General features: G+C 36.0%; 3 protein-coding genes across 9 annotated transcripts in view; 2 read left to right on the forward strand and 1 right to left on the reverse strand.

Moving 5' to 3' along the window:
- Positions 1-16,008, reverse strand: part of fgf14 (fibroblast growth factor 14) — a 143,277-nt gene extending 127,269 nt beyond the window's left edge. Inside the window, exon 1 of the mRNA XM_051118990.1 lies at positions 15,220-16,008. Coding sequence (XP_050974947.1) covers positions 15,220-15,310 — 91 coding nt within the window. The 5' untranslated portion in view covers positions 15,311-16,008. The remainder of the gene's footprint in view (positions 1-15,219) is intronic.
- Positions 16,009-31,263: 15,255 nt separating this feature from the next.
- On the forward strand, positions 31,264-35,277 carry cfap97d2 (CFAP97 domain containing 2). The gene is made up of 6 exons (XM_051119136.1): positions 31,264-31,362; positions 32,763-32,887; positions 33,102-33,182; positions 33,307-33,425; positions 33,497-33,677; positions 33,835-35,277. Exons 2-6 carry the CDS (start codon positions 32,792-32,794, stop codon positions 34,000-34,002), a joined length of 645 nt encoding a protein of 214 aa, XP_050975093.1. The 5' UTR covers positions 31,264-31,362; positions 32,763-32,791; the 3' UTR covers positions 34,003-35,277.
- Positions 35,278-35,374: 97 nt separating this feature from the next.
- pikfyve (phosphoinositide kinase, FYVE finger containing) lies at positions 35,375-60,744 on the forward strand. 7 transcript variants are annotated; one of them, XM_051119129.1, is made up of 43 exons: positions 35,375-35,525; positions 36,929-37,119; positions 39,198-39,245; positions 39,423-39,581; positions 41,191-41,300; positions 41,546-41,717; positions 42,494-42,701; positions 43,590-43,616; positions 43,783-43,866; positions 43,957-44,095; positions 44,177-44,334; positions 44,439-44,550; positions 46,369-46,510; positions 46,598-46,816; positions 47,712-47,774; positions 48,286-48,415; positions 48,681-48,861; positions 48,937-49,011; positions 49,090-49,197; positions 49,300-49,440; positions 49,617-49,743; positions 51,211-52,454; positions 54,128-54,228; positions 54,363-54,434; positions 54,652-54,823; positions 54,931-55,109; positions 55,207-55,320; positions 55,401-55,509; positions 55,583-55,737; positions 55,825-55,921; positions 56,009-56,069; positions 56,141-56,281; positions 56,370-56,490; positions 56,595-56,690; positions 56,914-56,997; positions 57,093-57,187; positions 57,299-57,358; positions 58,151-58,327; positions 59,328-59,431; positions 59,527-59,655; positions 59,768-60,029; positions 60,110-60,184; positions 60,279-60,744. In XM_051119129.1, exons 2-43 carry the CDS (start codon positions 36,939-36,941, stop codon positions 60,392-60,394), a joined length of 6,348 nt encoding a protein of 2,115 aa, XP_050975086.1. In that variant the 5' UTR covers positions 35,375-35,525; positions 36,929-36,938; the 3' UTR covers positions 60,395-60,744. The 7 variants fall into 7 exon arrangements, with proteins under 7 accessions (XP_050975086.1, XP_050975089.1, XP_050975087.1 ...); XM_051119132.1 differs by having other exon boundaries at positions 46,598-46,765; XM_051119130.1 differs by lacking the exon at positions 43,590-43,616.
- Positions 60,745-60,948: the final 204 nt, after the last annotated feature.

Genomic DNA, 60,948 nt, shown 5'->3' on the forward strand with positions numbered 1-60,948 from the left:
AATCTGATTGGACCGTTAGCATCTCGCTCAAAAATGACCAAAGAGTTTCAATATTTTTCCTATTTAAAACTTGACTCTTCTGTAGTTACATCGTGTACAAAGACAGACGAGCAATGAAAAGTTGTGATTTTCTAGGTTGATATGTCTAAGAACTATACTCTCATTTCGGCGTAATAATCAAGGAACTTTGCTGCCATACCATGGGTGCAGTTGAGGCGCAATGATATTACAACTCTGCATCTACACAAACTTAGTGCCGGTCACTTTCAGGCGCTGCATAATATCATTGCGCCTGCTGCACGCATGGTACGGCAGCAAAGTTCCTTGATTATTACGTCAGAATGAGAGTATAGTTTCTAGCCATATAAGCCCAGAAAATCGCAACTTTTCATTCTCCGTCAGTCTTAGTACACAATATAATTATAGAAGAGTCAAGTTTTAAATAGGAAGAATATCGTCATTATGTTTGGTTATTTTGAGGAAGATGCTATCAGTTTAATCAGATTCAATGATCTATGCTAAGCTATGTTAAGTGCTACCGCCAGACCCGGAGATCAGCTGAATTGATTCGAAAATGGTAAAACTCAACTGTTTAACTCTAGGGGAGTTGGAAAATGAGCCTATAAAAAGTGGAGTGTTCCTTTAAGTGCTAAAATTGTCAGCTAAACTAATGTTAACTTGCCTAACTTCCTTGGTAAAACAAGAAGAGAGAACAGCATACTGCACCCTGCTGAAGAAATCAAAGAACTCTTTGCAATCTTGATCCAAAAAAACAGCAAAAGAAAACAATAATGTTAAATAACGTGGAAAAATAAGACTGCATCATTTCAAGCTTATATTTTCATGGGTAAAAAGAAGATAAACTCTCCATGAAAACAACAATGTCTGGCTATGAAACTGAGATATATCTCATCACCTATTTACGACCCACTGTCCATGCTCTTGGAATCATTGCGGTATGAGAAGTCACAGATTTTAACATCTAAAACACAAGCCGCAAATTCTAACGCTTATGTGATTCCACACAATGTTGCATTCGCAATTTGTAACACAGGTTACGCAAGCAAGTTTGTGCTGGATTCTCACCACAAGGGGCAAGACACCGCAGCAGGCATTAGCGTAAACTGTCTTCTTCGGTCAGTTCTCTCTTTTTTTAGGTCAACCACTGTCATGCCACAGCAACATTTTGGGCATTTTTTCAAACATTCACATCTGCGTTTGAGTGTCTGGCCTAAGAACGAAAGCAAATCGCCAAATACATGTAGTGTGTGGGGGGAGGGTCGCTCCAATATCAGTGCTGTCTGTAGCACGAGAGGAGTGCCGTACGGTTAGGAGTCACCATCAAGCTCCTCGCGAGTGATTCGCATTGATGACTACATAAGGAAACCCGAGAAGCAGGAAACTCTGTAAGCAGTTCTGACAGATGAAAAGATCTGGCTGGTGCAGAGGAGTTGTTTGATTTCAACAGGGTGCAGCAACCATTTGGAAAATCAGGTCTCTCACACACAAAAATCATACAACCTACGGATATTTTTCTGTTAGTGTTGCACAGCTGTCGTTTAGGGGTTGGTAGATTGAAAAAAACATCAATCCCCCACATGACTGTTTACGTCACCGCTACTACAGCTCAACTTTGCTCAATTAAATCAGAATATAAAAGGTACTATTTTCAAGAAGGTTATGTAAGTGCAAGCTCCGTGTGCTGATAAATTACTCCATTATCATGAATAGACACAAGCCTGATGTAACAAAAATACAACACCTATTCAGTCAATGTGATTACTACAAATTACATTTCAAAGGAAATGTTGTACCAAACCATTAAGCATGAGGACAAAAAAGGAGGGAGGCGGACTCTTATGCTTGAGGCATCTGATAGTCCCTGGTCACGTTAATGAAACTGTACAGGCAGTTTCGTATTTGTGTAGTCAGATCAGGCTCTCATATGCTTATTACATATTGCCACATACAATAATGTTAACATTTTCTTATCAGACTCATGAAATTAATGGGTTAGTATTTGCTAGTACTAACTTTATTAGAATTACTTATGTAATATTTTACTAAATTGCAATTCAGAGAAATTCAACACAAAAAGTAATATTCATTAGTCTAATTATAAATCTAATAGTCTGATTAATCTGATTTGTTCCCTGATATGTAGGAAATACATTGAACTTGATTAATCTAACACAAGTTTTGCAATAACACTGAAAAAATTAAATGATTCATTCTGATAAATTAAGTCTTTGTTCCCTGATATGTAGAAAACATTTTTCTCTAAATGTTTCGAAAAACTGTTCCAAAAAACATTATTTAGTCAAATGGTTTCCATCACATTGTTTTCAAATAACTTTACTCAAATTAATTTTTGGCGTATATAAATTATAGCATTCTTGGAAATAAATTAGGGATGCACAGATATTGAAATTCTGACTAATGAAAGGTCAATTATTATTTTTAAGTTTTTACTGATGTTAAAATTCTATATTATTTAGTAACACTTTACAATAAGGTGTCATTTGTTAACATATTAACTAACATGAACAATACATTTATCACGCTACTTATTAATCTTTGTTAACGTTAGTTAATAAAAATACAGTTGTTCATTGTTAGTTCACAGTGCATTTAACTAATGTTAACAAACACAACTTTTTATTTTAATAATGCATTAGTAAATGTTGAAATTAATATTAAGATAAGTTTAATTATGTAGAAGTATTGTTCATTCTTAGTGCATGTTAACTAAAGTAGTTAACTAATGAAACTTAAAAACTGCAAAAACTAAAATCTGACATTGTAAATATTTCAAATGAAATAAGGAATAACAACATTAAAACTTATGTTCAGTGTTATTAATGGTGTTGTTAAAGATTAACTTTAATTGCATGTTACATGACAGGAATGGTAATTTTAATACATGAATAGAGGAAATAAGGATACAGAATTAAATATCCAAAATGTAAAAACTGTGTAATATTGGCCAGCAACTACCAATATTGTGCATCCTTAAAATGAAGTGTTTTTCATGATCCAGAAAATTTCATTAAACAAATGAAACAAATCATATACCATGGTATGATCCAATATATTAAATACATGATATCATTTTATATTCCTGGACGTACCACATTTGCTTCCTCAGTTCAAACTGTATGGAATAAGAATTTAAAGGGCATTCTTAATTCACTTCTGAATGGCACACAGCTTTGTTTACTGCAGCATCTCTGATCCAAAGCTGAGCACAAATGTGGTCACAATCACAGAACCACTGTGTGACAAAAACATTTCTTGTTCATATCATTCATTTTAATTTGATTCTCTATCATAAAGTGTGATCTGTGTTACTCTGAGCGAAAGCCTATCGCTTCATATGAATCCATGTCCTGAAGCATGAAGAAGCTTGGTGTGCACAAAAATCAGAGCACTGTACCAGATAATGACTGGAGCTCATGCTCAGTCATGTGACCTGGACTCCAGAGCTGAAATAGTGCTGAGATGCGTCGTGGGTAAAACAGAGACAGGTTCAACTGCATAATTCCCTATCCCAATACAGTAGCCCAGGACATGGAAGACTGCAGAAACACTAGTACTGGGAACCTGGGACCATCCAAATTGCCACATGATTTATTGAGGCAGTCTGAAACATGCTGTTACAAGCCATGTGAGAATGATCCACTTTAATCAGTCGGGATCATTTTTGACAACATAAAAAAAGGCTGAGCACACCTATACTGTATGTGCATGCAGTGACAATGATTTATTCCACTGCATGTGATACGACTGCATCACATCTCAGCAAACTAAAGCAGAATAAAGATACGTCTTTCACAGATCATTTATCCTTGAAATTATATTGTTAAATATGACTTCAGAGCAATAGCTCTTGATGAAATAAATTTGATAGCTTAATAGTTAAAGGGGAAATATTGCGACTGATAAGTAGCAGCAAATTGAATGCCTTCAATAAAAGTACAAAAGATTTATGTCTTCTGGAAACCTTAACGATACTTGGAACTAAAGCATAAACATGAATGTAATCTGAACTACAGCCTTACTAAATATAAAGTAAACACTGCACTAAATTATTGCTTTAACGGCATTTAACTCGATAGCTATTTGTAATGCACTTGTAAAAGTACACATGCTTGTAAAAAGATAATTACCATTTAAGCGTGGATAGTTTGCTGTAAAGTAATAAAAAAATAAACAGTTAGATTACACTCTAAAACATGCTGGGTTAAAAACAGCAAAGTACTGGGTGAAATATGGTCAAACCCAGTGACTGGGTTGTTCTGAACCAGCGGTTGGGTTAAATTTTTAAGTAGTTTTATTTAACTCAACTATTTATTAAAAGTTACTGTATGTCTTGTAATGAACCCAAAATAGGTTGGAAATGTATTGAATTAAATTAAAGTTTAATTAAATAAAACTACTCAGAACTTGAAACGCTGGGTCAAGTTTTTCCTTATTTCACGCAGCACTGGGTTGTATTTAAACCAGCATTATTTAGAGTGTATGTTTTAGATCTTTATAAGGTCACTGGTAATTTGTGTGAAGCTTTTTGTTGGCTAATGAATTTGCAAAAAAAGAATATTACATACACTCTAAAAAATGGGTTGTTTTGACCCAGCAGTTGAGTTAAATGTTTAACCCAACCTTCTAAGTAGTGCTATTTAACTCAAATATAGTTTAATTTTTTTTTTTTTTTTTTTTTTTTTTTTGCTTAAAATGAATCCAAATAGGTTGGAAATTAACATTTAGTAATATGTTCAATAAATATTTTTTATTATAAGTTATAGTAGCTAAATAATAAAGTAACTAAATAACTTTTTTTAACTGCTTATTAATACATGTTCACCTTTTGATTATTGCTGATGTAATTATTTGTCTGATTTTTAATTTACAACCTATTTTTCATTCTTTATCGCTGGGTCAAAAAAAAAACAATTGCTGGGTTTGTCCATATTTCACCCAGCGCTGGGTTGACCCAGCATTTTTACAGTGATATTTAGATCTTTATAAAGTCACTGGTAATTTGTGTTAAGGTTTTTGCTGTTTAATGAATTTGCAAAAGAAAATATTACATACACTCTAAAAACATGCTGGGCTATATACAACCCAGTGCTGGCTTAAAAAAAAAAAATACTATTGTTTAAAAATGACTATATGGCTGGCTTAAAATGAACCCAAAATAGACTGTAAATTAAAAATCAGATACATAATTACTAGAGGCACCAGCAATAATCAAAAGGTGATCATTTATTAATAAGCAATTTAACAAATGTTCATTATTTAATGATAATTTATTCAATTTATTAATCAGTGTGGTCACACTTTATTTTAAGGTCCAATTCTCAATATTAACCAACATTTAACTACGAATTTTGCCTCAGTAAACTCCTAATTTCCTGCTTGTTAGTAGTTAGTAAGGTAGTTGTTAAGTTTAGTTATTGGATAGGATTAGGAATGTAGATTATGGTCATGCAGAATATGTGATTTGTAAGTACTAATAAACAGCCAATACGCTAGAATAGTAGCTAGTTAACGGTTTGAACTGGTCTCTATACTAAAGTGTTACTATAAATGTTAATTTCCAACCTATTTTGGGTTCATTTTCACCAAGAAATATAACTACCCAGAAGGTTGGGTTAAACATTTAACCCAACAGCTGGGTCAAAACATCCCAATTGCTGGGTTTGTCCATAGTTCACCCAGCACTGGGTTGTTTTTAACCCAGCATTTTTAGAATGTCAGAAACACTGATGTTTTTGTGCAAAAATATTATTAAAATAAGAAAATTTCTAATATATTAACATAAGAGAGAGAGGTATTTGAATCCACATGAAAGCCAGAAGTTATAATCCCACATGTTGCACTTATGATACACAGACAATGGCAGATTCACACACAATGATGCTCACATACTAATCCAGACTGTTGTTTAACCCCTGAACACTGATGGACGCAAGTACAGAGTGCACTTACTTTGTCCTCTGAGGGTATCAAGGCTAATGCCACCTTCCAGGGCAGCCGGCCAAGAGCAATCAAACTCTGCCTGCTTTGCTGTGCCGTGTGGCGCTGCAGCATGGAGCCACAGGAGCAACTTGATGGCAGCTTTATGTAAATGTCCACTGCGTCTAATGTGTTGCAGAGGGCCCATGGTCCATCCTTGTTTTAATTGGACTGCTCTATATGTAAAGTTTATTCCATTAATGGGGCCGAAGAGAAACATGAGACGAGCCATGAATATTATCACCAAACACAGCTTTGAGTGAAAGAAGCACTTTCGGAGACTAAGAACAACTCTTTAACCCTGCAGCATGCTGCAAATGCAGCAGTTAGTTACATCAGGCAAGACAGACACCGTGGGCTATTTTAGCAAAATAGCTCAAAAAGTAGGACTTCCAGTCGTACAACAACCACAGCTAAAGTTTCATTACATCCGCACAGCGGAATTAAAGCTTTTGTTGTCGTCGTGACAAAAAATACAGCACGTTTTGCAATATTGTGGATTTCAAATATTACTCCAACAGCAACAATGTTCTGCACAAACATGAGAATTGCATGAAGCAAATACTTCAGCAATATTCAGATATTAAACAACCCAGCAAGATCTTTTTTACCCCTTGGTGCAAAGTGCGCAAGAAAGACATTCACTAACAAAGAGGCTATGCTGACATATGAACAAAATAAAAAGAAAAATTTGAAATAGCAGAAACGTCTAGTTTACTAATAGAAAAACAATGCTGACATAGCTATGAACAACAGTTTATGGAGCCAACAGTTTGGGAAAGTGATGAACAGCAAGAACAGGTTTCATTGTGCCACTATAAGAAGAAACCCAGCTGTGCATTGCCAATTATGACATACTCACTGTCTGCAATGTTTCCTGGGTTATTCTTCATTTTGAGGCAATTGACTACTTGAAATCTTGAAAAATGAACCTTCCTCATCACATGATATGATCATGACCTTCAAGTGGATTTCAGTTTTAATGTGTGGTGGTGTGGATCTTGTAATTTTTATTTTGAGAGAAACATTTGGGCAAAACTTGGACTTGCTAACACAACAAGTAAGCTAGCAGTCAGTTAACTATTAAATTTAACTATTAACTATTAAAATTCTCAAACTCTGGCTACTTCTGTTTTTTAAAGGAGACCTATTATGCCCCTTTTTACAATAAGCAGTGTAAGTCTCAGGTGTCCACAGAATGTGCCTGTGAAGTTTCATCTCAAAATACCCCACAGATCAAAGATCAGAGTGAAAGCAGAAACACGCTGCTATCATGCATGTCTCTTTAAATGCAAATGAGCTACTGCTCCCTGCCCTTTTTTCAGAAGAGAGCTGTGCCTTTATAGCTTGTACCTCAGATATTCTGCCAAAAAAAAAAATCTGTTTAGTTTTGATTATCATGTCTATCACGCTAAAATCATGTGTTTTAAACCATATTAGTTTAAATTTCTGATACGGTTTTCTGAGCGCACACATCCGAAGCACACGCACAGAAAGTGACTGTCACACGGCATGTGATTACTAAACTAAACTCTCTTTCATGTCTTATTGCGCTTAAACTGTCAAATACACACAAGTTTATGTTAAAAACATAAACAGTCTGTCTGTGAAGGTAAGCAGCTGGGGAAAAATTTCCCAGCATGATATACAGTATACATAGTAATACACAGTAAATAAATCAATAATCTCACTGCTCTCTTGTCTCCTTGGAACTCTAAATTGTGATTTATGCTCATTTGTGCAGCCAACGACAGAACAGTAAGCATGCTTGTTTTTTTGCCACACAGTTGTCGCTTGCGAAAAATAAATGACAGCACCGTGGGTGAAAACGTGCAGATTAAGGGGCGTTAATATTATAATAAGATCCCCTTATTATGTTACAGGAGAGCAAAATCTGATGCGCTAGTTTTTTCACATGCTTGCAGAAAAAGGCAAAATAAAGTTAGTGGGTTATCCTTTTTCATGTTTTCTGGGTTAGTAGATGCACTGGGGACTTGATTATAGCATTTAAACACGGAAAAAGTCAGATTTTCATAATATGTCTTTTTTAAAAGTTAAAAGTCAAGGTAGTAGACCAGTCCAAAAAATAGAAATACTGGCAAATGTAATATTTCAGGCCTTTTAAAAAATAGAAAATTAATTAAAGATACACAATAGACCTTAGACTGGGTATGCTGCATTTAAATTCTGACAGGAATGAAAACAAGGTTTAAGGATAGAAGTACAGTGTGATGAATGGATTGTACAATTGACGAAACATCTTTCTGAAAAATACTTTCAGCAGACAAAAACTCCATAACACAGATCTGAAAGGTGTGAGCTGAGAAAATTATATGATCTGATATGATGGGAGTCAACAGGTTGAAGGTCCTAATTGTAGTTTCAAAGCAGCTTCAAAGGGCTATACACAATCCCAGCCGAGGAATAAGCATCTTATCTAGTGAAACGATTGGTTATAAAAAATAAAAAAAGTAAATTTCTATACTATTTACCCATATTCCTTGGCTAAGATTGTATAGAGCCCTTTGAAGCTGCATTGAAACTTCCTGGAATGTTTACCTCAAAAACCTTACTAAACCAGGCAAATTAGTGTTAGAGTGCAACTCCATAAATGCGCAGATGGAAGGGAAAAATTCTGCGTCTGATTTACTGACAATGCGCACATTAAAGAACACAGACGCAGCCAGATAAATTGCATAATTACCAGTGCAATGTACCAAGAGTAGAGCAAATTACCTTCTGCTTTAAGACATTGTTTATTTGGGCGTTAAATAATGACGAAAATACCAGTAATTTGATGAGCACAAGTGTTAGTAAATCATGTTTCGTGACTCGTTTTAATATTCTCCTCCCATAAATTTTGCGTCTGAAAGGGAAACTCCTACAAATGCATATTCAATAAGGTCAGTTGCAAAAATAAATGTGTTCACCCCCTTTTTTTAGCGCTAATTCTTTACTGTGCGTCTTTAGTACACCCTGACAGCATTATTTTAACGCCAAAAGTGGCACAAACTGTTAGTAAATCTGACTTTTAATTTCTTTTTGACTAAAGAAAGAAAGATATGACCATTTTGGATGACATGGGGGTGAGTAAATTATCAGGAAATTCTTATTCTGAAAGTCTATGGTCTTTATTTAAGAATCACCTGCACAGTATTTTGATAAAGTTCATATACTGATAAAGATCAGGATATAATTTGCAAAATTTGCACTCAAGTCACAGATTTACTTGTAGCTGGATTTACTCTAATGCTGACAAAAAATTAGCTCATCTGCAGCAGATAAATACACAGATCACATGGCTAAACAAAGTGTTTTCCAAATCACACTTAAGAACTTTTCAAGACTTCAGACTGTCAGGATTCCACTACAAAGCATGGACAAAGATTGTAAAAAAGACCAACACACTGATATTCAGAAAGTTTTCTAAACCAAACAGAGTTTATGCCAGGAGAACCTCTGTATGACCGGACTAAATGGCTTTAAATCTGTCCCTCTGACATCATATTCCACTGGACTGATCTAAATATAGAAGAAACTACTTTAAACCTTGAGCTTGCCAAGCTACTCATTATATAAAGCATTTTTATACCATTAATAGCTCAGGTTTACTTCTTTTTTCTATTAAAAACTGGTGACTCAGTAAGGGTTTTTTTACCATTTAGCTGAAATGAACAAATCAATTTACTAAAATGAATCAGACTTCACAACAACACCTAAGAGAGAACATTCAAGATTGTTTCTGATTATTTCCTTAGCTCACTCATGTACAATACAGTGTAACAAATAAAGCAATACAGCATTTTGTCATGCTAGTAAGAAAAAAACAACAACTACAATACACAAAAGACAAACTGTTTTGAAATCAGTGTTATTCCACCACAACTGCAGTATCCAACTGTTGCATACTGTCCGGACACATTGCCATCTGACACGTTGCATTGCTGTGCATTTGCATAAAGTTACTCTGCTCAACTTTGGTGCATTGCCAGTGGTCACATATGTCGCCTCAAATCACCAACTGCCATTGAAAATGAATGACTTCTGGTCGCTTTGTTGCTGTAAATCACTGTCAGCGTAAATGCCCTCAACAGGCCGTTTCACAGCATCCGTACCACTAAAACCTTCTGGTCACTCATCACTGATGTCCCCTTTGAACTAGTCAAGAGTCCCTCATTAACAACTCAGGCAGTTAGTTAGTCTGTTGAAAGGGAAGCACAAAGGAAATACTTAGGAAACTTAAAAAAAAAAAAAAAAAGGAAGTACTCCCATACACAAAATACTACAAAAAAGTTGTAATATTATATTAAACAATTTTAACATTTAGATTATTGTAATGTACTTGTATTATATATATATTATAGTATTTACAACATTTGATTAAAATATTTATGTAGCATCAAAGCATGTGCAGGTGTTTGTGAACACATTCTATTAAAGTTACGAGTTCACCAGGTTTAGAGATCCATTTGAGCTTTACTTTAGAGATTCACTGCAGCACATTGCAGTGAAATATTTATTTTGTGAACATTTAGGAGCATGTGATAACAGGGTACCATATGTGAAGAGAACAAGCAGAGGTCTTAGCATATAAGGCACAAGCTAAGTTTTGTAAACGGGATTGTAATTTTTAAAGTGCACTAATGGCAGTACTGCAGAACATCTAGATATTCAAGGGCACCTTTACTTGCACTGGACATCACTGTATGAAAAGGATAGACATATGGATGAGGGTCAGATTGGCAGCCAAAGTGAAAGAGTATCGATTACAGCAGAAGCAGAGATTTGATTTTGCTTGTAATTTAGTTGAATGTACAGAAAAGCATAAAGTGCTCTAGCCATAAGTATTTGGAGGATGTGACTCAAGACTCAAGCTGACATGGAAATAGTGACTCAAGGTGTTAGCACATTTCTTAGCCGCTCAAACGGTCAAAAAAAACCTGAAAATGCTCAGACACAGTTACAACAATAAGCACAGTGGCTGAAACGAGGTAAGTGGACTATCAAGGTAATCATATTTATACTGTGTTGTGTCAAAACAGGCACAATGCAATTAACCTACAAGTGCACGTAAATCTGAGTCCAAACTAGCCATGAAGGCAATGGGCAAAAGTACCTGGTTTCTACTTTTGCAGTGTTGCATTGTACAGCCTACCGTACAGTAAAATCTCATTGGTCCATAAAATCACTCCGTAACTATGCAGTTTATTGCACATATGCAAAATATGTTCAGATTGGCTGCGACATTGTGGACTTTAAGTATGTATACACAAAACATGTTGCATAACACTTGATTAACAGAAAAATTATAATGTTCAAACATTTAGGGTCAGTAATTGAAAAATACTTTTGAGTGATACTGAATACTGAAAGAAATAATACTTACATTTAGTAAGGATGCATTAAATTGCTTAAAAGTGAGAGTAAAGCATTCATAATGTTAAAAAAGATTTCTTTTTCAAACAAATTCTGTTCTTTTGTACTTTACATTACTCAAAGAGTTCCACAAAATGATTAAAGGGATAGTTCGCCCAAACATAAAACTTCTGTCATTAATTATTTAAATGACATTAATTTTGTTTTCTTTGCTCACAAAATGTATACTAATAGCTTCATAAAATTATGTTTGAACTACTGATGTCACATGGACCACTTTAACGATGTTCTTTAGAAAGCTTTTAGGTTCAGTCAAAAATATTCTGAAGATGGACAAAGGTCTTGCAGATTTGGAACGACATGAGGGTGAGTAATTAATGACAGAATTTTCATTTTTGGGGGAACTGTCCCTTTAAGCAGCACAGCTGTTTTAAACATTGACATACTGTAAATAAGAAAAGTTTCTTGAGCACCAAATCAGCATATTAGAATTATTTCTAATTATTATTTCAGATTATGTGACACTGAAGACTGAAGTATTGACTGCTGAAAATTCAGCTTTGTGATCGCATCACACTTGCACTGAAGAACAGGCCCAAGTCATATCTATAGAACAAGCAATAAGTTAGCAACTACTTGTACTCTACTCTACAGTAGTAACCACAAAGCACACTTAGCATCTTAGCAACTACTTAACCATGTTCAGGCAACCACCCACAACACCCTAACATCATAAAAGTGAATTCTGCACAGGTAATAAACTTTTTTTTTCCCCCATTATAAACCCTCAGGCCTATACAACACAAAATGTGACCTGGACCACAAAACCAGTCATAATGGTTAATTTTTTTGAAACTGAGATTTATACAGTTCATAGCAATGCATATTACTAATCAAAAATAAATTTTTGATATATTTAAGGTAGGGAATTTACAAAATATCATCATGGAACATGATTTTTACTTAATATCCTAATGATTTTTGGTGTAAAAGAAAAATCGATAATTTTGACCTGTGCAATGTACTGTATTGTTGACTATTGCTACAAATATACTCATGCTACTTATGACTGGTTTTGTGGTCCAGGGTCACAAATAAGCTATTTGTTTACTTTACAGCAAAATATTTACTTGTACATGTGATAACGATGGTGTTTATAATGTTTCATATTCTTGTGTTTCCCCTATAAGCCACATTTTTAGATTTTAAATGGAGATAGAAACAGCCCTGACAAACATGAAATTCCATTATGAGTTATTACTGCCACTGTTTTGACCGTAGTGGATTAGTAGGTAGCAGGCAATTTGGGCTTTTAAGCAGGGTTTGAGCAAGCTTTGATCAAAAGAACAAAAAAAAAAAACGAAGGATGGCTTACAGCAAGACTGGACTGCTATCTCAGATCGTACTGATAGCCAGTGAGAGTCCACACAATGAGACATAATGCATCCATCCCTTAATAAACAGAGTTATAAACTAGAGGAACAGAAAGATAAATGGACTAATGCATCATGCTGTTTAATTCAGCAACTGGATGGCACGTTATTTTCACACACACGCTTGCAAAAAAGGCTTTGGTGCAGTTTTGCTGCAAGTTGTTCTTGCAAAATCTAAAGACAACTCTATGTCGTGAACCAGAGACAAACATTTTTAAAGATGAATGTCAACAGTGCAACTTTAAATTACATTATTAAAAGATACATAGTATATACAGCTACTGGTCTTCCCTTAAAGGGACAGTTCACCCAAAAATGAGCATTCTGTCATCATTTACTCACCCTCATGTTGTGCCAAACCTCTATGACTCACTTTCTTCTGTGGAACAAAAAAGAAGATACACTGCAAAATGTGTTCATTATTGTGTCCATACGGTGAAAGTGAATAAAAGATTTTTCATTTTTTGGGTGAACTATGCCTTCAACAGTTGTGGTAGTTGTTACAGTCTGAATTGAATGTGTGTGTTTCTGCAAGGTGTCATGCACAAACATGCAGTAAAAAAAAGTTCATGAACCCCATGTGTGTGTGCAAGCTCTCTCATTTAATAATATTTCACCACCAGAAGTCACAACAGGATCCAGTCTGCCAATTCTGCACAGAGAAATGATCTAACAGTGTTATGACAAACGATTCTATAAATAAACGCCATCTGAGAACAGATTGTCCATGTGAATGCGAATCCTATGAGTCTTATACACTCCTGAAAGAACCCAAAACTAAGCTCCAGCCATTACGGGCATTCATGAATGAAAGGTTATACGCGTCCCATTCGCTCGCATCCCGAGGGAAAAAGTTCTGTAACGCCACGCAGATTCCAGCAGGTTGAGAAGCAACCTGTGTTTACCCCAGTCCTACAGCATCAGCAAACACAAACCTTCATATCAATCCACGTCGCCAAGTGCAAGACTTTGTCCCTGCCAGGAAAACATTAGCCAACACAAGGCTATCAGAAAGTGCCATCTGCTGGAACAGAAGGCAGCCATTGAAACCACTCTTTAAAACTCTGCCTGTGACTTCTCCCTAAAAAAGAAGCAGAATCGTTACATATAATAAGGCGTTAACTGATATGACTGATATGAGATGTTGAATACAACAGAACTAAACTACTGTGATTACACTTCATGCAGCTCCTGCTGCATGTTGTGTTTCTAAAAATACAGTCTGTGCGCCGTAGACTATAACCAGCAGGCCCCGGCAGCACTCTGCTCTCTTCATTAATGTTATGCAGCTAAGACCATAATAGCCATGGTAAACTAATCAAAAACCGCACGCTTTGCTACTTCTAATCACTGACAGAGCAAAGAAAATGATGGTTTCATTTCACTACGAACACGTCGCCCTGGACATTACGGCTAGGGAGAGACAATCACTGCTGGCTGTGATTAAACTTTGGTCCTGAACTGTGTTTTACAGTAGCAGCTATTATTTGAATAGAGAAATGTGCTTATCTGTGTAACCATTAATATATCAAAGAGTTATATTTTTAAGAAAAAGCCAAAAAAGATTTGTTCTCAAAAGTTGGTGGTGCGATATTAAACGGCCCATCAATGTTTTTGGAAAGTACAATGATGCGGTACAGCAATTAGTGTCAAGAATGACAGAGCGTCCATGAAAGTACAATGGAAAAATGTGTCATGTCAGCATGGGAAAACTGCTATGATCTACTACGCTGCAGTGTCAACGTCTAGGAAAGAAGGTGTCAACATCAACTTAGGACTCGCAGCCGTCCCCTCACGCTCTGCAGAGTTTTCCTTTGTGTGCGTGTTTGTCAACAGCTTTGTTAAAATAAAACTGCGCAAGTGTGCCCTGCAGACCGCCTTGTTGTGATTTGTTTTTGGGGAATGAGTGCCGAACAAACTGTATCTCTATCTTGTTGTGAAACAACAGGGTGGCTGTACATGTTTAGACTGGAATAAACTGCAAGCTAATGATCTCCTAATGAGGAGAAAGAGAGGAATGAGGTCTTTGCACTGCACATAATCACGTAAGAATAAATGCTGCACACGAAAGCCAGAGAGCAGCATCACTTTAAGTGATGCAGGACCGAGAAGGATGCTGCAGCATCCCTGAAATGAACCCAAAAGCCTGTTTCACACACACATACACACGTACGGCCCGAGTAGGACTGCTCGACCTGTCTTAACACTACATACCTGTGGGATTTAGTTGAAAAAAAGTTGAATGATAAAGCCTTGGGCTGTAATATGTGTGATTGGTCTCACCACTAGAGCTCAAGTTATCCTCAGCTTGCCTGCATTCACTGACTTGCTGCACAAATTTGACTGCAGATCAGCACACACACAGAGGGGAAGAAGACGCAATGGCTCTTACCACTTGGGTTCTTGTTCTTCTTAAGACTCTTGCCACAAAGACACTGCAGCATATGCGTTCCTTTGCTGAAAATGTTCCAAAGAAACCACATTGATTTGGGCGAGGAGCGATCCAACAGCTTAGACACCCTGATAAAGAACAGATCCCTGCGGTTGCATAATAATAAGAACACAATGGGATGCTCAGTTTTCCAGTAGTATCATAGAAAAATATGTGTTACTATCCAAGCGTCTTCATGCAAGAGGTAAAATATTCTCTGTAGACCTGGCAAAACAAAGGTATTCTTTTTAGTAATAAAGGTTGGTCGGTCATAAAAATAGATACTCTATAAATTGCATGTGCTGCAGAGGGGGAACGTGCAGCCCGTTATAAACTAACGTGAAAGACACGGCGGATCTTTGCGTTCCCTGTTAGTTCATCACTCAAACGAAGGGTGGATGGATGTGCACGGCATCAGAAGCCTGGAGGGGATGCATCCCATTTAAAAGCAGCGATACCTCCGAGCAAAGCGCACATTTCCAGCATCAGCTCAGTGTTTCTCAGGGAAGTCTTCCTAAAACCTGCTGCTGCTGCTGCTGCTGCTGTTGCTGTTGCTGCTGCTGCTGCTGCTGCTGCTGGTCAGTAATATCCATGAGCTTTCATCAGTGTGAAAGCACTGCACTGATGCTGCTGCTGATGCTGAGGATGCGGTTGGAGTGCGGCTTGATGTTTCACCTGTGCATTACTGATCCCGTTGCCTCCCGAAAAGTATCTCGCACGTATTCCTCTTTGCCTTGGATCGGTGTTGGATATAGACAAGAAGGAGGAGGGGTTGAATTGAAAGATTGCCTTTCCATTACGTAAAACACGTGGTTTGGGCTCTGGCATATCACTGACGCTTTCGGCATTTCGGCATAGAGTAGCGTTGGGAAATCCGATGCATTTTAGCGAATCGGTTCCTTCGAACGAGTCGTTTCGGCGTAGCGGTTCGTTTGAATTAGCGCTCAGAAACTCTTTCGCATTTTACGTTTCATTCTATTGCAGTTGGAGCGGTTAACATTTGGCTATTATCAGTATGTTCTCGATTACATTTTGCAAATGAATATGTTGTGGTAGGTGTATTTTAGTGTCAATGTTTGTTTAACGGTATGGTTCTACCATAATTGAGACCCTGTGCGTTTGTTTTGCCAAATGCATTTTTTCCACGTTCAAGTCTTCTTAATAAAATAATAATAATAATAAAAATGTCCGATCTTACAGTTTCACTCTCCAAATGATTCACAAACGTTTCGTGAATGGAATCGGTTCCTTTGAACGGTTTGTTTCAATAGACCTGTTTGTTTGAATCATTGCTCAAAAGTGTTCACGCACGGGGTTTTACGTTTCATTCGTTTGCAGTCAATGGATATTTGGATAAACGACTGTTACGTTTTCGATGAAGTATTGGTAGACATTTGTAGAATGTTCTAGAAGGAAGAAAGCGGCATACTGTGGGTATCACGTCTTTTCTTGCATCATCTGGCCGACAAAAAATAGTGGTTTTAGCCAGTTATTAAAAAAAATAATAATAATTTTTCTTAGTGAGGAACATTTTAATAATCTTAAGAACCATTTTCACTATAAAGAACCTTTTGTGAAATGGAAAAAGTTCCATGGACGTTGAAGGTTCTTTATAGAACCATTGATTACAATGAGAACATATATTTACAGTGCATGGGATGCACAATAATCTATTCCAATCTAGCCAACTATTAATAATTAACATTAACTATCTATTGATGATAAAAGTAGGCATTGCAGTAACACAATGCAGCCTACCTAAAATGCACGTTTTTACCAATAAAGTAAGATTACATGTGACCATGGACCACAAAACCAGTCATAAGGGTCAGTTTTTCGAAACTGAGATTTATACACAATCTGAAAGATTATACACATTTATACACATCTGAAAGCTTTCCAGTGATATGTGGTTTGTTAGGATAGGACAATATTTGGCCAAGATACAACTATTTGAATACATGGAATCCGAGGGTGCAAAAAAAATCTAAATATTGAGAAAATCACCTTTAAAGTTATCCAAATAAAGTTCTTAGCAATGCATATTACTAATCAAAAATTACGTTTTGATATATTTACAGTAGAAATTTTACTAAATATCTTAATGGAATATGATCTTTACTTAATTTCCTAATGTTCTTTGGCATAAAAGAAAAATCTATAATTATCTATAATTAAAAATACAATGTATTTTTGGCTACTGCTACAAATATATCCCAGCGACTTAAGACTGGTTTTGTGGTCCAGGGTCACATATGGAAAATAAGGGTCAAACCAGTAATAAGGGTCAATTTTTTTGAAATTGAGATTTATACATCATCTGAAAGCTGAATAAATAAGTTTTCCATTGATGTATGGTTTGTTAGGATAGGACAGTATTTGGCCCAGATACAACTATTTAAAAATCTGAAATCTGAGGGTGCATTAAATCAAAATATTGAGAAAATTACTTTTAAATTTGTCCAAATGAAGTCCTTAGTAATGCATATTACTAATCAAAAATGCAAATGACAAAATATCTTCATAAAACATGATTTTTATATAATATCCTAATGATTTTTGGCATTATAAAAAAAAAAAAAATCGATAATTTTGACCCATACAATGTATTTTTGCCTATTGTTACAAATATACCCATGCTACTTAAGACTGGTTTTGTGGTCCAGGGTCACATATAATAAAAAATACATTTTCTAAGGGCTTTACAACCATGTTACAACATTCATAACCTGCTGAAATAACAGGTTCCTTGTAATTCTGATAATGCTGTCTTTCGCATAATTGTTTTCCTAGAATAAAAACAAAAGAGTAATGTTCAATTAACAAGATGCTCCACACTTTGATTTACTGCATTAATCTACTTTAACGACCTACTTTTGTTCAGCCCGAGACTTGTCACTCTTCTGTGATGTCTAGGTCTTCAGGGAGGTGGGCCCCTTTGAGGCTCGATGTTTCTTGACTAAATTCCCCACAGAAAGTCTGACACAGCCCAATCATTCCTACTACAAGATGATCACAAAACCCAAATCTATGAGTCACAGAAGAAAGGACCACTTCCCTGATTAAAGCAACAACACATTGGTGTAAATCTTTTAGAGATGAGCAAAGTGCATCAAATTTAAACGCACTTATCAAACCATGCATCATCTTTGTGAAACAAGGAGTTTGGTCACAGCGCTTTAGAAAGACGGTATTTTGCCCTGGTTTTGCAGATAAGTGTCTGCAGAGACTGTCTGTTTAAGGGGTAATGCAGTACTGAGGTCTTCTTTTCTACTCTCACTGCCAGGCCTAGTATTGATCTGCTTCATGTAATGTAAAACATCATTGCACCCAAGGGAAGATCCTCTGACAATTTTGTCAGGCTTCATTATTTTACTTCTTTTTGATTATGCAGTAAATTGCTCGTGCTGAAAGATTAAGAAGTGTTGTTATTGGTGTACTGTTGCATCAATAATTTAAAAATTTTAAATAAAAATCAGTAGCTACTTATCTTAAAGACTTCTAAAATGACAACAAAAATGCAACATCACTGTAAAATCTAATTAGTTGGGCTTACTTAAAAAAAGCATGCAAACCAATTGCAAAAATAAAGTGAAATAGGAATAGTATGTTGTACTGACAAATGCTTAGTATAGTTTACTTAAGTTTATACTATAAGTTTATAAGCTTATAGTTTACACAAGAGTTCTAGTAACTAAAAAAGAACTGTAGGGGGTACTTGATCCTTTACTTTAGGTTTACTCTTGACTTAGTATAGCTACTCAGTCACTCCCAGAGTGCATTGCGGCTAATAAATTATGCAGTTGCTTTGTTTCACTGTTGATGTTTTTATTTGCTAATTCTATTTACTGTCTTGTGTCAGTAGTAGCAGAATAAAAAGAGATAAATAAAATATTAAAATGGTTATTGTCACAATTAATAAAAATAAAGTAAATTGAATTATTACCATTGTTGTGATTCGCATGCTGAATGGTGAAGTCTGTTTGTGACTTGAGCACATTACCACAAATATTAAAGGATTGTCTCAACGGTTTTTCAAGGTGTTTATGAAGAACAATGAAATTGTAAAAGATCATTAATAAATTTTAAAATACGTTAGCTAATGATTTAATTAGAAGATCAGAATTAAAGGATTACCTTCTAAAAGCAAACTACTTATTACTTTTCTTCCCTTGAAATCAAAAATTATGATTTCATGTTGCATTGATGCAGCAATAGAAAGAAAATAATAATAAGATAAGTAAAGTTCCAAGTGCCCAAACACAGGGAACATCAATCACTATAATGGTAAGTAAAAAAAAAAAAACATAAAACACTTTACGAAAATCAACATCAATTTATGAAGTCAGCTTATGTAGTGTTCTCACAAATATTCATTCAAGATGACTTTGGGAAATAACTGCAGATTAAGAATTGCCCCACCTCAAAAACGATTCTTTTCTTCTTCTTCAGTGTACTAATATGTTGCTAATTTGCAAAATAACAACAGCTGCCTCTCACTGGTTTATTAATGTCATTGGTTCCTTTGTGGCTGAATATTTTAAGAAAGCATCACTCAAAGCAGTAAGTAAATTGTTTTACTTGCCTTGAAAGTAGCTGTAACTTAATAAAACCTAGTAAGTATAGCAACTAAGTAAAGATAACTAATTATATCTAAGTAAGGTAAACTATTGGATTTTACAGTGATGCCATATCTACAGTTGAGGTTAAAAGTTTACATACACCTTGCAGAAACTGCAAAATGTTAATTATTCTACCAAAATAACAGGGATTATACAAAATGCATGTTGTTTTTTATTTAGTACTGACCTGAATAAGATATTTCACATAAAAGATGTTTACATGTAGTCCATAAGAGAAAATAATAGTTGAATTTATAAAAAATTACCCTTAATACTGTGTTGATACCTCTATAATCCACAGCTGCGTTTTTTTGTTTGTTTGTTTGTTTTTCACTGATGCTTCAGAAAGAAACACAATGCAGGGGGTGAAAACATTGTGAATTTGAAGATTGTGGTAAATTTAACTTATTTTGTCTTCAGGGAAACATGTAGGTAGCTTCTGAAGGGCAGTACTAAATAAAAAATATATATGATATTTAGGCAAAATGGGAAAAATATACACATCTTCGTTCTGCTCAGAAGTTTACACCCCTGGCTCTTAATGATGTTTCCTTCTGAAGCATCAGTGAGTGTTTGAACCTTCTGTAATAGTTGCATGAGTCCCTCAGTTGTCCTCAGTGTAAAAAGATGGATCTTAAAATCATACAGTCATTGTTGGAAAGGGTTCAAATACACAAAAATGCTGAAAAACCAAAGAATTTGTGGGACCTGAACGATTTTTCTGAAGAACAGCAGACAGTTTAACTGTTCAGGACAAACAAGGGACTCATTAACAACTATCACTAAACAAAACAAAAAAAAAAGAAAAGAAAAAAAACAGCTGTGGATCATTCAGGTAAAAACACAGTATTAAGAATCAATTGTATGTAAACTTTTGAACAGGGTCTCTTGTGGACTATATGTAAATGTGTTTTATGTGAACTCATTCAGGTCAGTACTAAAAAAAATAACATGCATTTTGTATGATCCCTCTTATTTTGGTAAAATAATTAACATTTTCCAGATTCTGCAAGGTGTGTGTAAACTTTTGACCTCAACTGTATACATACATGGAAGTCTAAAAATAATTAATTACTCTGGAATATTTCATTCTGACTGGTTGATCTGGGCATATTGTTGAATAGTTAATGTCTATTAAACTGGACTAGTCTGCATCTGACTTCAGCTTAGATTAATGCAGCCATCTATTTATTTATGTGCTAAGTAGCTATGTAATAAAAGGGATAATGTACAGCCAGCTGCTCATTATCATAAATAAACCCTGTCAAGATCCCGATCACATCATAAATTTTATGATAATGACCATCTGACTGCATTTCATCCCTTACATAACCCCATACTGTTGTTATGCAAGGGATATCATTTTTAAGAATCTAAACTCCGACAGCTTATATCAAAACTTTCCCCTTCAATGGAAAAGGCTCATGGGCAGCAAATGAAGCTTTAATATGAATCTTATTTGATGAGCACAGTGTCCAAACATCCTCTCTGCCTGTTCATTAGTGCACAACCCTCCAGTCTGTCCCTTCCACGTTTACTAATGACTAGCTACTGGATGACACCACAGTACAATTCACTTGAATGAATGTTTGGCATGTCGGGACCCTAGGCGACCGCACATATCAGGCCTGACCTTCCCTGCAAAAAAAAAAAAAAAAGAAATCCACTACGTGACTGTGCATGAAGAAGTGTTTTTCTACTAATAATAAAAAAGGCTGACCCATGCATCCCTGAGAATTAAGTTAGTTGACCAGGTTTACAAAATCACCTTGCTACTAGGTGAAAAAAGATCTTAGAGTAGTTTTATTAATTTTCATAAAGGCAAATAAAGTGCAAGTGCCCCCACAGTATGACTAACAGGGCAAGAGTACTGAATCTGCTAAATCCCACACACATATGAAGCAGCACCTCTTCAAACAGTCACTAAGAGATGTTTTATCAGAATGACACATGGCATCAGTGCTGGCATATGCCTGCTTTTACAGTCCTTGGGTTGGTGGGTTGGTTTTCCATTCATTTCAATTGTTGCCACTCTTATGCATGCTAAAATTCTCTATCTGGACCAGTTCTCCAAGACTAGCTCAGTGTTTTATATGGTGAATGAAATTTAACTTAATAGAATTTTAATATCTGATCCACAAATTGTCTTGAATGAATGTGTCAACCCATTCAAATGCTAATTCCTGTTCTTTTGGCAGTGCATTTTGGCTGGACGACCTGGAAACCGAGGCTGCGTAGCATGAGGGATGAACTATTGTGGGATTATAGAAATATGCGATTTATCCAAAAGTACCCAAGAGTGAGAGCGTAATGCAAGTGAAACATAAAACGTTAAAAAACTGTCCCTTGGTAGAGCCTGAGGCAAGTTAGACCTTTTACTGTCAGAGTTGCTTTAAAAGCAGAGTAGTGATTGAGCCGCAATGGATATGGTGGGCATATTTGTCCATCGCCCTCACCGTCCCAGAGATGCTGATGCACTTTTTCCCCTTCCATCAGATGACTTGACATATGCAGTTCTTTGACTGTGCCCATGGATTTTTCCCCACAGCAGTACTTTAATGACGCTGTTCTAAATACAAGAACTGCTCATGCTCCGTGATAATCATCTCTCGGGGAGTGTCCTAACCGGCACAATCCGAACGGAGCAACATGTTCCATCACTCAACATGGAAACAGTGCTCTAAATGGTTCACAGTATTTACTATGATCCATAGACATCAAACTCTACAAGTAAAAGCAGCAAAATATCATTTAGATAAATAGATTTAAAAATAGATAGAGTTTAAAAGGCTCTCTCTGCTCAAACACACACAATCATTTGATGTCTCCTTATGCAAGATGTAATGTCCTTCCATTAATGTGGGCTACATGTCTATCAAGAATACTCAATTCTGATTGGTTCAATATATTTTCAACATATGCATTCGGTATATATAATATTGAACGTGTATTTTGTATAATATTTTGTATGTGTGTGTGTATATTATATATTTTTTTTTTTTTTTTTCACACACACAAAATAAAATATGTAACACTTTTTAAAATATTACAAAAAATTGTCATAAAGGAAGTAACATGTTTCACATCACTCTAAATTTGTTAACTAAAAATGTATTAATAAATAAATAAATAATTAAATAAATAAATAAATGTAGGTATTTTAGGTGGTTCCTGTTCTTAACAAAACAATTTTTAAAAATATATAAAATCTATCTTTATATATAGACTTTTAAGGTTTTTTTTAAAGAAGTTTCTTATGCTCATCAAGGCTATACATTTATTTGTTTAAAATACAGAAAATATATTATAACAATTTAAAATAATGGTTTTCTATTTTAATACTTTTAAATCTGATTTATTTTTGTGATGCAAAGCTAAATTTGGAAAACTGTTGAAACCTGTTGTCCTGCTTAATGTTTTTTTTGTTTGTTTGTTTTTTCTGAAACCTGTGAAACTTTTTTCAGAATTCTTTTATGAATAAACCGTTTTATTTAAAATAGAAATCTTTTAAAATAATTTATAATTTATTAAATGATTTATTATTAAGATTAATAATAAATCAGCGTATCAGATAGATTTCTGAAGGGTCATGTGACACTGAAGACTGGAGTAATGATGCTAAAAAATCAGCTTTGCATCACTAAAACAAATTATATTTTAAAGTATATTAAAATACAAAACTGTTATTTTAAATTGTAATAATATTTCACAATATTACATTTTTTTCTGCATTTTTGATCAAATAAATGTAGCTTTGATGAGCAGAAGAGATTCCTTTAAAAAACATTAAAAATCTTAACGATTATGTTCCTTAGATATTACTGGCAAATAAATAAATAATAAATTTGAACAAACAGCTGTTTGTTGCATGAACATGAGATGCAAGAATTTAATAAGTTTAGCCATTTTTTTCAAATTGCATATCAATGCTTGCCCTAGCGATTCAGATAATTAAGCCAAAAAAAAAAAAGAAAAAAGTTATTATTCATAGCGTCCTCTGCTGCATTATTGATATGCATATATAAACAGCTGGCACAGGCTCTGTTGGCGCAAACACCCACAAACTGGGCATCAGACGACAGAGTTTTCAGTTACACTGTTAATAAGAGCACACGTCTCAAACATGTCTCCTCAGCAACTAGAAATCCTGTCGAGGATGTGACCATCACTAGACGCTCCCCCTCCAGGGACTTGTTGCCTTGATCACTTTCCATCACAGTCAGAGAAAAACACAGATCTCACAGGCTCCTGAAGGAGCACGTCTGGCTCTTCATTCTCAGTAGAGACCAGTGCTCCCCAGCAAAACAACAAGGAACAATGGGTATTTGTATCAGGCAGCGTTGCCAGTTGAAATGTCTTGAGAATGTGCACCGCTTCCAGCTTCTATGGCATTTGTAGAAAACAGGTGACAATGCTAATGCAAAAAACTCAAACAATAAGCACTGACTGCTTTTCTTCCTCAAATATGTTGGCATGAGTGGAGATAATTACTGGATAAATCCTTCTAGCATTCAAGTACATGTCGCTCCAGTGCAGGCACAATAGTGTAACAGAACAGGGCAATTTGCTGTATAACAGCACTGAACAAACATCTACACTGGCCATCATTAATGGCGCATGTTCCTGCGGCTGATGTTCATTTGGTTCTTAAAGTTCGCAGAAGGCTAGGAATAGATCATACACCATGCTTGGTAATTAGACACCAACAGGTCCAATTGCGCAAGAGGGAATTTTTGCACATGGGCATCATCTTTGGGGAAAGGAGCTTACCAAACACGCTTTCTGCTAATGATGCCTGGCTTTGCCCGCTCCCTTCTGAGTTTCCCTGGAGCTAATTTACTGGAACATCGCCACCTTTGAGACTTTTTCAGGCTTGCGGTCCCTCTGCATACAGATTCTCAAGACACAGATAAGGAAGGAAAGCAACTTATGTATGTCAAGCAGAAAGAAAAATGCAACCTTTCCGGGTCACATCATCAGAAAAGATGATTCATCCCATAATCTAACTCATCCTACAACAGGCACAAATTAGGAGGTTTTAATTATGCCAAGCTTAATATGTTCTTCATCATTAATATTACATCGGAACATAATGATAATGACAGAATGCAGAGAAAGCTTGCTTTTATGTCTACCAATTGAACAGTCCTTTGCTAAAAAAGGCTATGCACCATCCCAGAGAAAATTCAATTGCTGAAATGTTGCTCTGTCATAGCTCTGGAGATTTAAAGGAGCTCTAAGTCATAAATCATTTAAGCATTAACTTGACTTTGTTTCAGATTTTCCTCCTATAAGAAACTAAAATAGACACAAATAAGTCAATTACTGACATATAGTAAGAGTAGAAGGAGAATATATTAAAAAAAAATGTATGTGGATCACATAGCTCAGATAACTGGGTCTTGGAAACTGAAATATCTGTCTTTTGATTTATGACTTTGATATCTTGGCAAATCTGAGCACAATTTGAGACATTATTGACATCTTTTGAAGCATACTAAAGTTTATTAGCCAGGAGAAAATGCTGAGACTTCAGTGAAAGTCTCACCGCTTTTTGAGAGAGGCGACTGAAAAATCTAAAAATTTGAGCTTTTATCTACCTACCTATCTATCTATCTATCTATCTATCTATGCAATAGGGCAATTATCACCTGGCAGATGATAGGGACAAAAAAAAAAATCCCAAAATATTGCTCATATCTAGAAAGCAGAATATCAGAGAATTTGGCTTGAGCAAAAACCTATCAATGCGCAGGAACAACGCAGAAGACACTAGCAAACAGAACAGCCTAGAAACGCCCTGGCAACTTCTCACAACACACAGCAATCGTATTTATTTTTCCATATTTTCCTAAATCTTGATCAAACTTATTACAGAGAAAGGCTGTTTGTAACTGTCTGATCAATTGTACACACAAGGCAATTATTAGAGCATCACAAAGGTCTTAACTTTGGGGTTAACTTCGGTCCTAAATTCCTCTCATTTGTCTATATATGGGCCATTCAGAGTTGGAAACATCTTTAAAAAAATGTCTTTTTCCACAAATTGTGTATGTTTGAAAATTGTTTAATATTCAAGGTACACATTTCTACTAATTTTGCAGTTAATTCTCATATTGTATTTTCAGAAAATTTTGGAATATTTGTATTCTTGCTAAATGTGTCACTACCGAAACATAGCAATATATAATTTAATAAGAAGGGTTATATTGACCTATTAAGATTTTGCCTACATCTTCCTTACATCTTCTCATAAATCACACTTGAAATAGGTGATTTGTTGTATTTTGAATCCAATTTTTCTTTGTAAAAGGTAAAAGGTTGATCATACTGATTTCAAACTTAAAACGAGAAGTCCACTTCCAGAATAACAATTTACAGATAATTTACTCACCCCCTTGTCATCCAAGATGTTCATGTCTTTCTTTCTTCTGTCGTAAAGAAATTATGTTTTTGTGGGAAAACATTTCAAGATTTTTCTCCATATAATGGACTGATATGGTGCCCTGAGTTTGAACTTACAAAATACAGTTTAAATGCAGCTTCGAACCATCCCAAATCTGGTTGTAAATGATCCCAGCCGAGAAAGAAGGGTCTTATCGAGCGAAACAATCAGTTATTTTTATTTAAAAAAATACAATTTATATACTTTTTAATGTCAAATGCTCGTCTTATCATGCTCTTCCCGACCTCTTTTTTTTTTTCCGGTTCATGACAGTTAGGGTATGTTGTAAAACTCTCATCTCATGTTCTCCCTCAAATTCAAAATCGTCCTATATCGCTGTTTTACCTTTTTTGTTAAGGATGTTTGATCTTCTTTGCATGTTCACTTTACAAAGACTGGTTTGGCACTACTGCAGCGATGTAGGATGATTTTGAAATGATTTTTGAAGTTGAGGGAGAAAATACGATCAGAGTTTTTCGACATACCCTAACTGTCTTGAGTCAGAATACACAAAGTTCAGGGAGAGCAAGACAAGACGAGTGTCTGAGATTAAAAAGGATTTAAATTGAATTTTTTAAAAAATGAAAATAACTGATCGATTCGTTAGATAAGACCCTTCTTCCTCGGCTGGGATCATTTATAACTGCATTTGGGAAGTTTAAACTCGGGACACCATATCAGTCCATTATATAGAGAAAAATCCTGAACTGTTTTCCTCAAAAAAACACAATTTCTTTACGACTGAAGAAAGAAAGACATGAACATCTTAGATGACAAGGGGGTGAGTACATTATATGTAAATTGTTATTCTGGAAGTGGAGTTCTCCTTTAAGGATTCATTAGTTTGAATATACACTGAACCAAACACTATCATAACATCTTAGTTGATCATTCAGTATACTTTTTTTATTTTTTACCGAAACATCCCATGTTTTGGTCATGACTGCACATTTTTGGTAGCGACAGGAATGTTTTGGTATTGACTACATCACATTACAGAATTTTAACCCACATACAGTACTAAAACTCTATTAAAACATACTAAAATACAACAAAATTGCATAACTGTACTAAAATTTTTTTATTTTCCCCAAATAAAGGATTGCGTGTTCCCTTTTGTCACTACCAAAGCAATAATGACAATAATGAATAATAAGTGAGAATTTTATGGGATGACACCCCCAAAAAAACAAGGATGTCATTACTGAAACTTCACCAAAAGTTTTGGCCATGTCTGTTTTGTAGTGTCATTTTTAGATACTTTTGAACCTAGCTCAAAGACACTAATTAGCACATGGTTAGCTAGCATAGTTCTAAACAGCTGTACACATATAGAAACTAAATGTTATGGAATAAGAGTGTTTAATTATAGAAAAATGGTGTTCGGTAGTGACATTCTTTAAAGTTACACACAGATTTTTCATACTTTTGAACACATTTACCTCAAAATATCTACACTGTAAAAAAAAAAACAACAACAACAAAAACACACACACAATTTGTTGAGTCAACTTAAAATAATTTGTTACCCTGCTGCCTTGAAATTTTAAGTTCAGTCAACTCAAATAAGTTTAGTCAACTTGAAATGTTAAGTTGTACTAAGTGACAACGTAGATATTTGAGGTGACTTAACAAAAAATTTGGTTTGTTAAACTTAAAACGTTAAAAAGTTGAATCAACTCATGTCTTTTGAATGTCAAATGTCACTTAGTACAAATTAACATTTCAAGTTGACTAAACTTATTTGAGTTGACTGAACTCAACAAATTGTTTTTTACAGTGTACTCACCTTTAAGCTATGAGAGAGAGGGACACAGGAATATTTCCTGATCATAAGTCTAGGGGTGTAGTTAAAATCAGTTTCAGCCAGTTTCGGTAGTGAGCAAAATGAGCAACATTTTTTTACATAAAGTTTCATGATTTACAAAGAAAACATGATATATATATATTTTTTTTTACTTCACTTTAAAAAAAAAAATCTAAAAGATATTTTTAAAAACAACAATGGAATAAAATGCAAAAAAAATATTTCAATATAATTTTCATAAATTGAAATCTTGGGGTTAGGGTTTGGAACAGATGCCTCACAATTGAAAGATTATATATATATATATATATATATTAAGCTTACTGATATTTTTAATAGTATTGTGGGTTTCAATAGATAATAAAATGATCTTCGACATAATATCTGAATACTTAAATGCTTTTTAAATGTGTTTTTTAATTATGGGACAGAAGTTTGCACCAATTCTGGAGTGGCCCGTATATATTTTTCTTATCAGAATGTAGATTACCAGTTTGGAACCTAAAAAAATCAGGACAGAAATCCATCAAACTCTGAAAGGATATGCTGTCATGGTAACAACATGTGTAATGCAGTGAAAATAAAGTGCAAGGCTTCTGTTTGTGTTGTTCATAAACATTAACAAAGGGAAAGATTGACCATTGTCAAATGTTCTGTGACAAAAAAAAAATAAAACACTCAGATTACAGCATCCACAGGAAAAAATTAACCAAAATTCTGTAATTATTTCAGTGTTGTTATGTGATGTTATTTCTTGCATGGAACAGAAAGACACCATTAAAGTACATCATATTACTAGCTTATATAATTTCTTAATGTATATCCACATTATAGTATACCTTTTGGTCACTACATTTAAAAAAAAATACAGTGTGAACATTATTCAGATTGTTTCCTTTGAAGAAAGTCAATCATACAGATTTACAACAACATGTAGGTAAATCATAACAGAATTTTTGGTTCTGAATCAACTGTTCCTTTAAAATAAAAAAAAGCCAAACTGAATGAGCACTATCAGCAGTGTCACTGTCTCCTGAGAGTTTCACCATCTTGTAATCCTGCTAGCAGCAGTCTGGACAGAGTCATTACTCACCTAAGCTACAAATTAGACACGTAACATTTTATTGCCTGTGATTAAATCATGAAGCCATTTTCAAGGCAATAAACTCTGATCTCAGTGGAGAATGAGTGACTAATACTAAAGGAAGTTGTCATATAGTATGAAAGCAACCAAACATGCAGTAAAGCAACTCTGCCAGGCATTAATTTTCACTAAGAAGTGTAACAATTCCAGTAGCCCTGTAGTGATCAGATAACTAATGTTAAACTGTGAACTGTATAGTAAACAAAAAGACTGTAATATCAAACACACAAATAATAAGGCTATGAAACTTAACAGCACTAAATCCATTTAAGATACCCATTCAAATGCAAGAGATGTTGCACTCTTTAGGCCATCAATCCCTGTATGTTAACCACTCTCAGTATTTGCAACAGTTCATAAACCTGCACAAATATGACATTTCTGAAGAAAAGGCCAAGAGATGACTCACTGCTATCTAAATCAGAAGTCAAGAGAATAATTTGCAGTTCCTTAATCATTATACGAACATAATCATTGCTGCTTGAAGTGCCAAATGGAGTACAGTTCGGTAGAGGTTATGTTTACATGAACTACGCCAGTACAACAGAGGCATCCAGGTATCTAAGCAACTGTTGTCAGGTTTTTAACACTACTACTACAAAGGCATTATGTTAACTTCTCTAAACAAAAGGCTAATTTTCTTGCTCTTTAAACAGCTATACAAGTATAAGGTAAACGATCTAGCCAATCCAACAAAATATATTACAGAATTCATGATATTCAAAAGTATTCATGCTTAAATGGCTACTAATACATGAATTAATCTACAGATGCTTCTATTTTTTTAAAGAAAAACTTCTTGGAGGATGAAGTTACTAAAGAACTGATTTTTGTTAAACGGATATATATGTGACCCTCGACCACAAAACCAGTCTTAAGTAGCACGGGTATATTTGTAGCAATAGCCAAAAATACATTGTATGGGTCAAAATGATCAATTTTTCTTTTATGCCAAAAATCATTAGGATATTAAGTAAAGATCATGTTCCATGAAGTTATTTTGTAAATTTGCTCAATTTTTTTTTTTTTTTTTTTTTTGCACACTCAGATTCTAGATTTTCAAATAGTTGCATTTCGGCCAAATATTGTCCTATTCTAACAAGCTCATTTATCCAGCTTTAATGTGATGTATAATACTCAATTTCAAAAAATTGACCCTTATGATTGGTTTTGTGGTCCAGGGTCACATATGTAATAGTTCTTTCTGGTCCTCGAATCTGATTTACTGAGAGGAGTGGGATTTTCTAGTGATAACAGAACCCTAACTGTTTCACTGTTTCTATCACTCCTCTTGCAGTATTTCCCATAGGGAGTATATATAATATAATATAATGTTAAAATTAATATAATGTTAAAAATAATACTGTTTTTTTTGTCACAGAATTAAGTTTTAAGAGTTTTTTTTAGGTGAGAATGCACTTGTTTAGAATTAAAATATGTGGTTTGAACACTGATTTCAGTATTTTCAGAGATGTGAGCTCCAGGGCATCTGCGACCATTCAGCACTCATGAACCTGCCTAGAGCAGCCTCACCTTGGTCAGTTCTTCTTCAATTTGCCGCTGGTTCTGATGTCTATAGTAGTTAAACATGAGATATAATTTGTTTTGGGTAAATCTAACAGGCAAACTTTCGTCTCATTAATCTACTAATTGTTCCAGAGAAAACAGATTTGGCTGAGGGCAAAATCCCATCACGTTATATTTTACATAAATTTAATGCCATGTATCAAAGCGCTGCCTTTGTACTTTTGACTGAATTGCCTAGCAACTTTTATGTTGGCTGTTGCTGTTGTTTATTAAGTAACATTATTCAATAAATAATATTTTATATAAATAATAGAAGTATTTAATAATAGTATTTAGTATCGAGAAATACTGTGCGTTTGTGATGATGATTTAAGTTATTATTCTGCTGTTAGATGGCAACAAAAGAATGTTTTTATGAGTGAGTCAGCAGTAAAGACTTTTATATTGAAAGAGACTGAAGCCGGGTTGTAAACAAAGAAGTTATTTTACTTTCAACGCTGCGAACAAATGCACTGAGCAGCGCTTTCAATGGAAATCACCCTTAACAGACGAAACAATAGTAAGACAAAGATATCGATATATGATATTTATTAAAAATTATATTAATTTTAAGGTTTATATATTTTATTATTTTGAAGCCATGCGACATGGCTGTATAGAGGGTTTGCACTTACGCCACGATTTGGTCAGTTAACCCGGTGTGTGGTCATATTGGAGATACTCGGATGTAAACAACAGCAGAATTGCACGGTTAATGTACTACTGAATATGTTTTTCTGCTAATGTGTGGAAGCTACTAAATCATATAGAGAAGGCCTTAGTAAGCAGGGAAGGGTGCAACATTTTGACAAACTAAAGTTAATAGGTGGTAAAGATACATACAAGCAGTATTAATTAAGATATTAGCCTAATATTTCACCTACCTGACCGGAATTAATAAGAACAAACATGAATGTTGTCAAGATTCTTGCCCTGGAAATCCTGGTTCAGTTTGGCCAAACACAAATGCTTTTTGTTCCTCAGACAGTTTTTTTTCACTCTTCTCCTTGATTTGTTATAACTTTCAGCAGTCTAAAGTACTCCAAATGTTTTTCCCAGTCCAACTGATTAGTACAGCCCAAAACATGACAGTGATTAACCATTTTCAGCAGCAATAATCAGAAAAATATGCAAGTTTCATTTGGTTCAGTGGCATTGTTTGGGTTCAGAGCCACCAGTATGGCTGATTGATGACGTGTCATGAAAACAATGGCACACTGTGGTTACCTGCAGCTTAATTTAACTAATAAACTAACTTAATTGTGAGAATTACATATTGTATGTGAAGATGATATTATTATTGTGACCAGAAATAATCTACTTACAATCACCCACATCTTCTTCAGATGAATGTCAAATGACAAAGGCAATGAAAGCTGGGACAGTCTCCACTCTCACTGTCCTTGAGATAGAAATCACAAAACACCACATAACATTAGCCTTTGCTTGCACTTGAGATCTGTGCCACCTCTTAAAAGGTTACATAAGATTAAAAGGTTGCTTGAATTCTGTTGGGATCACAAACAGTATATTAGAGTTCTTCCAGCTTTCCCATGCATGGTGCTCTGCTAAAACAACAGAGCCCTGCAGGACACAGAATATTCATATCGGACAAGGACACTATGTAGGCCAACCTTTAAATGGGTGAGGGTGCCCTCTTAATGGAGCTGCTGGGTTTAACTTCTTAGGAAAGTTTTAATAGCAGGCAAAAGGCAGGCAGATGCATTTAGGAAAATAAATGTTCATCAAACTGAATGAATGGGTCCCATTTACAGTGGCTGTCTCAGAGAGTATCATTTCATAAATGTAGACCAGCAAAGCTGCACTTTCTTTCTGAATGGCTGCCATGGCAACAACCACATGACTGACTCAAAACTCAAGCTGAACTCATATCTCTGCTCATTGTGGCTTTTGGTGCAGGTGGATTCAGGCTGTAGCGAAGCAAAGTAATGCAACATCAAGCTTACCAACCCGTTCTGCCCTGTGTTAATAAATATCTGCAATACAGATGGGACAAAAACTGCTATGAGATGCACAGGAACAAGGTAAAATGGCAAATGGCTTAATTGAGATATGTTTTTAATGTTTTAGATATGATACCATGGCACCCTTTTTGTGAGGAATATGACCTGTTAGCCAAAACACATACAGGTTAATACTGAGAGTTTATCACGTGCTTCTTTGTATTTAGTGTTATAAATAATTTGGTTGTAATAAACAAACTACAGCATAAACGTATCATATGCATAATATTTCCAGGTTAAATCCGCAAAACCAACTATCAACACAACTCCACCGAAAACCTATAACCATATTCTCGTCAAGCTGAAGACAAAACAGGTAGGACAGCTGAGCTACCACCAGATGTCGACATTTACACCGCCTAATTGTCAAAAGTAAAGCTTGGGAAATGTGTGCATAGAAAACAAATTTGATACATCATTCTCTCATCTATCATAACCAGCTTGAAGAAGAACGGGTTTCAAGAATCAAAAGAGAAAATCACATGCTCCTAGATAAAATGTCCCATATAATGCAGACCAGCGGAGGAGTTGACTGCAAAAATGACTATTTGAAGAAAAGGTATACGTAATATTGAATAACTGACATAATATTTAATCATATACAGATTGGACTTTATGTTTTCTGTTTTTTCTTGGCTCAGAAAAAAGACAGCTGGAGCTGCTTCGCATCACTAAAGAGAATCAATGTATCCTTCAACGTCTGTCCACCTGTAGGCCCCGTTACAGCGTTCAGGTGTGGCAAGAGCAATGGCTCAAAAACCTGCAGCTCATGGAGAACATAGGGAGATATCCGCGTCTGTACACAGCACAGGTGAGCATGTTATTACTAAAATGTACAGTAGAGCATACGTAATATTTATGATACATTTTTACCTATGCTTTTACTTATTTATGCATAAACTGTATTCGTGCATACTTCATTATGCATACTCTGACTTGAGTTTTTTTTTCATATCCTGTGTTAATAGGGATCCTCCTTGCCACCAATATCTGCAGACAGACAAGGGAACGTAGAGAACAAGAAAACTGGAATAAATAAGCACGAAGGGTCTGCTGACATAAGAAAAGAGAAGAAGGAATGTGATGAAAAGCCAACATCTGAACACAAAGTTACTTCATCTGAAGATGAAGCCTAATTTGTGGAAGACAGGGTGTAAATCTTAACGGTTAAATAAATTGTTTTCTATATGTCTGGGAAAATAGAAATATCCTTATTAAATGAAATGATTCCACTGCTGTGGTCAAGATGAATCATAACCGCTAGGGGTCACTTTATAGCATGTACAACTAATTTAATTTTTTGGCATTATGTTTTTATTTATTTTTGATTCTATTTCTTATTGTATTGTAATTTTGTTTTTTATTCTTAATTTGTGCAATATACACATCCCCTGTACACGTTCTAAATCTAGATGAAAGCATTAAATCAATTATGTCTGTCATACTGCCAGTCGAAGTTTTAATGTTTTTTTTTAAAGAATTTTTTTCTGCTCACCAAGCCTATATTTATTTGATCCAAAATACAGCAGAAGCAGTAATATTGTGAAATATTTTTACTATTTTAAATAACTGCTTTCTATTTTAAATTGTAATTTATTCCTGTGATCAAAGCTACATTTTCAGCATCATTACTTCAGTCTTCAGTGTCACATGATCCTTCTGAAATCATTCTGATATGCTGTTTTGCTGTTCAAGAAACATTTTTTTATTATTTTTATTTTCAGTTGAGTGAATTTTTTTCATCTTTGATGAATAGAAAGATCCAAAGCTCAGCTTTTATCTGAAATAAAAAGCTTTTATAACACTATACACTATACCATTCAAAAGCTTGGAGTCAGTATATATATATTTTTAAAGAAATGATAGAAATTAATACTTTCATTTAGCAAGGATGCTTTAAATGTATCAAAAATTATGATATATACATTTATAATGTTACAAAAGATCTGTTCATCAAAGAAACCTGAAAAAATTCTACTCAGCTATTTTCAACATAATAATAATAAACTATTTTTAAAGCAACAAATCAAAATATTAGAATCACAGGAATAAATTGTATTTAAAAATATATATTTTTAAAATTGTATATTCTATATTTTAAAATTGTATATTTTAAAATAGATTCAAATAGAAAAGTTATTTTAAATAGTAAACATATTTCTAAGTTTTACTCTTTTTGGTGTATTTTTTCGATCACATAAATGCAGACTTGGTAAGCAGAAGAGAAAAAAAACATTAGAAATCTTACTGTTCAAAAACTTTTGACTGGTAGTGTAACCAGATATGACCATATGACTGCAATTTTAGGCATTTTACCTACATATTCTCTCTATTTAACGTTAAAAATGATAGTTTATGCACTCTTAAACTGCAGAAGCTTATTTAAAATATATTAAATATTATAATAAATAATATTTCAAACTGGCGTGCGTGGATTTTCTTTTTTTTATCGATTAGCTATGCCTGACAGTGTGATCACGAGTAGAGCTATCTATCATAACACTGCTCGAACTCTCTGTGATCGACTAAGCAGGTCTTATCAAGTCGCCGAACATCACAAGGGTGGAATTACTGAAAATGTCTTTGGGTTAAACGCATTAAGGATTAATGACATCTTTAAACATCTGACATAGATATGGTCTAAAAAACGACGGCACAGGTACGTCTAACATTCATGTTATGTCATAATGACACATGTACGCTGGTATTAGTTTATCAGGCAGCTAGCATTGCTAACTTTACTGGGGCCTTTGATGGATGAAACAGGAAATTTGACATTGTTGTCGAAAACTAACTCGTGTGTGTGTATTAAATAATATATTGTAAGATAACCACAATCAAAACCGAATGTGTCTAATTGATAACCCCAGCAGATTAATGGATGAGATACTCAGAGATAACAGTCTACAACAGCATCACTGCTTAATGTGTCATAGCTCAGTGTTTATCTATATTTGCTCTGTTGCGTTCTGTTATGTCTTAGCATTTTCGCATTTTGCAGTATGCGAAAATTATTTATCTTGTTTCTCATCCACTTCACACATGATCTTTTTTGAATTCGCTAAAACAATAACACAGCAAAGCTCTTTTCTACCGTGTGTGTAGTAGTAATGCACATGCATGGTTAAAGTCGTAAAATTAGCTGAACGTGTAACGTTATATAATTAAAAAATATATATAATAAACGCCGGAAAAAAATGCAAATGTACATATCCTACTATGGCGAAGGTTGGTTCCTGAATGTTAATGACGTATCGGAGAGTTTGAGAATAGGCTTACCTGATTGGGTGAAAGGCAGACGATGACATGTTGGCGCTTGTCGGGCGGCCAGTTAGCGAAGTTTACGAAAACGAAGGTGTGGCTCATGAATATTAATTACGTTCGTTAATTGGACGCTCTTACCGGTAACGTCATAATAAAGTAGTTACTATTCATAAGCAGGCCTTCAGCATAGTACGGTTCTCTAGCAATCACATGACAATGAAACTCGTGTTTGTGTTATGTTTTCATTTTCCGGTCTTTTTGTGCCATTCCTCTATATAACGTAGCCACGTACAGCTAGTTAGTAAAGTGTCTTTTTCTGAAATGAGTGCATAACAAATAATAAATGCTTTAGTTATTAGTTTCACTTTCTCACTGACATGCCTGCTTATCATTTTATTAATCCTTCTTAATTGACAAAGTGAACTGATTGTCCAGAAGTTCTTTTGCAATAAGGGCAACTTCTCTTTTACTTCCTGCCTTGTGATACGTTTTTTTGTCAGGTTTTGTTTTGTAGTCAGCAAATCTGTGTGATCACATTTTCAATCACAGTGTTTTGTAGTCAAGTTCACATTATATAGCTCACATGACTGACTTCTCTATTATCTTTAGTGCTTTAAACTAGAGTTACTGTATCATCAGGGTTTTAGATATTACTTAGACTGAGAATTATTTATATTTTAGCACTATTTAGACACTGAGAGTACCAACCAATGTTTATTTAGCATTCGAATATAATCAAACACACACGATTGTATTTGGAATTGGTCTGGATTGAATCTGGGTTCGATTGTCCCTCAGGGGCAGTGACATGGCTGCCGAAGACAAGGCTTCCTCCTCGTCCTCTGCGATGGACTGGAGCTCCGAGCCGCCACTCTCGCCCACCAGTCCCTCCCATCTAACGCACTTCAAACCTCTGACCCCCGAGCAGGACGAGCCGCCCCTCCGCTCTGCCTACAGCTCCTTCGTCAGCCTGTTCCGTTTCAGCAAAGGTAAAACAGATTTTTCTCACACAGTTATGTCTTAACATTTGCACCAGCATTTCATTTTTTTCAAATCATGAGGTTGGTTTCAAAGGTTCACTGTTTGTCTGAACACTGATTCATGAATATCATCCTCCATTTAACTGCTTCATGCAATTATGTGAATGTAGTCCTTTTAAATGGGTTGATAGCACTTATTTGAAAATTGAATGCATAGTACTTTGTATTCATCCTGATTGACTGGTTGCACATTTAAAGCATAATCATTTTAGCATTTTAATAACATAAATTTGATTTCTGGAATAAAAGTACAAGGTTTACATGAATGTGCTCCACTGAAAATTCCTGAAAGGCAGTGGAGGGAATTGTACTGAACAGTCAGTGGAGGGAAATGAACAGTCATGTGACTTTGCTCAAAATGTACCAAGAACACAGAGCCCATTCTGTGGTTCTTTTTTTACTCTCATAGTTTGTTTGTTTGTTTTTGTCCCTGTTTATAATACCAACAGAACATTCCTGCTGGAAGCGCTGCATTACAAGTGTGAAAGTGGACCCATTACATATATATAATTATACTAAGATATAGAAATAATAATTAGCCGCATCCTGTCCAATTAGCACAGAAGAGTTTTACTGAGAACTGTTCACATGGCTAAAAGGAATAGCTGATCTCTAATAAAGTAATAGTTCACTCTACATTAAGGAGTAAATGGCTTTACTGTGAGGAAATTATGTGCCCTAAGAACACTTTAGAGAAATAAAACTCCTATTGCATGTGCACTTAATAGCGAAAAGAAAGATAATCTAGTAGATTTAACAAAAGTTCAACATTTGCATTTGTGTTGGACATTTGATGATTTTGTTTAGGTAATATATTTCAGGTCAGTGGAGCTAAAGAAATACTCTGACATACAGTGGTGGCCAAAATTATTCGAACACTAGTATTTTCGCCAGCTTAAAAATGGTTTTAATCAGTTATTTCTATCTTTTGCAGGGCTCTATGCTTACTAACTTTTAAAAATTTAAGAGCACAGTCAAAATTTTAGAGCACCTTCTAATCAATAAGCAAAAAATGTGATAAAAAATTAGCCTTCATATTACAAGGTGATATTTGAGTCCTTAAAGTGAATTAAAGGGAAATTTAGTTTTTACCTAATGGCATTTTTCTAACTTTATTAAAAGTATGTCATCTCTTATGTCAAGGTTTTGAAAAAATATATTTTATAAGCTTTTTAAAATGTCTAATTAAAACAACAGAATAAGAACATATAGAGTAATAAGTTACCAATCAAATGAAATCAGTAATAACCAAATTAATTTGTACTACAGAGGTGGCACAGAAGAACACAAAAGTAGCTTGTAGGTGTATTTTCATGTTGAGTGAGGCTCAGAGTTGGCATGAGTGCAGTCAAATTCATAAATTCATGTTGAGATTAATGTTCTAAATGTCAAATTTTGAATATAGAAATATTAAATGATTTAAATAACTGAAAAGATACTTGAAACTAAAACTGCCAGTAGGTGGTGACAAGCCACTGGTTTAATTACTGAATCATTCATTCATTTGATTCATTTGAACGGCTGATTCATTCAGGAATAAAGAAAGTGACTTTTGTAAATGGATAATTGAATCATTGACTCACTAGTTTCGTTTAAAAATGCACATTCATTCATAAACGAAACAACCCTGTGTTTAAATGGAGATGCGCAGCAGCTCAGTTGTGACTTTGTTTTAAAGTCACTTAATATTAACTTCTTGTTTAACTGTTGTATTAAATCAATATTTCATTTACAAACTCCCTTAAAAATCATTAAAAGCTGTCACTCATCTTAGTTCATCACAATCTCACAAAAGAATGAAGTAACTGACCTAAAACCTTTTTTCTAGCTGGTGAAAATACTGATGTTCCAATAATTTTGGCCACCACTGTACTACAGCAGAGAAGTTTTAGGAATTCAAATTTAATTTCTTTGAATATTATTCTTGATGTATTGATTTACAGTTAATCAGTGTGATAATCCGTAAAATTTTAAATTCAAAGTACATTTATAGTGACTCTCTAATCTCTCCCTTTCATTCCTTTTAGAAAAAACAGGTGCAAACATTGCACCAGCAAAAAAGCTTGCTAAACTTGGTAAGTCTAGATTTTGTACGGAAAAAAATAAAAAATTGGGGAATAAGTTGTTTCGGGAAAAGAAGATCAAGAGAAGAAATGTCAACACAATGCAAATTCTTTAACCACAATCACCACAACATTTGAAATCTACCTTTTGACTGAGACTGAGCTTTTCTGTTGGTTTCAATTGTTCAGAGGAAGGACGGCCTCCTTCAGCAACGGAGAAAAGTCAGTCGGCTTCATCATCACCGCAGGGGCCACGGCGCAACTGGACAAGCCCCTCCCATTCCATACATGGCTCCGAGACCCACAGGAAACATTCAGATCTTCTCAGAAGAACATCCACTGCTTCAGGTACAAAAATACACAATTACATATATTTGCGCAGCTATACACATTTGTCTTTTTTCAGCTGTCTACAATTATTTTCCAAGTTTTTCACAATTCTACAGAAGAGAATGCTAAAATCATTTGTTTTTCTGTAGACAATGCCATTGTTCTGAAGTCCTCAAGACATGCTCTTGCTAGAGTTAGAAAGGCAAATCCTATCAGTGGTCTCTTTGATTGATGACTAGTCACCGCAGTGTGGTTCTCACAGGGTTTATCATTGAAGATAACAGTGATTCGAAGGCTAGACTCTGCTCTCATATGATCCATACCACTCTCAGGAGGGTCACTGGACATTAAAATTCAAGCAACGGTTTAGGAAATATATGAAGCATAGTTTTTGTTTGACTGTAAGCCTGGAGGACTACATTCTGGAGTTACGACTATAAATCAAGTGGTAAACAAGTATTGTGAACCATCACTTTTTATTTGGAAGTTGCGAGATTATTTGAAGACGACTAGAAGCTGAATAGACTGTAAGTGCTGATTGAGTTTAATATTACATATGCAGAGATATTTTAGGCTAAAGTTGTTGTATGTTCCTTTTTGTTCACAGTGGACTGGGAAGGTGAGGATTTTTTATTTTATTTCACATGTATGAAGTCATATCGATCTAAAATCTGCTTCAATTCATCAACAGTGAGTTAAATTATGTGTGTATACTGCAAAAAGAAAATATTTTCTATATCAGTATTTTGTATTGTTTTAGAAATAAATATCCTTAATTAATAAGAAACATTTTCTTAAGAAACATATAAGTCTTGTTTTAAGAGAATATGTGACCCTGGACCACAAAACCTTTTTTTGAGTTTCATACATCATCTGAAAGCTAAATAAATAAGCTTTCCATTGGTGTGTGGCCAAAATACAACTATTTAAATATCTGTATAACTTTGACCTGTACAATGTATTTTTGTCTATTGCTACAAATATACCCATGCTACTTACGACTGGTTTTGTGGTCCAGGGGCACATATATCTTTAATTACAGTAGGTTATTTTTTTCTTAACACACTGCCAAATAGATTTGTCTTATTTTAAATATAACCACCGCCACCCTATAAAAAACAACTGGCAAAGTCCAGGTAAACTTGTTTCTCTGAAAACACGTCTTAGAATCTTACCCTTAGGTATATTTATATTATTCTAAAGATGTTTAGATATGCTTACTGAAAAACAACGTACAGAAATACTGATTAAGAAAATGATTTTTGCAGCGTTTAGCTATAAATTAACCACATTTATTGCATGTTAAAGGATGCGTCAGATGGTTTGAGCTTGGTTATGAGCTTTAGTAGTTGGTTTTAGTAATTTCACATGCTTCTATTCATCCATACATAGTCTACTCATGAGAATCATAATCCCTCCAAAAATCTTAAAAATCCTTGCTGACCTATGGCGGCTGACATAAGCAATCATTGACAGGATCAAGAGTGCCGGTGGATATTTCACTGCAGGCTTTGGTTTTGAATGAGCATGTGTATCATGCATTTTCACCTGTATATTGTACTCTAGAGAAGGGCTAACATTTTGTTTTGTACTTGACGGATGCTGTTTTCTTTTTTTCCTTCAATAGAGGGTCGACGGAAATCAGAAGCCCCTCTGGGCAGCCACGATCCCCGAACAGCTGTCCAGCTACGCACAGCCCTCAAGAGGCTCAAGGAGATCATGGAAGGGAAAAGTCAGGTAGTTATTTCCAGTGAACTAGCTGGGAAAATCTCCACAGATTAAATTTACGTTTGTATTTTTAAGACTTTTTAAGATATATGCCATGTTCGAGTATTTTTTTTTTTTTTTTTCATTCTAAATGACTCTAAGCTTATAGACAAAGCCTATCCACATTCTCGAGAATCAGCTATGGAGTACAAAAGTTGCTTTATTTGTATTGTTGGTGAATGTAAGAGATATTAATCATATTTTTTATGTTCCAGGACAGTGATCTGAAACAGTACTGGATGCCGGACAGCCAGTGTAAAGAGTGCTATGACTGCAACGAGAAATTCACAACTTTCCGACGGCGTCACCATTGTCGACTCTGCGGTCAAATCTTCTGCAGCCGATGCTGTAACCAGGAAATTCCTGGCAAGTTCATGGGCTATACGGGTGAGTGCTGTTGTGGTGTTCGGTGTGGGGAGTGAGGGTCTCGTTCTGACCGCTGATTTGTGGACATAGCCTCTTTGAAGAGGCTTTCAACAAGAAGATGAGCAGATATGTCAGATTAAGAGTAAGACTACCTCTAGCATGCTGCGTGTGTTTGCGGTGGTTTGGCCTTTTGGGGTTTTGATTTAAATGGGTTGTAGAGTGACTTTTGAACTTTGTGGACTAACTGGTTTGATTTTGAAAAAGGTAAGAGTGTGTCTGTGGACTTTGACCTTGTAGGAGGAATTGCTACCTACTTAAAAAGCAACATTATTTCCTCATCTGAACCATTATTTTCTCAACTAAAACTGTTATCATACTTTGGTTATTCTTATATTCATGTAGTTCTTTTTTAGGGTACAATAGTTCAGCGACCCCATTCTATGAAGAAAATCATAGAAAATTTCAGATAATTATTTTTTATTTTTTTCAAAATTAGGGCTGTCAAAAGACTGAGAATTTTCAATTTAAGCAGATTTTAAATTGTCTTTTGAATTTAACACATTCAGATTTACTAAATTTTATGTCCTTATTTCATTCTTTCTATTGACAGCTTTAGTTTTTAACAGAAAAAAAATATTTGAAAGATTGGTTGAAAAATACCCACCCTTTTTTATCAAAACTGAAATGGCAAATTTGCGTTTGAAGTATAATTCAACCCTCAATGTTTGAAACTGCTCTTTACCGTTGTCTAACTAATCTAATCTAGTTTTTCTTGGCTTTTTTTCCCCATGCTGCAGGTGATTTACGGGCGTGTACGTACTGTCGTAAGATAGCATTGAGCTACGCTCACTCAGCTGACTCGAGCTCCATCGGAGAAGATCTCAGCGCCCTGTCAGACTCTCCCTGCTCGGTGTGTGTTCTGGAGCCCACCGAACCACGCACACCTGTGGGGGGCCGCAAAGCCAGCCGCAACATCTTCCTGGAAGAGGACCTGGCCTGGCAAAGGTAAAAACACAAAGAATCAGAAAAGGGACAGGGCATAAAGACATATCACTATATATTCCATTGTTCCTGCTCACTTTACCTTATCCCTCTGGTGTTTCTCTGCTCTGTTTTAACTCTGCTTTCTTACCATAATCACTGCTCTCGCTCTTTATCTCTTTCACTTGAGGACTGTAGGAAGATTGGCTCTTACAGGTCCATCTAGTCAAGTAGCTGCCTGATGATTTATGTTGTTTTTTTCTGTTCCTCATCTATAAAGCATAGAAACACATTTGTAGTTAACAAATAACATAGGATGTACAAGGAAAAGTGTACAATTTAGATATTGTTTTTAATGGAGTAAACCGTGTTGTGGGATGAATCTTGTGAAACTTCTCAAAAAGATGTTTGGGGTTGTATTTCACCCCCAAAATCATAAGTTTTGTAAATTTTGAGAAAACCATTTGAATTGCAAAAAAATAACGAAAACTGTTTAATGCTTAAAGCATGAAAGTAATGTCAAAATGCAAAAAAACTCACTGTTCTAAAAAGTGTAATTTTCTTTATGCAAAATGTAATTGCTTTGCTATTTTTGGAGTAAATTTGATATGAAAATGATTTCTTGGGATTTACCTTGGAAGCATTGACTGGCAGAAGTATTTGGACAGGGTGGACACATATATTGTTATTTTGTCATGTATTGTAGTCACAACTCCATGCTGTGTTTTTGCATTCAAGAGGGAATTTCCTCCTTGACTTACCAAATTACGCAAAACAGTCATGGGACTATTCTGATGCAAATGAACTTCAACTCTTTCTGCTCGCCTATATTCAATCAGCTGGCTCCTTCTGCTCTTGTGTTGTGAGTCTGTCTCAATGCTCATCTTTTCTCCTTTCTCTCTCCATGCATAGAAAAAATTCCATTGGGATGAGGAAGAAGTGAGTTTTAGTGTTACTTTTGTTTTGCATGACCTCCTAGTGAAGACATGCTGCTGCTGTTAAGTGTGACTCTGTTAAGTGTGTCATTTATTTCTGTAGTGTTTCAAAGGGAAATGGTTAAGCTGTTCCTGAAGTTTATTTGTGTGCATATGTTTGATTACTCTAGTCATCAGGAATCTCAGAATAGTGGTCTCAGTTCCAGACTTACAGCAGTCCAGGAGGATATGGGCAAGTCGCCAGCCAGAAAGAGGTGCTTATTGTGTAAAGATTTTCTTGTTCATTTCAGTGCTTCTTTTATAGGCTGTAAATACAATATTTTCCATTTATTTCTTGTGTTAAGGTCAGCTAGTGTGACCAACCTGTCTTTGGACCGTTCTGGCTCATCCATGGTTCCTGCCTATGAAAGTTCGGTCAGCCCACAGAACAGCCGGGCCCTATCCAGGACTGACCACAGTGAAGAGGAGAGAAAGATCCTTCTGGTACCAAATGTCTTTTACTGGTTCCTCCTCAACTTTTCTTAACATTTGAGTTTTTAATTATAACAGCTGATTATCTTGTAGGATTCTTCTCAACTTAAAGATCTGTGGAAGAAGATTTGCCACAACAGTACAGGGATGGAGTTCCAGGATCATCGGTACTGGCTACGTACTTACCCCAACTGCATTGTGGGTAAAGAGTTGGTCAACTGGCTCTTACGAAATGGCACTATTTCAACTAGGTAAGAACCAATAATAATTTGGTTCATTACAACATCAAGCATGGTCTGATGCTTAACTGCATGTCATTACAGTGCTTTATTTCCTTTTTGTTCTTCTGACACAGGGCTCAGGCTATAGCTATTGGACAGGCTTTGGTAGACGGACGCTGGCTTGACTGCGTCACCCATCATGATCAGATCTTCCGTGATGAGTATGCCCTCTATCGCCCCCTCCAGGTGAGAAGAAATATTCAGTGGCAGGTTTATATGTGGACAGTTGTTTAATGCATGTGGATGCTTTGGGACATTTTTCTTTTTCTTTCTTTCTTTCTTTCTTTCTTTCTTTCTTTTTTAAACATTTTGGCTGTGTTAAAGTGACAGGTCAACCAAAATTGTAAAGTCTGTCATCATTTATTTGCCTTAAAGGGATAGTTCACCAAAAAATTAGACTTCTGTCATTAATTAGTCACCCTTATGTTGTTACAAACCCGTAAGACAATCATCTTCGGAAAACAAATTAATTTTTGATGAAACCCGAGAGCTTTCTGACCCTGCATAGACAGCAATGCCACTACCATGTTCAAGACTCAGAAAGGTAATAAGGACATTGATAAAATAGTCCATGTGACATCAATGGTTCAACCGTAATTTTATGAAGCTACGAGAATACTTTTTTTGCACAAAGAAAACAAAAACAACGACTTTATTCCGGTGTTAATTTTGACAGCAAATTTTAATTTAGTTTTAGTCATAGTCTTTTGACTAAAATGGCATTTAGTCTTAGTCATATTTTAGTCATCTGAATTGTTTTTAGTTTTAGTCTAGTTTTAGTCGACTTTAAGGAGAAGTCCACTTCCAGAACAACAGTTTACAAATAACTTACTCGTCCCCTTGGCATTCAAGATGTTCATGTCTTTCTTTCTTCAGTCGTAAAGAAATAGTTTTTTGAGGAAAACATTTCAGCATTTTTCTCCATATAATGGACGGATATGGTGCCCCGAGTTTGAACTTCCAAAATGCAGTTTAAATGCAGCTTCAAACGATCCCAAATGCGGTTGGAAATGATCCCAGCCAAGAAAGAAGAGTCTTGTCTAGCGTAACGATTGGTTATTTTCATTAAAAAAAATACATTTATATACTTTTTAATGTCAAACGCTCATCTTGTCTTGTCTCACTTTGCCTGGACTGTTTTTGTTCTGGTTCATGACAGTTAGGGTATGTTGAAAAACTCCGATCTCATGTTCTCCCTCAAATCGTCCTATATTGCTGTTTTACCTTTTTTGTTAAGGGTGTTTGATCTTCTTTGCATGTTCACTTTGCAAAGACTGGGTCGGTACTTCTGCAGTGATGTAGGATGATTTTGAAATGATTTTTGAAATTGAGGGAGGAAATACGATTGTATTTTTTCGACATACCCTAACTGTCTTGAGTCAGAATACACAGAGTTCAGGGAGAGAAAGGCAAGACGAGCATTTGAGATTAAAAAGTATTTAAATTGTATTTTTTAATGAAAATAACCAATCGTTTCACTAGATAAGACCCTTCTTCCTCGGCTGGAATCATTTACAAATGCATTTGGGATCGTTTGAAGCCATGTCTGCGGCCAAAAACCAGACCAAAATGAGTTCTCTTTTGCGTCGTCAAATTTACATCAATAGGCTATGATACAGTTTATATGTACGCATCTAACCTCCTAACGAAATGAACACAGCTTTTTTCAAAACAAATTTCTCTTTCGTGTCAGTCTTTGACCCACGTTCACATGAGTACCACGGTTCATGCGTGTGGTGCTGCTTACACAGGAGCCGGCGTTCTGACATAAAACCTTTATGCGCTGCACCTTGTTTACAAGCAGAGGAATGCACACACATGCATCATGGTTATATTCAAATTACATGATTTAAAAACATAGCTGGTCGTTACAAGCTTACTGAAAACACTATTTTTGTGATTCTGATTTGGCTTGTGTATTGTTAAGCGCACTATACAAAAAACAAACTGGTTTGTTTATTACATTTGTTTGTTAGTCTGTTTAAACTGTTTGTTAAATTTCAGAGCACAGAGTTCTCAGAAACCCCTTCTCCAGACAGCGACAGTGTGAATTCCTTGGAGGGACATTCTGAACCTTCATGGTTTAAAGACATCAAGTTTGACGACAGTGACACAGAGCAGCTAGTGGATGACTACGTCACACCGAGTAAGTATCCCTTGAATGTTAACATCCTGTAGCAGTCAGTATGTCTTTGCCTCACCAATTTGCTGGCTCCCTCTCACAATATTCCAGACTCGGCCAGCCCCAGCAAAAGAACATCTGTCAGCAGTTTCCACTCTGCAGTGGACAGTGACTCAGCCGCCTCCATCAACCTAAATGTGGAGCAGGACAATGTCAATTTCCATATCAAGAAGCAGGCCAAGTACCCACATGTGCCTCCTTACCCAGCTGAGCAAAAAAGTATGGAGCCTCATGACCCGTTCACCCCAGAAACCGACATCCATGCACCAAGTGAGGAGAGGCGGAGAGGCCCATTGGCCATCCTGGTTTGCCTCTGTCTGCTTCAAAAGCAGCACTAACTCACTGGCTCTATTCCAAAATGTAGTGAGCTGAATCACTATATACTGTCTACATAGGCAGCTAACTTGTAAGGCTTACAGCTGCAGCTTAAAGGGACAGTTCACCCAAATATGAAAATTCTGTCATTAATTACTTAGCCTCATGTCGTTCCAAACCTGTAAGACCTTTGTTCATCTTCTTAACACAAATTAAGATATTTTTGATGTAATCCGAGAGCTTTCTGACCCTGCATAAACAGCAATGCAGCTACCACATTAAAGGTCTTGAAAGGCTCTCGGATATCATCAAAAATATCTTAATTTGCGTTCCTTACGGGTTTGGAACGACATTGATGTCTGTAAATCCTATCTACTGTAGGTAGGCAGCTCACTAAGGTTTGGAACAGAACCAATGTCTTGCTGAGACTCACCGTTTAATACTATTCCAACCCTCCAAAATATACTTAACAATTAAAGTAACAGCCCTAACTATGGCATTAAGTCCAGCATGAATTATTTTTTCCTTCCCAGCATCACATGATTTCCCTTCCCAGTCCAACATATCCTATTAATACATTTCCAGTTTGTCATACTACCTCACAAGCATGGTTTGCTGCTACGTCATGCGTGCCTCACATTTACAAAGCAGTAACACTGACTTCCACTTCCTCAATACTACTGTTGCAGCTAATTCATTGTCATGTACTAGACTGTGGCATGATTTTATGGCATTTACTCTAAGTAATTACATTTTATTCTAAATAACATTGACTTTAACTATATGTTAATTTCTCCAATGTCTACACATGATTGTTCCGTCTCACACGCACTTTCTCTCTCTACGTCAGTGGAAGTCCTGCTCTCTGAAGATGGAGGTCAGCATATATCCATCAGTGATGCCTTCATTAAAGGTAACCGTTTCTCACTTCCTTTATTGTAATTTGTTACAATACTTCCATTCACAAGTTTGGAATCAGTAAGACGTGTTTGTTTTTAAAAGTTGAAGCTTAAAGGTTCATTTAAAGCTTCAAATAAATCTTAAATGGGTTGAGTGAAAGCAAAAAGTTTGAATAGTCCAAAATAACCTAAAGATGCTCACCGATTATTTAAATCAAAGTTTTTGAGATGTTGTGAAAACTGTTTGATCAAAAGGTCAATCAGAAATTCCCACACCTATGGGAAGTGCAACAGAAAGCAACAGATATGTTTTGAAATGAGTTGCTTATGCCTGTACAGCTGTCATTGCTGCAAATGGAGGATTTTTAAAAAGTGTTTAAAGAATAGTCATTTGTTATTATAAACGTATCTTTGGATGAAAGTGTCTGCTAAATGCATATATGTCAATGTACTGAATTAAAAAAAAAAAAAAAAGGTGTATATGAACTATTGTCTTACCTATCTGAATGGGTTTTTCCTCTGTAGAGTCTTTGTTTAACCGGAGAGTTGAGGAGAAAGCTAAAGAGATGCTCTTCACACCTCTTGGCTGGCATCACAGCTCTCTGGACCAGCTGCGGGAAGAGAACGGAGAAAAGAAAGCAATGGAGCGTTTACTGTAAGACTTTTGAGGATTGCTGTTTTTAATGCATAAAATGTTATTTTAGGTTTGTTACTTCTCTTAATGTACAATTAGGGGTCAAATATTTTACTAAAAATGACAAGGGATCATTAATTGCATGTATATGAATTGCATTCTAGATTAACTGCTGTACTTTTACACAATCAAGTGTCTACTTTATAGTCACACAAGTATCACATATAAATCACATGAGTTTAGGGACTTTTGGAAGCACACATCATGATTAATGCTTCCTCTTCAGGTCTGCTAATCACAGCCACATGATGGCGCTGTTGCAGCAGCTGCTATACAGTGAATCGCTGTCTCTCTCCTGGCGTGACATCATTGTGCCTGTGGTGAGACAGGTTGTGCAGACCGTGCGACCGGATGTGCGCAGCTGTGATGATGACATGGATATCCGTCAGTTTGTCCACATCAAGAAGGTGAGGAACACAAATGGATGCAAAATCGATGAATCTAGCTTTGCTAGACAAATATCTAACATTTGCTTTTTGTAGATTCCAGGAGGAAAGAAGTTTGACTCTGCTGTAGTGAATGGCTTTGTTTGCACAAAGAATATTGCACACAAAAAGGTTTGTATTGACTGAATATTATGCCACAGAGAAGGTCATGTAATATTTGTGCTAAAAGTGCTGGGACTTTCTCAACAGATGAACCCTTATATCAAAAACCCCAAGATCCTCCTCCTCAAATGCTCCATTGAGTATCTATACAGGGAAGAGACCAAGTTCACTTGCATTGACCCAATTGTGCTACAGGTAACGGCCACTAACCCCTACATGTGTTTCCAGGGTATGCTAATTAGAAAATGCACTAAAACAAGAATCTGAGAAATCCTATTTACTATTGGATCTTTCCAGGAGCGTGAATTTCTGAAGAACTACGTTCAGAGGATTGCTGATGTCCGACCTAACTTGGTGCTGGTGGAGAAGACTGTGTCCCGTATCGCTCAGGACATGCTGCTGGAACATGGCATTAGCCTCGTGATTAATGTCAAACCTGTTAGTATTTTCTCCAAGGAATTGTTTAAATATTATTTGTCTCTTTAGATGTATTTCACATAGTTACCCATTGATAATGGCATAATCAGAGAGGGCATGGCAAATGGGTTTTATAGGTTATTTTGGTCTGGTTTATGAATATTTCAACTAATATCTCTTTTTTTTAATCAACACAGCAAGTCCTGGACCGAGTGAGTCGAATGACTCAGGGAGATTTAGTCATTTCAATGGATCAGCTTCTTACAAAACCTCGTTTGGGTACCTGCCACAAGTTTTACCTGCATTCCTTCCAGTTGCCAAATAGTGAGTCTCTACCTCTATTTCCGATCCAAGACAGGTTTAACTCACATTTTAATAAAAGGTGTTATTTTTAGGGATGCAACTGATCAATACCATATCGGTTATTATGTATCAGTACCTGATGATATTGGATATGTAAAGCGATAGTTCGCCCAAAGATAAAAATTCTGTCATTAATTACTCATCATGTCGTTCCAAACCTATAAGACCGTCGTTTATCTTCAGAACACAAGTTAAGATATTTTTGATGAAATCCCAGAGCTTTCTGACCCTGCATAGAAAGCAATGCAACTGACACGTTCAAGGACCAGAAAGGTAGTAAGGACACCATGTGACATCAGTGGTTCAACGTAATTTTACGAGAATACTATTTGTGTGCAAAGAAAACAAAAATAACTTCATTCAACAATTTCTTCCCGTACGAGAGTACCATGACGCATACACACGTGGATCAAAGACTAATATGGAAGAGAATAAATTGTTTCTTTGTGTACAAAAAGTATTCTCCTAGCGTCATAAAATTACAGGAGAAGTTCAATTCCAGAACAAAAATTTAACAGATAATTTACTCACCCTCGTGTCATCCAAGGTGTTTGCATCTTTTTTTTTTCAGTAGTAAAGAAATTATGTTTTTTTAAGGAAAACATTTAAGGATTTTTCTCCATATAGTGGACTTCAATGGTGCCTGTGAGTTTGAACTTCCAAAATGCAGTTTAAATACAGCTTCAAAGGGCTCTAAATGATCCTAGCCAAGAAAGAAGGGTCTTATCTATCGAAACAATCTTTTAATTTTTTTTTTTTTTTAAATTACCATCTATATACTTTTTAAACTCAGATCATCTTGTCTAGCTCTGCGTGAACTCTGTGTATTCTGGTTTAGGGTAGGTCGGAAAACTCCCATCTCATTTTCTCCTCCAACTTTAAAATCATCCTATATGAAAAGAAGAGTGAAAAACAGCGATGTAGGATGATTTTGAAGAAAATGACCGAACGTTTTGCTAGATAAGACCCTTCTTCCTCAGCTGGGATCGTTTAGAGCCATTTGAAACTGCAGTGAAACTGCATTTTGGAAGTTCAAACTTGCGGGCACCATTGAAGTCCACTATATGGAGAGAAATTCTGTAATGTTTTCCTCAAAAGACATATTTTCTTTACAACCGAAGAAAGAAAGACATGAACATTTTGAATGACAAGAGAGTGAGTTAACTATCTGTAAATTTTTGTTCTTGAAGTGAACTTCTCCTTTAAGGTTGAACCACTTATATCACATGGACTATTTTACCGACGTAATGACGGAACGTCTTGAGGGTAATTAATGACAAAATTTACATTTTTGTGTGAACCCTTTAATTGTGCATGCTCATTTCCCACATGCCTTTTGCCATCACTAAAAGTTAATTGTTTTTTTTAAATAAGCTGGTAATTTTTTTTAAATCTTTGTAAAATTCACTCCATCCCTTCTGTTTACAGATGAAATGAAGTCCCTTATGTTTTTTGAGGGCTGTCCTCCTCAGCTGGGCTGCACCATCAAGCTCCGTGGTGCTTCAGAGTATGAACTAGCACGAGTGAAAGAGATCATCATTTTTATGGTGTGTGTGGCATACCACTCACAACTGGAGATCTCTTTCCTCATGGATGAGTTTGCTATGCCTCCTAGCCTTTCTGAGAGTTCCTCTTTCCCATGTCTCCTTGAAAGCACCACTTTGGAGGAAGAGGATGAGACTGGTGGAGAAAGAGAAAGCCAAGATAACGATGGCTCCACACTTGGGGATGACAATCTCACGCTTCTTCCAGAAGAAGACTTTGAGCCAGGGCTTCAGGAGGTTATCAAAATGCACAGTAGAGAGCCTTCCATCTCCGAATCTTCTCATAAAGATGGAGAAAGCCCAAGAATAAATAAAAATCGTTCAGTTGCTTCCTCCTCTGGAGGAGAGGAAGAGATTAGAAAGACCTCCACACCTCTTTCATCCTTCTCTTCCAGTTTTCTCCAGCCGACTTCACCACCTTTCCTTATTTCAGACCTGAAAGAGACCTCACAGGAGGTGATTAAAGGGTCGGGTGAGGAGGAGAAGAACAAAGAGCTGGAGGAGACTTTGGTCCATCGGGACAGCACAAGCTCCGATACCTCCCTTCCACCAGCCCGGCTCTTTCGGGATCCCTTACAGGATGACACAGGCCTGTTTGTAACCGAACATGTAACTTCTTCAGATGACCGCCTCAAATCTATCTCAGCTTTGTTTAAACAGGAGCTTAAAGACATTATCCTCTGCATTTCACCCTTTATTACCTTTCGGGAGCCATACCTGCTCACGGCTGCTGGACTGCGTTGTCCTAGCCGGGATTATTTCCCAGAACAGGTTTACCTCTCACCTCTTTTGAATAAGGACTCGAAAGAGCTGGACGGACGCCGCAAGAGGCAGCTGTTGAAAGAGTCTGGCCCGAGTTCTGGCAGCCTGACCAACGGTACTGTATCACAGCAACGGACCATCCAGATTTTGCCCTGTCATAAACTCACAGATGCCCGCATAGTAGAGCAGCTAGGCAGCAGTCAGGATCTGGCACGCATGCTGGCGGACTATCGTGCCAAGGGAGGACGCATTCGACAAAGGGAAGGAATGCAATTTCGTGAAGCCCCACCCACAAAGGCACCAATAAAGTCAGACAGTGAAGAAGATAAAGGGGCAGGACTGAACGAAATGACCTGGGCTACTAAGGTGAGGGTTTCTCGTCTTCTAATATGTTTATTCTGTTTCTTTATTCCTGTTCTGAACAGTAATGCTCTTTCAATGATTTAGGGTCTGAAACCCTCAAAAAAAAATCCATTGTTTTTGGATAGTGAAAGAAGGCCAAAATGAAAATTATCCAATGATTTACTCAACCTTAAGCCATCCTGTGTAGGGATGCACTGATTGCATATAATATGTTCTTGGCCAATTCTGATTTCCGAATTTTTTTTTTTTACCGATTTTTGCGATTCAAATGTTCTTTCTAAGAACTATATTTGACAGCATATATATAAATACAATGATAATGTCATTGTCAGTGTCAAATGGTAATTTTTTTCCCTAACCTTTTTAAATGTGCTATCTTTCACATCAAATTCTTACATTGTATTCTAACTGAATTAATTCAGTTAGAATAATAAGAAACTGTAGAGTTGTTACTATTCAAATTAAATCAGTATCAACAAACTTTATCTTTGCACTGCAGAAAACACAAGCTTTGTCTGAAGTGACATTAGATGCATTTATACAGACTGTTTGATGAAGCCGAGGTGCCATAAATGTATTTAACCGCAAAACTGCAAATGCATAAATAATTTAATAAGATTGATGTTTTAAATAATTTTGGGAACATAATGGAAAAAATGCAATGACACTTAAATATGAAACCAAATATGCTGTTGTGCTCATTTGTTTTGATTACTGCACTAGTCTCCCTTTCACTCACTCAGGCTGCACAAGCCTCATCTGGCATGACATGAATACATTATTATATTTTCAAATGTACTTACTCTTCCAAGCTTTATAATGGCAGTGAATGGGTGTTAATATTCAGTAGTTTAATAGAAGTGTATACATCCATTATAAAAGGTGCTCTGGGGGTTAATAAAGGCTACGCTATGTCTGCGTCATTCGCTGGAATGGCACTCTCTCATGTACACACATATGACGGTTAGCGTAAGATAGAGATTACGGTTAATAGTTTTAAATATGGATATATTTTTTCTTACAAAAATGCATTGATTCACTTCAGAAGGCCTTAATTAACCTCCCAAAGCTGTGTGAAGTACTTATTTATGATGGATAGATGCACTTTATTAAACTTTTGTTAGACTATTGAATCTCAACAGTCATTCACTGCCATTATAAAGCTTGGAAGAGCCAGGACATTTTTTAATATAACTCCAATTGTATTCGTCTGAAAGAAGAAAGTCATATACACCTAGGATGGCTTGAGGGTGAGCAAATCATAGGATAATTTTCATTTTTGGGTTAACTATCCCTTTAATACAAGTCATAGTCAAACTAATCATTATGAAAGCTGTATTATCTTTTCAGTTTATAAAGGTTGCAGGTTTTCAACATTTTCCCGAAACTTTAAAAGCAGAGCTCTGATTTGTGTGTTTGATTGATTTTATTTATTTATCTGTTATATTTGTTTGAATTAAATATGGGTTGCAAAAAAACAGAGCTGGAAATTTTGTTAAAATTAAACTGCTTCTCATTAGTGGCTAATCAAATATTTTTTATATATTTCAGGAAAAATATTATATTTATTACTTTTTTGTGTAGTAAATTGTTACTTTTTGTAGTGGGGGAAACATTCTGGGGCTAAATAGTAATTTAAAATATTTTTACTACAATTAATTGTTTTTATGTTTCAGTTGGACTGTTTAAATCCAATCAACCATCAGAGGCTGTGTGTGCTCTTCAGTAGCTCATCAGCACAATCTAATAATGCTCCAAACCCCTGCGTCAGTCCATGGTAAACTCTCAGTACAATTATATTATCATGTTAATTTAAGATGTATTAAGATGTACAAAGCATGTTACTGATTATATTCTGAATATGCAAACAGGGAGGTCCAAATTTTTACTGTATCTGCTGTGTATTTACAGGATTGTAACAATGGAGTTTTATGGAAAGAATGACTTGACACTTGGCGTATTTCTGGAGAGATACTGTTTTAGGTAATGTACTAAACACATCTATTTTTGTTTCCTTTTTTTCTGGAAAATATGCATCATGCCTGTTTGTCACAGTACCAAATTTTTCATGATTACTGATAGCAATTCCAGTAGTACTGCTAAAAGATTATTTGCTCTTGATCAAACACCTTTATTTAAATTTGTCATCATAATGTGTTTGTTGTTTATTCTGATTTTGTTTTATATGGGTGTGATTCAGACCCTCTTACCAGTGCCCCAGCATGTACTGTGAGACCCCCATGGTTCACCACATCCGGCGCTTTGTGCACGGTAACGGCTGTGTCCAGATTGTTCTGAAAGAGCTAGACTCGCCTGTACCTGGATATCAGCACACAATCCTCAACTACTCTTGGTGCCGTGTCTGTAAACAGGTAACACGGGAGCATTTGGATTAGAAAAAAATAAATGAAACAGATCTAATGTAAGCTATTATGTGCTACAGTATTACTCACATTAACTGTTACCGATTTTGTTTCAGGTGACTCCTGTAGTCCCTTTATCTAATGACTCCTGGTCCATGTCGTTCGCCAAGTATCTAGAGCTTCGTTTCTATGGTCACCAGTACACCCGTCGGGCCAACGCAGAGCCTTGTGGCCACTCCATCCATAAAGACTACCACCAGTACTTCTCCTACAACCAGATGGTGGCTTCATTCAGGTGTGCATCTTCACAATATAGATCTCTTTTTTTTCGAATATTTCAAATATTATAAACTTTTTGTCCAAAAGTATTCATGCTCTTCTGTCATCTGTAGCTACATCCCAGTGAGGCTATTTGAGATCTGTCTGCCTCCTCCAAAAATCATCATCAGGAGCCAGGGTCCCTCTAAAGCCAACTTGCAGCAGGACCTCAAAGACTTCTCCCAGAAGTAAGATTCCCTACTTTTACTCAGCCTCATAAACCTTCTCAAGACAACAGCTAAATTAATTCATCCTCCATCATTTGTAGGGTGGCTCAAGTGTACCTGGCCATAGATGATCGTCTCACCTCCCTAAAAACTGACACCTTCAGCAAGACCAGGGAAGAAAAAATGGAGGACATGTTTGCGCAGAAAGATGTAGGTTTCTTTACCGGACTATGTCCTAGGACCAATGTCCACTTACTTTAAATACTTTTTTTTTTTGTCCTAGATGGAGGAATCAGAGCTTCGCAGCTGGATAGAGAAGCTACAAGTGCGTCTGCAGACCAGCGCGATGGACTCGCCACCACAGCTACAAGCGGTTCTGGAATCAGTGGTGGTCAAAAAGCAGGGTTTGTGTGAAACCCTGCAGTCCTGGAACAATAGGTGAGGACTGTATTCATACCGCCATAGAGACTGAAACTAAACATCTGCCATCAGAATAGTACAGCTTTTATTTTATCCCATCTCCAGACTTCAGGACTTGTTCCAGCTAGAAAAAGGCAGGAAGCGTCTATCTGTTCCTCCCAGCCCTGGCAGACACAGACAAGCTACATCAGATGAGAGCAAGGTCAGTAATTTATTTAGCAAATCACCAAGTAATTTGCTCAAGTAAGCCACCTCCTGGATTCATTTTTGTTTTGTTTTTAATTGATAGACTAGTGCTTTGGAGTCCTCTCCTCGTAATCCATCCCCTGTGGTCCCAAATGGAGAGAAAGGTGAGTTCATTGGTCCTGTACTCATTTGGAAAAAGTTGCTCTTGAATGTTGACTCACAGACTTTCTCACAGAGGACCGTCATCTTAACACATTTCCGTCAAGTTCGGGGTCCTCGTCCTTACTCCAGTTACCATCTCCAGCTGAACAAACTTCAGATGTCATCACGAGCGGACCATCTTTTCCTGATCAGGACTCTGTCAGCAACCCAGATGGTAAACTTACTTACCTCGTGTTTGAAATCATACATAATCAACCCACCTGATTTCCTCTCTTCATCTCTCTCCTTCTTTTACTGCTTAGACATGTTCGATGGACACTTGCTTGGTTCCAATGACAGTCAAGTGAAGGAAAAATCCACTATGAAAACCATCTTGGCCAACCTGTTACCAGGAAACAGCTACAATCCCATTCCTTTTCCTTTGTAAGGCTGTTATGATATTATGGGTACTAAGAAGCAAATCACTGCTTTTTGTTCTCAACCTGATAAAAGTCTTTTTTTTTTTTTTTTTTTTTTTGGTATGTTAGTGACCCAGATAAGCACTATTTGATGTATGAGCACGAGAGAGTTCCTATAGCCGTGTGTGAGAGAGAGCCCAGCTCCATCATTGCCTTTGCACTCAGGTATGGCTATTTGTACATGTATAACTATTTTTAACTAATATTTATTTATATTTTTGTTGTTCAATCAGTGGAATGGTCATTTCAACTAAGTAGCCATTTTTGCAATGATTCAAAATCAGTGTCACTGAAGCTGACAGTTGTAAAGAACTGATTTCTACATATGAAACTTCTCAGCAATATTAGCTTTTTAAAATAAGACATTATTATAATTTCCATCATCCAGCTGTAAAGAGTATAAAACTGCCCTTGAAGAGCTCACAAAGACAACAGCAAAGACTGGAGGTGACGACACATCCCAGGCCATTAGGTACATCAAACACTCATTTCCCTCATCGGCTGTATTTTTTCTGCGTATATTGGAAAACCTGTAAACTGACTTTCTCTTTCTTCTGCCTTCTATAGTTCTGGAGAGAGCAGAGTGAAGAACAGCCCAGCCAAACCTAGTGACAGCAGTACATCACAGCTGAGCCGCAGCAGCGTTGATGCTGACCCACTCAGTAAACCCAACCACAGTTTACTAATTACTAGCCACTTACGAATACCATTTATAATTTGCTCTGATATGGAATTTCTTATGAGACTAAATGTTTAAGGTATATCTTTTTCAGAGGAGCCTGAAATTGGAGACAAACAGAAGAAGCAGACAGGAAACCCACACATTGAGCTGCGTAAGTATCAGGGTTCAAATAGCAGGCTGAAACTTTGATTATATTCAGGTAAATATCATTGATCTTCTGACATTAAAGGGATAGTTCACCTAAACAATGAAAATTCTGTGATTCTGAAAATTCTGTGACTCACCCTCATGTCGTTCCAAACCTGTAAGACCTTTGTTCATTGTCGGAACACAAGTTAAGATATTTTTGATTAAATCCGAGAGCTTTCTGACCCTGCATAGACAGCAATGCAACGGACACGATCAAGGCCCAAAAAGATAGTAAGGCCATTTTTAAAATAGTCTGACATTAGTGGTTCAAATAATTTTATGATGCTGCGTGAATACTTTTTTGTGTGCAAAAAAAAAAACAAGCAAAAATAATGACTTCACTCAACAATTCTGTGTTCTGACATAGAACCTGGCTCCTGCATCAGGAGCTCTACGTGCATGTGTAGTGGTACTCCATATGAACGTCCATATTCAACGAAATTGTTGAATAAAGTCATTATTTTGGTTTTCTTTGCATGCTTAAAGTATTCTCATAGCTTCATAAAATTACGGTTGAACCACTGATGTCACATGGACTATTCTAACAATGCCCTTACTACCTTTCTGAACCTTGAACATGTCAATTGCATTGACATGTCTATGCAGGGTCAGAAAGCTCTCATATTTCATCAAAAATACCTTATTTTGTGTTCTAAAGATGAACAAATGTGTTTAATAATAATAATTATAATTATAGGTATACATATATATAATAACATAAATAATACATCTAAAAATTATACTTATAATGCAGAGTTCTCCGACGCAAATGCCAAGTTTTACTGCCGGATCTACTACGCGGAGGAGTTCCATAAAATGCGGGAAGAGATTATGGAGAGCTCAGAGGATGATTTTGTGCGATCACTCTCCCATTGTGTCAACTGGCAGGCTCGTGGCGGGAAGTCCGGTGCAGTTTTCTATGCCACTGAAGGTATGACCTGATCTAAGGGTGCAACATCTTTTAATAAAGATTATCCTTTAGGAAATGTTTTTTCATTAAGGTAGTTGTTTGTAGTAAAGCAGTTCACTTCCAGAACAAAAATTTACAGATAATGTACTCACCCCATTGTCATCCAAAACGTTTCAGGAATTATCTCCATATAATGGACTTCAATGTTGTTCGCGAGTTTGAACGTCCAAAATGTAGTTTAAATGCAGCTTCAAAGGGCTCTAAACGATCTCAGTCGAGGAATCTAGCGAAACGATCAGTTATTTTATAACAAAAAAAAATTATTTATATACTTTTTAACTTCAAATGGTCATCTTGTCTAGCTCTGCCATGTGCATGCGTACTCTGTGTAATCCATGTCAAAACAGGTATGTCGAAAAACTCCCATCTCATTATCTCCTCCAACTTTAAAATCATCCTACATCACTGCAGAGGTACCGACCCAGTGTTTACAAGGTGAACATGCAAAGAAGATCAAACGCACTAAAACAGCAATGTAGGACGATTTTGAAGTTGGAGGAGAAAATGAGTTTCTGACCTACCCTACCTGTATTGACCCAGACTGCACAGAGTATGCTTGCACATTGCAGAGCTAGACAAGATGAGCATTTGAAGTTAAAAAGCATATAATTTTTTTTTTTTTTTCGTTTTTCTTTTTCATTTGATTTTTTTTTTTTTTTTTTTTTTTTTATCATTTCGCTAGATAAGACCTTTCTTCCTCAGCTGGGATCTGAGAGCCTTTTGAAGCTGCATTGAAACTGCATTTTCGACGTTTAAAGGCACCATTGAAGGAGATAATTCCTGAATTTTTTTCCTCAAATAACATAATTTCTTTATGACTGAAGAAAGAAAGGCATGAACATCTTGGATGACAATGGGGCAAGCACATTATCTGTAAATTTTTATTCTGGAAGTGAACTATTTCAAGTGAAGACTTATAGGTTGTTGGATGTATTTTGCTAAATGTGCTGTTTCTCTTCAGATGATCGGTTTATTCTGAAGCAGATGCCCAGATTAGAGGTCCAGTCTTTCTTGGACTTTGCACCCCACTACTTTACTTACATCACAGGAGCAGTTCAGCAAAAAGTAAGGAAATGTATACCTTGTAGAATTGTCTGAGGCAGTATTTTTGACCTGTTTTAGGTTTTTCTCTCTAAACCGTTTTTGCATCCGTTTAACAGCGGCCTACAGCACTTGCTAAGATTCTGGGAGTGTATCGTATCGGCTACAAGAACTCCCAGAACAACACAGAAAAGAAACTGGACCTGTTGGTGATGGAAAACCTTTTCTATGGGCGAAAGATGGCACAGGTACATTTGTTGAGACTTTAAATTTGCAACTTAAAACTGATTTGACGTTAGCGTTTCAAAAAATACTGTTTTCACATTCTGTTATGTGGTCCTGTTACTTGTGTTTGTGCAGGTGTTCGACCTGAAGGGATCCCTGAGAAACAGGAATGTGAAGACAGAACTAGGAAAGGAGAGCTGTGAGGTGGTGCTTCTGGATGAGAACCTCTTGAAACTGGTGCATGACAATCCCCTTTATATTCGCTCACACTGCAAGGCCATTCTACGTGCCGCCATTCTCAGCGATGCCCACTTCCTGTCCAGCCACCTCATCATTGATTATTCCCTGCTGGTGGGCCGTGACGATGCCACGGATGAGCTAGTTGTGGGCATCATAGGTAAGAACATCTTATCTGTTGTTTCAAAATCCATTTTGGACTTTCTTTTAGTGATTATTTAACCTCTTGTATATTTGAAGATTATATCCGGACTTTCACATGGGATAAAAAGCTGGAGATGGTGGTCAAATCTACTGGGATTCTTGGAGGTCAAGGTATGGTTATACGTTCCTAAAACATAGCCATGATATTCTCAGAAACTGATACCTTTTTTTGAGCCCATGTTTCATGGCCTTTCTCTCTTGACAGGTAAAATGCCCACGGTGGTGTCACCAGAGCTGTATCGAGCTCGTTTCTGTGAGGCCATGGACAAATATTTCCTCATGGTCCCTGATCACTGGACAGGTCTTGGACTCAACTGCTGATAGACAAGAAGGGAACATTACAGTTGGAAAGGGATATGCTGCTTCCTCATGTACTTTGCAGTGATTTAATAGAAGACCCTTCATAGTGAACCCATCATTATCTGCAGTGGTGTCTGAAACTGTGCGAAACTGAACCCCACTCTTTCTATGCTTTGTGCACAAACTGACCAAAACTGATGTGCCAAGATAAGAGCAAACTTCTTCCAGAAGATCCACTGAAGAGACTGAACTGAAATGGTTGAACTTTTAAAACCCTGTTATGCTGTAGTGTTTGTTTATAACATATTAACTGTGGATGATGTAAAAGTTTATAAATGTACAGAGATGTGTAATTAAAGAATATTAATACTGGTAAAAGTGTCAGTCTTATGACATGTAGGGCTTTTGTGAAAAGTACAGATCGTACTTCTGGATTTTCCACTCATGAGTATTCATGGGAGTTGAAGGCATAGATTTTATCAGAGTTTTTACTGAATAAATACAACTCACACTGATGGTAACGTTTCCTGTAGTATAATGATATATATAATGTTATCTAATAAACAACACATCAT

This window comes from Labeo rohita, chromosome 9, assembly GCF_022985175.1.
Source record: "Labeo rohita strain BAU-BD-2019 chromosome 9, IGBB_LRoh.1.0, whole genome shotgun sequence".
NCBI lineage: Eukaryota > Metazoa > Chordata > Actinopteri > Cypriniformes > Cyprinidae > Labeo > Labeo rohita.

Coding starts and splice junctions, on each gene's coding strand:
- cfap97d2 (XM_051119136.1), top strand. CDS start 32,792: ATGCAACATCAAGCTTACCAACCCGTTCTGCCCTGTGTTAATAAATAT. Junction 32,888..33,101: donor ATGAGATGCACAGGAACAAG/GTAAAATGGCAA, acceptor TAATATTTCCAG/GTTAAATCCGCAAAACCAAC. Junction 33,426..33,496: donor AATGACTATTTGAAGAAAAG/GTATACGTAATA, acceptor TTTTCTGTTTTT/TCTTGGCTCAGAAAAAAGAC.
- pikfyve (XM_051119129.1), top strand. CDS start 36,939: ATGGCTGCCGAAGACAAGGCTTCCTCCTCGTCCTCTGCGATGGACTGG. Junction 46,817..47,711: donor AACCGACATCCATGCACCAA/GTGAGGAGAGGC, acceptor TCTCTACGTCAG/TGGAAGTCCTGCTCTCTGAA. Junction 56,998..57,092: donor GACACATCCCAGGCCATTAG/GTACATCAAACA, acceptor TGCCTTCTATAG/TTCTGGAGAGAGCAGAGTGA.